Source organism: Haliotis rubra, unplaced genomic scaffold (assembly GCF_003918875.1).
Source record: "Haliotis rubra isolate DU_JTF1 unplaced genomic scaffold, ASM391887v1 Scf122, whole genome shotgun sequence".
In the NCBI taxonomy this organism is placed as follows: Eukaryota; Metazoa; Mollusca; class Gastropoda; order Lepetellida; family Haliotidae; genus Haliotis; species Haliotis rubra.
In genome coordinates this window covers 909,598-967,790 of record NW_025765137.1, presented here as the reverse complement: position 1 = coordinate 967,790, position 58,193 = coordinate 909,598, and the positions used below count along the sequence as shown (strand labels likewise).

General features: G+C 37.7%; 2 protein-coding genes and 1 long non-coding RNA gene across 3 annotated transcripts; all 3 read left to right on the top strand.

Annotated features, from left to right (window-relative positions):
• Positions 1-666: 666 nt before the first annotated feature.
• Positions 667-10,774, top strand: LOC124265874 (cytidine deaminase-like). The gene is made up of 5 exons (XM_046700726.1): positions 667-765; positions 7,985-8,101; positions 8,871-8,982; positions 9,739-9,793; positions 10,254-10,774. Exons 1-5 carry the CDS (start codon positions 747-749, stop codon positions 10,395-10,397), a joined length of 447 nt encoding a protein of 148 aa, XP_046556682.1. The 5' UTR covers positions 667-746; the 3' UTR covers positions 10,398-10,774.
• A 6,408-nt stretch (positions 10,775-17,182) lies between these two features.
• Positions 17,183-39,711, top strand: LOC124265899 (cytidine deaminase-like). Its single transcript, XM_046700752.1, has 5 exons — positions 17,183-17,452; positions 18,467-18,583; positions 19,496-19,607; positions 21,692-21,790; positions 39,657-39,711. Exons 1-5 carry the CDS (start codon positions 17,425-17,427, stop codon positions 39,709-39,711), a joined length of 411 nt encoding a protein of 136 aa, XP_046556708.1. The 5' UTR covers positions 17,183-17,424.
• A 3,186-nt stretch (positions 39,712-42,897) lies between these two features.
• LOC124265911 lies at positions 42,898-50,068 on the top strand. Its single transcript, XR_006895582.1, has 3 exons — positions 42,898-43,113; positions 45,398-45,402; positions 50,055-50,068. It is a non-coding gene; the product is annotated as an uncharacterized LOC124265911 (long non-coding RNA).
• Positions 50,069-58,193: the final 8,125 nt, after the last annotated feature.

Sequence of the window (58,193 nt, the reverse complement as noted above, 5' to 3'; positions counted from 1 at the left end):
ACCCATCTATCAACAACAAGCGATCAACCCAGTCCACTTTCCCAATATCGGACACCATTCTTGTAAACCCATATCTATCATCAACCCAGTCACTTTCCCAATATCAACCATTCTTGTAACCCACCCATCTATCTATCAACAACAAGCGATCAACCCAGTCCACTTTCCCAATATCGGACACCATTCTTGTAAACCCTATCCATCTATCAACAACAAGCGATCAACCCAGTCCACTTTCCCAATATCGGACACCATTCTTGTAAACCCACCCATCTATCAACAACAAGCGATCAACCCAGTCCACTTTCCCAATATCGGACACCATTCTTGTAAACCCTACCATCTATCAACAACAAGCGATCAACCCAGTCCACTTTCCCAATATCGGACACATTTCTTGTAAACCCATTCATCATCAACAATCGATCAACACAGTCCATTTCGTAATTCTACTACTAGTAAATCGGACACAATTATTGTAAATCATCAACAACAACCCAACCCAATCCCATATCACAAAGCAGGATACAATTCATGGCAACACACTGCGCCACTTGTTAAAGGAAACGACGCGGATTTTCAGGGAAATGTATTATTGACATATTAGCAACTAGTATATTACATACTGCGTACATGTGACCACACCACGTGACCGAGTATTGCAGATAATACCATTGCCTGAATATTCCTGGTCAACACACGGCAGATATCGTCGACAACAGCCGCCCACGGAAACAGACACAGCCATGCCCGAATACAGTGAAGGTAACATTGGAAAAACTTGTCAACATACAAGTTTGTAATTATTGAACATTCAATTTCGACTAAGTTTCAGTCTAAGTTCAAGTTTTGTTTTCCTGTTGTTTGTTGCTATTTTGCTGTGTTTAAAATGTTTGTAAGTGTGTATTCAAAGTTTGTTTTCATTTAGGTACCTTTTCATAGCATCGGTAATTTTAACTTACCTGGCTTGTTTATCCAGCCAAATTATAATAAATTATAATGAATGTAATAATAAACAACATATAACGAAATCGGGGATTTGGGGTCGTTACCTGGCGGTTGTCATACTTGAGACAAAGCATAAACATTTTTTCATCGTGGTCAATATATGTTTCTGATTTAAAACGATATTTTATCTACAAAAACAGTGAATGTGCATTGAGAGAATAGGTAGATTGAGTGTTGATGTACAAATATTAATATAGGTACGTCGGATTGCATTGAATGTTTATATACTGAGGGGAGGAAATAAAGGAACTATCAATTGTTCCATTATTCTTTATCAGGTACTTCGCACGTTTTGTATTGCACGGTGGGTGATAAACATGACAAACTGGGAGTAAATGAGGGGACGATGAAGTGGCGTTCCCTTATTTGTTTCCCTCAGTAAATTTTAGCAATGGCCTGAGATCTATTTCACAAAACGATCGTAGTGCTAAGGTGATCATAACTCCCATATTTTAATATAAACTTACGCTAGTCGCAGCGCTACTATCACTTTGTGAACGGGTCCCAGATCACGTTCATCACTAGGTTAGTCAACTCGTTCTAAGATTTCGAAAGCGAAAGTTTGAGAGCACGCACTGCTGTCACTGTGAGTTAGCTTCCGTAACTCATTTGTGCCCTGTTACAATTGTTCTGATGTGAATGATTTATTGTCCAGCGCAACGATTCTCCGAATCCAGCTTCAAAGGATCAGGGTTCGACGTTTCACGTCAGCAGACAAACAAACGTATATAAGAAGCAGAATAAAGATTTATATAATTCACTATACAAGCAACGGCTGGGCTACCGTTTATTTGGAAATGATTGTGAGCCAGGTGGTAGCGTATGTGGAATCTAATGTGCAACCAGGTCATTGCCTACATACAGATCTGAAGTTTATTCAATAGACGGGTCACCGATCTATTATTCACGTTGACAAGGAGCGCCATAAAGAGACTTCATTCTTCATTCTCAGAAAACACATTTACTGAACAATTTATTTAACGTGGATATCTTGAGTGAGTGAGTTTAGTTTAATGCCGCTTTTCTAGGCAATTCTATAGAAAGGTATTTTATCAACATGTATATAGAATCTCCATAATTATAAAACTGGTCTTACACGATTTGTTTAAGGTTTAGGAAAAATGTCAAATCAATCAATCAATTTTGATCAATATCTATATTTCCGTAGTACAATCATACATATAGTTTAGGCAACTGACATTTGATAAAGTAAATACTGTAAAATACAAAAACGATTTACATGCACAATCGTTCTAAGTGCGGTAGGTTTGAACAGTTTACCAAAGGTTATAATGTACAGATCTTATGTTGTTAACAGTGATAGATTGGTTCTCAAAATAGTGGTAATCTGGACATATACAGATAAAAATTAAATTCGCCTTCAATTAGGTTTCAAATACACAATTTACAGATTCTTTTTCCCTTTCGACGCCTATACATCTACCATTTCTACGAACAGTAGAACATCGCAAACATCGTCGTATATTTCCTCACATTCATAGATGACGGATATACTTCTTTGTATGTGAATAGCTTAAACCTAATGTTATAAAGACCTATATTATACACGGATACGCCATCAGTCCAATTCTGAGTATACATGTCAGTCGTTATTTAGTTGATAAACAGAAAATGTGGAGTCTTATACACTGCTGGGGCGGTGGGTAGCCTAGTGGTTAAAGCGTTGGCTCGTCACGCCGAAGACTCGGGTTCGATTCCCCACATTGGCACAATGTGTGAAGCCCATTTCTGGTATCCCCTGCTGTGATGTTGCTGGAATATTGCTAAAAGCGGCGTAAAACCAAACTCAGTCAGTCAGCTTATACGCTGCCAAACCCAGTAGACAAAAGTAAGTGTTTTACATCTAATACCCAGTTACGTTTTCCATTGTTATCATAAAGTATCATCAACATTTTTGGGTAATCTGCAGGATGGTAAATTCAATATTGTTACCCCAAATTTGATGACTTTCATGTGTGATTTTATAAACACCATAAACCATTGAATTATAAGTGCTACTGTTTACACCCAGAAATCACTTCATCTAGTCAAACAACATCTGGTTGTCACTTGGTCACTTGTCCTTCAACCAGCATAGCACATGCCCCATATTCTCAACCGGGTGAACGTTACGCAATGTCACAACCGGATGTGAACTGTGAAGGTTACGCAATGTCACAACCGGATGTGAACTGTGAAGGTTACGCAATGTCACAACCGGATGTGAACTGTGAAGGTTAAGTAATATCACATCCGGTTTTCTGAATGTCGAAGTCACACTCCGGCACAGCTATGACTAACATAACATCACTGCCACAGGCTAATTTGCATATCACGTGACCGGACTTTTCTCTTGATTGTCAATAAACGCGCATATTCATAATAAGAAGAGACTGGACTCACGAAAGCTTTTCGGTGCTATCTTCATGACGTTTTACATTGTTACATATATATATTCTTCCACAACTGCGACAGTAAGGTCTATGACAGTACATATTTAGATATCAAACTGGCTGCATCGTTTGCTCTCCATCAGCTTCGATGACAGCACGTGGAGCCGTACAACCTACAAAAACAAAGGATCGCTACGCAAATCGAAATAGTGTTACACGCTTTTTGATATTTTCTCAGTGAAACTAAACCATTCTATTAAAGATGATTAGTTAGATGTGTAGACTCGTTAAAAATGAAAGAGCTAAGAAATCTGTACATTATATTGAATTGACATTGCAAGATGTGACTAATCGTCACATTTTTCTGGCCTGTGGCAGAGGTACTATGCTGGCTTGCCGAACGGAGCTCTGGGTAGGAGAGTGTGTCGAAGTGTGACGTCGAGGGTGCCTTGACATTAGATATGACTCAAGCAATAACAGTGATATTGATATGGGGAATGTTTAATTGATTACACCATTTAGAACAATTTACAATATATGTTACATCACAGTGTGCCAGCTTGATGTGAGAGGGCGGCCCTGAATAAAGCAAGTTTTAGATGCTTAAGGCGATCCCTTTTTGGAATGGGCTTACTGTCAGTTTTATTATATATTCCGAACTGACACCTTAGTTAGCTGGTTTTAACGTTTGTACACTAAGTTAACATTTATATATACGAGGGAACATTCAAAGTCTCTAATTACACTTACATTCATGACCAAATTCTCTGCTTGTTGGTATTTCTTTTTCTAATTACAAAAAACAGTCGATATGTCCCCTCTGATCATATTTATGATATTTACTACTCACCCACCTTAATACCCCGTTTAAATACCATTAAATATCCCCTTTGCCACGCCCTTTCTGGAATAAAAGGCCTAAATGTAATCTTCTGACAGTCCCTTAACCGAATTACTTTCCAGCATTGCAAAATCCATGTAATAAAGCAAGTCTAGACTTAACTATGATTCCTATCGCATTGGGCTCCTTTTCCCTATATAAGTTATCATAAATATGATCAGAGGGGACACATCGAATGTTTGCTGAAAACATTAAACAGCCATATAAGAATTCCGAAACAGTTTTGAAACATGTAAAAACAATTAGGTATTTTGGTTAATGAAGATTTATAAAAACCTATTGACCTTGTTTGCTATGTAACACAAACAAAAAACGGTGTCGTAACCCACAACATTTTGGATTCAAACCCAAGACTAGCTCCTAGGGTGTACGTATATCACGCTCAAACAGTAGAAAGATTCCCGTGCATTATTCACTCACTCATACAAGCAATTTCTGGTGATAGAGACCCCCGCCCACCACTTTCCCAAACACAACAAATCTGGGTCACAATATCTACAATTCCACATTTATGGGTCAGTCATCGTTGTAACGAAACGTCCCGTATTGGACACCAAACACTGGTTGTATATATTTCCTAAATCTTGGCCCCGTTGCACAAACCGAGCTTAGTACAACATTGTAACCAGAATTCGGTTATCAGGCTGTACTAAGAAAACACGTCAACGGTATTCTGGCTCCCATGCCAACAGTACCGGTGATCTGTGAGACTCTACCAATATTTACAAGTACTTTCTGATAACGGTATTGTTAAGGTCGCCAACATCTTTTTGACATGTGTTATTCATTAGTCCACCACCTCTTATCTTTCAGTATTTGCTACTAGATATGAGGTCAGTATTAGACAGAACCCAGTTCTTGGAGATGCTTACGAAACGTTAGGCCTCTGTTTTGAGCCGTTTGGTTTTCAGGTTAAGGTTACCAAGTGATGGTTAACATAAATAGTAATAAAAAATAACTATTGCTGAATTAAAACAGATAGTTATATTTATTAATATATACTCTTTGGAGTTTTCTTTCGTATTACTGAGGGGCAGTCGGGTAGCCTACAGCGTTCGCTTGTCACGCCAAAGACCCGGGTTCGAATCCCCAAATGGGTACAATGTGTGAAACTTATTTCTGGTGTCCAGCGCCATGATTTTGCTGGAATATTGCTAAAAGCGGTGTAAAACCAAACTCACTCACTCAGTCACTTTTGTATTACTGAATGAGCGAATGTGTGAGTAAGGTTTTACGACGCAATATTCTATTTATATCCCCAGGAATGGGCTGCACACGTTGTACTCGTTTTTGGAACTGAACATAGTTCTTCGGTGTGACGTGCTTTCGCTTTAACCATCAAGCTATACCCCGCCGTCATTAACCACCCAATACGTATTTGATTTTGTTCTCGCCTAAAACCCGGGTATAGGAGGTTCCAATGCTACGAGGAAAGTTACGAGATCTTAGGCATACGAGAGCTTTGTGAAACGAGGCCCTGGCCTTTTTGTCTGAAGTTCCCATTACCTATCTAAAATGTTTAAATATACATGCTGATAGCTTCTTTTGTTAACAGGCTATCTTGGTTGACATTTCAAACTCTTCACTTTATATTTAAATCAGAAAGAATACCACCAGTATTTCTTACATTTTCGGCAGGGAAATCCGTAAACCAAGTATTACAAACGCCTTCTTTTCGTATTATCTGACTGAGCCCTGTGCTTTCCCTATTGACCTCGTGAGTCCAATAATGGCTTCTATAACAATCAAACCTCGGGTCTCCTGACTTCAAGGACATTTGTGTCTATCGTCATATATCAGCGCAGCTGTTTGTTGTTTAACAAGGGGACATATTCTAGTGAGTGAGTGAGTGAAATGGGCTTCACACATTGTAGCCATGTGGGGAATCGAACCCGGGTCTTCGACGTGACGAGCGAACGCTTTAACCACTAGGCTACCTCACCGCCCCGGACATATTCTAATCTGGACTCCCCGGGTTTTTTTCAGATTTATCAGTTAAATTAATGTAAGAAGTGACCTTTGGGGTCATTAATGTCCAAATCATTGCAATACATTGTAACCGCTCATTTCCGAGTGGCTGTTAGAGTGAGTGAGTGGGATTTTACGCCGCTGTTAGCAATATTATAGAAACATCACGGCGGAGCTCGAGGACACCAGAAATGGGCTTCAAACATTGAACTCATGCATGTAATCAAACTCGGGTCTTCGGCGTGACAAGCGAACGCTTTAACCACGAGGCTACCCCCACACACACACACACCCGTCTCGAAATTCTTTTATTTAGGGTACTAAGTAGGGATACGATATATGAACGATAAGACAGTTACAAAGAAGTTGTTCATACAAATATCTTATCCACATTCGGTTATGAAAATGTTACATTTGATCACTTTCTAAACGATATTGTGTAGTTATGAATGTATTATTCTTGCGCAATAACATTTCCAACGATCTTGGGGACCGTTCATAATTTATGGCTAGGGGGGTGATGCTAAAATTTATGTACAAAATAAGTGACCCCCTCTGCATGTCATGTACAAAATCAATGACCTCCCCTTCCCCTTCCTATAATTTCTAAGCATAAATTTAAACGTACTTTTATGCACAAAACTGCCGACCCCCCTGGTACGTGTGTACAAAATTGATTGCCCCCCACCCTCACACACACACACACATACACACACACCTCCCCAGAACAAAATGGGTAACCCTACTTAAAAATCATCATCGCACGAGGGCTGATAGTTAGTGTCATTGAGAGAAATGCATTATTTATTTTCAGAGAAGTGTGGTGTGAAATAGTGCCTTTAAGTCCATTGAGATTGTGGGTCTACAGCCCACAATGATGGCCGTATATGGCGATGTAATGAATCGGTTGGTTAAAAACACAATTTTCTGTAAAGAAACAGAACAACGGACAAAACTTGATTTAGCCAGGTAACACACCACCCGATCAAGCTAATAACGAACTGCCGGATATAACGAACATTTTGTTCTCGGACCATTGCTGTATAACTACAGTTACAACGAACTAAAATTAGTGGTCCCTTGAGCTCGTTTTATGTTTAATTTTGTGTCAGGATCTGATATGAGTTCGGTTGAAAATCTGACAGCACCATACCGATGTCCGGGTTAGTAATTGTTTGTGTCTGTGTCGCTTTGGGATTTATTCTGAATGAGACAGACGCTCTCACTCTCACTCTTATAAACCCACCCGACCCACTCACTCACTCACCCAAACCCACTCACTCATAACCCACTCACTCACACACCCATACCAACTCACTCACTCACTCTCACATAACCCACTCACTCACCCAAACTGACACTCACTCACTCTCAATATCACCCACTCACCCAAACCCCCTAACTCACCCAAACCCACACTCACTCACTCACTTACACCAGGTGACACGTACTCAAGCAACTACTGACGTCACATGGCCGCTATCACGCGTGTATTGCAGCAACAACTGCCTATAAACATTGGGAACATGTTAAGAATACACCGCCGAACACGTTGTAGCTCAATGCAGCAGCATGACAATGTAAAACTGTTCATAGACTAAAGAGAGCGCGGTGCGGTTACCGTAGATGTTTAAGCTTAAGAGAAGAATTGTGAATACCCACGTCACTAGATTTTTTATGAGCGTAACAGCCCCTGTACCGTGTATTGTTCCAGAACAACTTCAAAGTCTCTTGGAGAAGAGCCATGAGATGAAAAAAATGGCGTACTGTCCGTACAGCAAGTTCCGAGTCGGGGCCGCGCTGCTAACAGCTGACGGTAAAGTGCTCACGGGTAAGTCAGAGTTATCGCCCTTCATAAGACATCGCATCGCCCATCGGCTTTGCGGCGATATTCTATTATTAGAACGTTAACGAGCGCATACATGACCAGCACTTGTTGCTATACGAGTAGTCAAATCCGACTGTCGAGTGAACACGATCTGACAGGACACAACGGAAACTGATCCTCGAAGTTTAACATGTATATTTATGAATCCCATGGAGTTTAAAATTGTGCATTCTGTGGCCTGTGTCATATACATTTTGATAAGAATATGGTTACCTTACTAAATCGACATACCATGTACAGAGCTACACTAAACCTTCCAGAATGCTGATTGGACTGGGCGGCCAAAGAAGCCTCGGACACTTTTGTGTTTTGAGAGGAACTATTCGTTTTTATTCCCACACACAACTGGACACACCTTGAACATGCAGCTTCAATGCGAACTGGAAACGTTTGAGTTCTCTGAATTATACATTTGAGGAATATTATGTTTGTGATAAAAAGTATGCCCGAATATTTCATTTAATTTCTACCACAAGTTGTGGCGAATAATAACAAGGGGTCCCAGTCTGCCTTTGCGCAGTATGTTTACATTATTATTTTACACCGGTTCCTGGCTCTCTCTGCGCTACAGTTGTAATGAGACATTTAAAGACGAGCCCAGTTGACATGTTGCGGGAACGTGAACACCAAGAAAGTATTAATCGTGCCTTATTTAAGATCATATTACGCATGTTGGGTTCAGTATGATGTCATGTTATTTTTGTGTGTGCAGGTTGTAATGTTGAAAATGCCTCATATGGCCTGACGATTTGCGCCGAGAGGACAGCCATTGTCAAGGCCGTATCGAAAGGTCATCGGAAGTTCGCAGCCATTGCCATTGCAAGGTAACATTAATTAGCCGTGTGTATTGAAACTGGAAACTATTTTCCTTAAAACGGCGATTAATTGACATCGAAGTAAGCACAGCTAGCACTGTGACTCATCCACACAAAGTAGAAGTTCCTAATTATATATAGAGTATTAGGTATTTAGCTTGGTACTCAGCTGCTCACAGACAACAGAGGACCGGATGCGTCGTCTATACAGCGACGGTGGGGTAGCCTAGTGGTTAAAGTGTTCGCTCGTCACGCCGAACACCCGGGTTCGATTCCCCACATAGGTACAATATGTGAAGAGCATTTCTGGGTGATATTGCTGGAATATTGCTAAAACCGAACCCAAACTCTCATCTACAGCGAAACCACTGCGGTTTCTTGTTTAGAATGGCCGGTGCCTTGTACTGAGGTAGTGACTGCATGGATAGGGTGGTCAACCTTTCTGGTTTGGTTGATGGCGTGGATGGTTGATTGTAATGTCAACCACAGGCGTATCTGTCAAGACTGGATTATTTACAGGCTGTCGTGATTTAACTGTGATATTACCGAATACGACAGTTAGAAACAAAACACAATTAGCATTGTGGTGTGGAAATAAATGTCGTCTTATTAATAACGAGTGATTTTCTTGTTTAAATGACAAACTACTAAAAAAAATGAACATAATTCAGAATTGGGAAGAAAGAAGTGGCGATGAAGGTTATCAATAAAAAGAATTCAGTTCGAGCTTATTCATGACATATTGATATTTTGTCTCGTTTACAGCGACATGAAAGAAATGATTGTGCCTTGTGGTCTGTGTCGACAGTCTCTGGTCGAGGTGAGCGTTATTTGTATTGATGTCATTTCACACGAGTCTTGCACTCGGACCCTAGGAGATCTGGGTTAGAATTGATCTACCGTAACCCATGCTTGTTGTAAGAGGCGACTAGCGAAAGGCTGTGTTCGCACATTGGTTGTCAAATGTCATCGTATCCCAATTGCGTAGATCGATGCTCATGTTGTTGATCACTGGATTGTCTGGTCCAGACTCGATTATTTACAGACCGCCGCCATATATTTGGAATATTGCTGAGTGCGACGTAAAACTAAACTCACATTCTCACCCGGACCTTCACGGGTATGGTAAGATGAGGGTACAAAGAAAGCAACAACATTTAAACACTAATTCACCTTTGCGATTTATCATTATTATTATTGTTTTTGTTTCTATTATCATTGTGTTTGCCAACGCTACTATTATTACTTCTTAGACGATAAACTATGTGTATTTGTTACAGTTTGGTGTGGACTGGGATGTGTATATGACGAAACCGGATATGACGTACGAATTAATGAAAGTCAAGGAGTTAGTTCCCTTGGCGTTTGTTCCTGCCGACCTTCAGCGAGAGAGAACACCGGCGAACACAGCAGGTCCTTCTTAAATAACAGTTTATTCCAAGCTCTGTGACCTTCTGTCCTCCGGTGAAGCAACATGGAGTCATATTTTATAATTTATAGTATATTTCATTTTTGTACTCTTCACTATAGTTGCATCATACGCTTATCATTCAGTCGCGTACGCTGGGATAGTCGTTAAAGCGCTCGCTCGTCACACTGAGGACAAGGTTCTATTCCAAATATGGGTATAATGAGTGAAGTCCATTTCTGGTGTTCCCTGCAGTGATATTTCACACTAAGCTCATTCACCCACTCACTGACTCATTGAGTCTCAGTCATGAAGCATTACCTGACCTGTCCTTGAAAGAAACCTGTGTGAACATTGGTCAATATGAATTAATAAATGATCCTTTTCAATGTCTTGGTCATTTTGTTTCCTAAATTCCATCTTTGCTAAAGACAACGTCATAGAACACACTCTAGCACTCTAGTACACCCTCTTGGATTAAACTACATCCGGCTCAGGAACGACCGAATATATAAGCTGTCGACAACCAAAATAATATATATTCCGGCATTCGGAATTATCGGATAATGTTCGAGATACAGAAAATATAATAAGCTTGTCTGAATGTTCTGTTCTCTCGGAGAGAATTAAGAAGCCACGCTGACTGGACGATTAGAAAGTTTATCTGGGTCGAGCTTTTATTACTTTTTACGCTGACAAAGGCAATATTTCAGCAACACCACAACCGTCATTTTGACAGGAACAGCCTTATCGAATTATCCATGTTTCGAGACAAGCAGAAAAGTGAATTTGAAAAAAGCAAAAATCATGAGATATTGCTTCTTGTAATGTAGTGATCTTTGCCCCCATACCTCTACTGTATCATAAAATAACATGCATGTATCATGGAATATGGAATAATTAATTCATGTGAGGGTTCCTGTATGGAATCATGGGGGAGCTGTCTAAGTCGCCAGTCTAGAAATTCAGCGAGGTTGGAGGTGCCGGGATCGAGCCCACCTGTGACCAGGTGTAAAAAACATTGGAGTCAACTTTGTGTGCAGACTCTTTCAGTGTTGTCACAACCCCTAGTGTACAGTACACAGCCCTGTGCACTTAAAAGAACCCACGAATCCGTTGGTAGTTGACCAGATGGTGGCCACATGATTATGTGCAAACACCTAGTTGCGGGTACAGCAACGTGCAGTGAACTTGGACAAAGTGATGTGACTATGTGTCCCAGTCCACCCAGCTGTGAATGGGTACCTCGTAAGGATGGAAAAGCCACATTAACTCGGTGCGCCTAGTAGGGATCAAGAGTTGTTTGCTCCCCAGGGAGTTGAGATTGATAATACGATGTGCCGTTGACATTGACATCCAATGATCGAGGGAAAACAAGCGCCTTTTAGCAGTTGTACTGGATATCGGCACTATACAAATATTTGTATGTATGTATGTATGTATGTATGTATGTATGTATGTATGTATGTATGTATGTATGTATGTATGTATGTATGTATGTATGTATGTATGTATGTATGTATGTATGTATGTATGTATGTATGTATGTATGTATGTATGTATGTATGTATGTATGTATGTATGTATGTATGTATGTATGTATGTATGTATGTATGTATGTATGTATGTATTTTACTGTGAGGGTTCTCACCAATGTATCCAGGTATCAACGTTAATGGGAGCTACGTAAATACTTCGAGTTATCAAAGGTTCGAATCAACCGCAAGAAACGTAGTCTGGTATCCACAGGGACTAAGTTTGTTTTCGTGACAACAGAAAATAGAGTTTACCCCAATTATGGCAGGTGACAGTTGTTTCCAAGACTTCCAAGACTACTGTCCTGAATACGCTTTTCTCCTCATTAACGGGAGACGCCTTGTTTATCAAATTCAGTTTATAGAGGATGAAATTGCATGGTTTCAAAAAAGTTTAAAACAGGGTGACCGGTGTTGTTTAAACTTTTTTTTGAAAAACGTTTTTTGTACTTTTTATTTGTTCACCATTAAAGAAAATATGCCGCTGTTTTGCCGCAATGATGATGACCCGCATCAAATATTTCATGTGTACTTTCTTATTGTAATTAAGGGGCGGTGGGGTAGTCTAGTGGTTAAAGCGTTGGCTCCTCTCGCCGAAGGCCCGAGTTTGATCCCCACATGGGTACAATATGTGAAGCCCATTTCCCGCCGTGATATTGTTGGGATATTGTTTAGAGCGGCGTAAAACTAAACTCACTATTGTTTTTAAATCTAGTCAACCTGAAGAAATCCAACCTGAAGGTGAAAACAGTTTGGCCATTGTTATGCGCTATTTTCCATCCGTTGCGGTTGCTCAAACACGCCGATTATTATTACCCTGGATAACCCAAGCTGCCTGTGAGGCCCCAGAAGGTTAATAGCCACATGACTTATCCCACCGGGTACCCTTTTTCTGCTGGATAAACAGAGGCAATTTATAACAAACTCACTTGTCTAAGGTGACACCACATGTGTCAGATGTGCTTCGTTGTGGGCGGGACTGAAGTCCTAGAAACTCTAGGACTAAAGCTGCCAAACACGGTCACCTATCCAAGAACTCTCCGAGCACAACGTTGCTTAACTTTAACTGATTTGTGGCCTTAGCACCACCTTCTGAGTGAGTGAGTGAGTGAGTTTAGTTTTACGCCGCTTTTAGCAATATTCCAGCAATATCACGGCGGGGGACACCAGAAATGGACAGAACACATTGTGCCCATGTGGGGAATCGAACCCGGGTTTTCGGCGTGACGAGCGAACGCCTTAACCACTAGGCTACCCCAGCGCCCCGCACCACCTTCTGAAGCATCATATAATAATCAGTAGTCCACATCAAATGTAACCTTGTCGAAAGGGGTAAACTACCAGCACACGTGTTATTTTCACATCTTTAGTATCAGTGTGTAGCATACATGGAGTTCATCAAATTCCCCTTGTCAACACTTACCGTCAAATGTGCTACCTTTGCAATATGTTTCCAGTTTGAGCATATAAACTGACGTAAAAAAGAAAGTTCACACCTAGTGTTTTGGGGATTATTTTTCAAAAAATAGAAAGTGGATAGTTTGAAAAGTGTTTTGACTGTGACTGACAAGATATCGTACCCAAATGCGACGTTGGAACGTAGACGCTTCAGTCGATGTTGACGGAGTCATGACATGACCCGAAATGGTCGACACCCACAATCATCCCTTCATGGTGTTCCTGCTGATTCGGTGACAGACAGAAGGGACAGATTAAACCAGTTGTTATATTTTCACGTTATTGCTTCTTAATTATTAGTAGAAGCATAGATAATAATTATAGATCTATGATAAAGGCCTGTTTAAGGATACCCACCCGTGAAAATCCGGGTAGAACTGATCTTCAGCAACCCATGCTTGTCGTAAAATGCAACTAACGGGATCGGGTGGTCAGGCTCACTGGCTTGGTTGAGACATGTCATCGTATCCCAATTGCGTAGATCGATGCTCATGCTGTTAATCAATCAATCAATTTATCAATCCTTCCCCTCTCCTGGTATACGCTCTATATGGATAGATTGAAACAAACACACAAATCAATACAAGAGTGCGACATCGTCACCACTAGAAGCGCTAATACAATCTTCAATGAATGACGTCATGGCTTCTGACAGTGACCCCTTTGATCCTGTCTGTCGTTTTAACATATTGAGAAAGTATGAAAGCCTTTCTGAAACAATAACTATAGATGCCACCGCGTTTAATAGTTTTAATTATTACCCACGTGGTCAACGTATGGGTAGTTGCATATTAATCTCGTACGTCACACGAGTGTCGTATCGCGTTGACCTGTGTCGTAACGACTTGACCTGAAATTCTAACGATTTGATTGGATAACTGATGACCTCTCAATTAGGTCACATTCTGACGTAAGTATTTTTTCATTCATAACAAACACGTGAATTCATTCATTCTACAACTTACATGCATTGTGGGAATGTAAACATTGCGAACGTTGCCGTGTCGCTGTTTAATTGTGAGTCGAACTGAGACATTATATCTGTCGAAAAACATAAACGCAATGTTTCCACCAGTGATGTCAGCCGAATGAAGCAACTGGAAACCAAGAAACGAGGTGCAACGGAGTAGTTTACTGTAGGAGGCTGTACGAGGCGATGACGACTGACATGCATCGTGACGTCGGTTACCATGGCAGTGACGTCATTAGTGTGACGTCATGCAAATATTGTACTACAGTACAAAACTCTTCCGCAACCTCTTTATGAAACCGGTTTCGGTTTGAAACCAAAAACATAACAAAAATACGCTATTTTGTCAATTTAAATGCATGTAAGACGTGGGTAATAAATAAAATACCACACTCGGTCTCATTACATACGAATTATACGAAACTCGTGACCTTCCTATGCTATCTGACCTCGCTTTCGCTCGGTCAGATACCATAGGAAGGACACTCGTTTCGTATAATTCGTATGTAATGAGACCGAGTGTAGTATTCTTCTCTATGTATCGAATACCGACAAACCATGTTTATGATGATGATTAAATGTAATCTTTTTAAGCCCAATAAGCCCTTAAGCGGCGTTAAACGACAAACCCTCCCAATCAACATACACCTTCAGTCGATCTTTGAAGTGTCGAACGTCGCATGACTCGAAGAATTTACGTAGGTCCCTTCAACCTCGCTACAACGGTGTTTGAGGTGAGGTGAAATTGGGTTTAACGTCCTGATTGAGAATATGTCGCTCATATAACGACGTGCATGCGTGTGTATGTGTCTGTGCAGCTGCTTGTACTAGCCCAGACTGAAGCTGGTTTTCTAGTGCTAGCCCACTGAGATACCATGCCGCAGTGAAGCATGAATACCCCACTCAGACACATTATACTGACTCCGAGCCGACTAGTCCTGGTTGTACCCATTAATGCCGAGCGCCAGGCTGGGACCAAAAAGTACCATATTTTAACGTCTTTTGGTATGACGCGGTCGGGTATCGAACCCGCGACCTTCCGCTCTCCGGGCGGACGATCTAACCACTACACCATGGAGGCGGTCCAACGGTGTTTGGACCTGACAATTTGCACTGTACTACAACTACGATTTATTCAAACATATACATACGTATTTACTAAATGCCAACTGCAATTACCCCACTACTTCAGTCACAAGTCTGAGTTTATCCCACTGGAGATCATGTGACGAAAGTTCATTATCGAATGTCGCCTACAACATCAAAATACAATTGTGTTTTTCTCATGTGTCGATCTGTGTTGAAGCACGCTGGTACATAAAAAGATGGATCAATGGCAGCCCGGAGAGACATGGTTAAATAACATGTCATTGTGACATGATACTGGGACACTCCGCCCAACGTCGACCATACACTGCGATAACGAACGGCTTTTTAAGATGTATTTTACTTGTATGAGACAAACACCCTCTTATCTCCCAGTAAGAGATACAAGAAATGAGGTCAGTTTAAGACTGGAACCCAGTTTTGAGAGACGGTAACAAAACGTTAGGCCTCTGTTTTAAATAATTTGGTTCACGGGGTTTTGTTTCCGAGTTACAACACATACAATTACTTAAATGGTGTGTTTTCCAATGAAAGCTAAAGGCCTTTGGATTACTTTGTACGTTTCACTCTCGTCGTAATGATAATGAATGTATATAGTATCCCATGGACATGAATATGTGCTCACTGGCGTTGTAATATATAAGATACATTCGGAAGTTAGAGAACGGTGTCAAACGTTTTGTGGAAGAGATGGGATTTAACGACGTCTTAAACTAGTACTGAAGCCATGTAGATGGTGTCGTAACTGATGAAGATTGTTCCAGAGATTAGGATCTGAAGCTGAGATGGTTAAGACACCCATTGCTATGTTGCTAATTATGTCAGTAGAATGTAGATCTGGTTCACAGAATTTATAAAATAACGACAAGGTTTGTGTTCACGGACCAGATGTTATGAGTGAGTGAGTTTAGTTTTACGCTGCTTTTAGCTATATTCCAGCAATATCACGGCCGGGGACACCAGAAATGGGCTTCACTCATTGAGTTGGTTTGAGTCAGGGCAGATATTACGGTCACTGTTATGGGCAAGAAAACAATTGTGTGCGCGTTGTTTGACAGGTTGTCAGTTCAGTGATTTGAGAACAGTTGAAATGTGGCTTGTGCAGCGAGTACCGTAACAATCCTAGCTGATGAGGTTTGAAATTTTTCAGTTTGGCCTGTATCAAAGCGTATTAAAATGCATGTGACAGTCAAGCCACTTGTACTCTGTATCATCCCTCCGGAAGGCGCCGGTCTGACTAACGCCTATTCACGGAAATTTTAAATTTTCATAGAACAAAATATCTCCTAGCTAAGATACATAGCGTTCACGGACATGAACGTTTTATGTCCGTGGACGCTATGTATCTTAGCTAAATATCTCCATGTAAATTGAAATGGGGCCCCAGTGAGATGGGAGATTCAGATACTGGGTAAACACTTGCCTTGCTTCATGTTGGTCTTTTGAATAGCAGAAGGGCTTGGTGGAAAGAAAAAGAACATGTGGTTCTTGAACTGAGGCAGACTCAGCAGCAGTCTATATTAGTTGTTCCGAGTGCACTCGAATGAGCGATCTTTGTTCCACAAGGGCGATAATTCTCCTTTTGAAATGATGTAAGCGACGGTCAAGCCGCCCGCTTCCAGTCTGGTTCCCGACACAATGTGCGATACGACATCTTGCGACATGTAAAGACAGAGCCAAGCTATAATACGCTTGAGCCAAGCTGATAGAAAAAAACGGTCGTTTACACAGAAATACCACTATATCCCGGGGGACACCAGAAATGGGCTACACACATTGTACCCATGTGGGGAATCGGAACCCGGGTCTTCAGCGGGACGAGCGAACGCTTTAACCACTAGTCTTCCCCACTGCCCCATGTCACGGTATAATAAGCAGACAGCGTAAAGCCAATATTCAAACATTTGCAACATTTGATGTGACCTTAACCCCTGTTGGAATTCTGTCCCCAAAATATTGGCCCTTAGCAACCCATGGTGGCTGTAAGAGAAGACATCGTGGGTTCGTATCCAATGTTTGTTCCGAACTGGATTAATTGGAGCCAGTCAGCATGAAACCCAAACCCATGTTGGTAACCTTCTACTGTCGCTGTAGCCCTATGAGTTTTATCCTAGGTTCGTTGTCTTGCCACGATATTACTCAGGTAAACTGTTCAACCCACTCACTGGGTCGAGGTGACACTTGGCTCAAGAAGATGTGGAAATTGCAGCGTATATCTTTCATGTGTACTTATTTTTTATGTTAAAGTTTTTTCGGTATTTTCCCGTTTAACCATCCGAGAAATGGTCGCCGAAGACAAAAACATTCACTATCAATAGGAACTCCATTTCATGTGTGTACAGTGTACAGGACCATTTGTAAGTATGAGCACAATGTATATTAATTAAAAACGTGTTTATAGTAAAAATGTTTTAACAAATGCTTGCGTTGTGCAGTGCTAAATGTCAAGTGGGGTGTCTGTCACAGCTGGTCTCATTAAAATCCGGACAATTAGTGTTTTACCGTAATTATAGTACGTTGCTTGAATTTGAGCCACAAGTTATGACATTTATGATTCTTTCTTTATCTTGTACATGCCTATCATAACAAATAGCCTGGAAAATAACTGAAGCAAACTACCAATCTCTTTTTTCCTTTTTTTTATCAATTTCGAAGCAATAACTATCAATCCAGCTCAATTCATATGTAGAATAAACCAATTGAAGACAAGAGGGTGGTCAGCCTCGCTGACTTGGTTGACACATGTCAGCGTGTCCAAATTAGGTATATCAGTGCTCAAGATGTCAGTCATGCGATTGTCTGGCTATTTACAGACTGCAGTCGTACAGCTGGGAAATTGCTGAGTGCGTATTTATTCAACAAGCAAACAAACAAAACATTAGACAGGTTTGTTAGTCTATAACCGAGAAAGATGACGGGTACTGTGCTAAGCTGGATCCTGTTTCAATAGAAGAGATACACCTCTGCGTACCCCAATGACAGGTTGTTACCCTAGCACTTCATGTATTTTTCCAGAAAAGCTTCAAGAGCTCGTGAAGACGAGTCATGAGATGAAGAAAATGGCGTACTTCCCCTACAGCCAGTTTCCAGTCGGAGCAGCCCTGCTGACAGCTGATGAGACTATGTTCACAGGTAGATCAGAGTTATCGCCCTTACAAAAGGTATACAGGGACCCTGGCCTCGCCAGTCGAAACATTCATGTTATTGTGGAACAAGCTGGCGACTAGTTTGCCTCGTATGGCCATTTTACCAACTCCTTTCAAACGCTCAAATGGGCCATTTCTGGTGTCCCCTGCCATGATATTGCCGTTTAACGTTACGTTAGACCAAATTCACTCACTCACTCACTCACTCACTCACTCACTCACTCACTCACTTACTTTACAGTGGAATAAGTCTGGTTTACTACAGTTTTCGAGAGTATTCCATTTCTAATAGGACAAGGGACTTCGTGAATTGGCACCAAGTTTTGTACCTGTATCAGGTAACTTCGAGCCTGAAAAGAGAATACTTTAACGTCCGTTCGGAGCTACGGAAATCGACCCAGTCAATGAATTTAAAAGAAATTTGAAATTTTTGGACTCTGACGCCATAGTCATTGGGATGCGGACTAAATTGGGCCGCATAAAAGTATTCTTGGGCACTTCTTTTATCAAAAGCGACGAGTGAGTAACATTAAGCCTCAGTATTCAGCAACACAACTAGGCCCACGTTTAACCGACTCCCACATACGTAAAAACGGAAAACGTTCTAGTTCATTGCATGGATGAAAACGTGTCCTCTATATAAAGTGGGAAATTTGAGGAATATTTATATTAATCTCTTGATGCTGTAGATATGAGCACTCTGTATGAGCACTCGCGGGCGGGCACGCACGCACGGACACACACACGCATACTCATCTTCCATCTCTTTTGCTTATAATGTGATATTTTAAGACGGAGCCCAGTTAGGAGTTTACAAAGGGAACATGACCACCGAGTGGGTCTTTCTTTAATTTTTTTTTTGTGTTTAGAAATTTGTCATGTTACTTTGCCTGTATAGGTTGTAACGTTGAAAACGCATCATATGGCCTCGGGATTTGTGCGGAGAGAACAGCCATTGTCAAGGCCGTGTCAGAAGGTCATCAAAAGTTCAAGGCCATAGCTATCGCAAGGTAACATTGTGAAACTAGAATTGGAAAATGTATTGCGTGAAAGTGATTTTTTGAAATCTTGGATAGCACAGTGACTGTGTAATGAGACACATACATGTAACATAATACAAACTGCTTGGTTTTGTAAGTTACATATTGTTGTAGTAGTAGTCGCGATAGTATTAATAGACGTGGTAGTAGTGGTGGTGGTAGTAGTAAATTGAGTAGTAGTAGTAATAGTAGTAGTAGTAATAGTAATAGTAGTAGTAGTAGTAAATTGAGTAGTATAGTAGTAGTAGTAGTAGTATTTAACAATGTTTTAACATTCATGTTTTAATTTGATGTATGGGTATTAGAATTGGTATATATTTTAAGAACAATAATATATGACATTGTTGTGTGTTTAGTTTTCTTTTGTTGTTTTTTTTCTTTTGTTGTCTATGTTCCTTGCCCTTCATCATAAAACCGTATCATGAATAAATTATCTGATGAAAGACAATAAGTAGCCCTGAAACATCGTCATCTATAAATATACTGAGTCAAAAAAGAAACTTCACATTCTTTCTTCAGGGCACTATAAAAGAACAAGAAGATGGTAAGATGGTTAAATTGTCATTATTTCATTGCTGAGATCTGTGTGATGTACTCGATACACTGACAGTGCCATACACAGGCTACACCGCCATACACAGGCTACACCGCCGTTCCAAAACATGGGTATACACAATGTCAAGTCACAAGAATAAAAATGCGAAATATCTCAGTTCAATGTCGTGTATGGCCGCCCTGCGCATTCACCACTGCCAAACACCGTGTCCTCATCGACTGCCTGATGCTTGTGAACACGTGGTTGGGGATTCTGCGACATTGCTCTTGCAAAGCAGCGCCAAGTTCCTGCAAATTCTGAGGTTGGCTCCTAAGACCACGAAGCCTTCCCCCAAGTGCATCCCAGACGTGCTCTATTGGATTAAGGTCAGGGGACCTCAATGGCCAGTCCATGACGTTGATTCCAGCGTTTTGAAGGAAATTTCGTGTCAACATCGCGGTATGCGGCCGAGCATTATCATGCTGGAACTGTAGACCTGGGCCATGAGCCGCCATGAAAGGAACACGGTAAGCAGCAGCTGTGAGGTTTCCACGGATGACCAGAAGTCGGGAACGGTTGTTCCCACAGAAAGCACCCCACACCATGCAACTTCCGCCCCAGAATCTGTCGACTTCCTGTACACAACATTGGGCATACCGTTCACGACGTCGTCTCCATACTCTATGCCTTGCGTCCGCGAATCTGAGGGTAAACCTGGATTCATCGCTAAAGACGACTCGATTCCAGTCTCTCTGGGTCCATAGGAGGTGACGTTGGGCCCACAGCAGACGTTGACGTTGATAAAACGGCGTCAATATTGGCCCACGATATGGACGTCGAGAATGGAGATTGGCAGCCCGCAACCGATTTCGAATGGTCTGTGAGGACAGTCGACCTCTAAACATCTCAGCCCTGGTTCGTGTAGCCGGCAGAAATGTGTCACGTAGGTGACGTAGGACGATTTGACGGTCTTCTGCTCGTGACGTCACACGTGGACGACCCGACCTTGGGCGATCAGAAGTGGTGCTAGTTTGTTGTAGACGACCTCGCAAGTCATACACAGTACGACGGCTGCATCCCATTGCTCTTGCGACGTCAATAACTGATCTTCCCGCTTGCAACATGCCAACGGCACGTTCACGTTGCACTTTTGACAATCGTGGCATTTCAAGTACCGTTAGAACTGTGGTTTAAAAGTGTTTTTTCACTTCTTGAGGCCAATGCAAACACGTGCATATGAAGAAAACGTCGATGCGAAGATCACGTGATCGACTGCACGTGCAAAACCTGATTTGGCACAAACATCATTTGCACGACGAAAGGATGGGTTTGATTGGGTTTTGCTGACGTTTTTCTAGAGTCGAAAGATAGGGATCCCATTTCGGATACATAGATGTATCATCAGAGAAAAATTATTCATTATTTTTCAAATTACATTTTGTGAAGTTTCTTTTTTGACTCAGTATAATAATGTGTATTCGTGATATTAACCCGATTCATATCCATGTCTGATCAACAGTGATCTGAAGGAAAGGACCATTGTGCCATGTGGTGCATGCCGACAGGTTCTGATGGAGGTGAGCCTTCTTTATCTCTGTTTATCTCTTTGTTTATCTCTGTGTTTGTCTCTGTGTTTAACTCAGTGTTTATCTCTGTGTTTGTCTCTGTGTTTATCTCATTGTTTGTCTCAGTGTTTGTCTCTGTGTTTCTCTCTTTGTTTATCTCTTTGTTTATCTCTGTTTTTGTCTCTGTGTTTGCCTCTGTGTTTATCTCTGTGTTTATCTCTTTGTTTATCTCTGTGTTTGTCTCTGTGTTTATCTCTGTGTTTATCTCTCTGTTTATCTCAGTGTTTGTCTCTGTGTTTGTCTGTGTTTGTCTCTGTGTTTATCTCTGTGTTTGTCTCTGTGTTTATCTCTGTGTTTATCTCAGTGTTTGTCTCTGTGTTTATCTCAGTGTTTATCTCTGTGTTTATCTCTGTGTTTGTCACTGTTTGTCTCTTTGTCTCTATGTTTGTTTGTCTGTGTTTGTTTGTCTCTGTGTTTATCTCTGTGATTATCTCTTTGTTTATCTGTGTTAATCTCAGTGTTTATCTCTGTGTTTGTCTTTGTTTATTTCTGTGTTTATCTCTTTGTTTATCTCAGTGTTTGTCTCTGTGTTTGTCTCTGTGTTTATCTCTGTGTTTGTCTCTGTGTTTCACTCTGTGTTTGTCTCTGTGTTTATCTCTGTGTTTATCTCAGTGTTTGTCTCTGTGTTTATCTCAGTGTTTATCTCTGTGTTTGTCTCTGTTTGTCTCTTTGTGTCTGTGTTTGTTTGTCTGTGTTTGTTTGTCTCTGTGTTTATCTCTGTTATTATCTCTTTGTTTATCTCTGTGTTAATCTCAGTGTTTATCTCTGTGTTTATCTCTTTGTTTACATCTGTTTAGCTCTTTGTTTATTTCTGCCTCTGTCTCTTTGTTTACCTCTGTGATTATCTCAGTGTTTATCTCTGTGATTATCTCTGAATATCTCAGTGTTTATCTGTTTGTTTATCTCTGTGATTATCTCAGTGTTTATCTCTGTGTTTATCTCAGTGTTTGTCTCAGTGTTTGTCTCTGTGTTTATCTCTTTGTTTATCTCTTTGTCTCTGTGTTTGTCTCTTTGTTTATATCTTTGTTTATCTCTGTTTTTGTCTCTTTGTTTATCTCAGTGTTTATCTCTTTGTATACCTCTGTGTTTGTCTCAGTGTTTATCTCAGTGTTTGTCTCTGTGTTTGTCTCTGTGTTTGTCTCTGTGTTTGTCTCTGTGTTTATCTCAGTGTTTGTCTCTGTCTTTATCTCTTTGTTTATCTCTGTGTTTGTCTCTGTTTATCTCTTTGTCTCTGTGTTTGTTTCTCTGTGTTTGTTTGTCTCTGTATTTATCTCTGTGATTATCTCTGTGTTTATCTCTGTGATTATCTCTTTGTTTATCTCTGTGTTTATCTCTTTGTTTATGTCTGTGTTTGTCTCTGTGTTTACCTCTGTGTTTATCTCTTTGTTTATCTCAGTGTTTGTCTCTGTGTTTGTCTCTGTGTTTATCTCTGTGTTTGTCTCTGTGTTTCCATATGTGTTTGTCTCTCATGTTTATCTCTGTTTATTTATCTCGAGGTGTTTGTCTCTGTGTTTATCTCTAGTTATTTATCTATATTTATGTACTTCCCATTTATCTCTATATTATTCTATATTATCCCTTTGTTTGTCTTTATTTATGTTCTTTATCTATGTATTCCATATTTTATCTCTATATTCCATATTTATTCTATATTCCATATTTATCTGTATTTTTATTTATATCTTATCCATTTATATCTATATTTATTTATTTATATTTATCTATATTTCCTCCATATTTATCTATATTTATCTATTTATGTATTTACCATATTTATCTGTATTTATTTATTTATCTATATTATTTATATTTATCTGTATTTCCATATTTATCTATATTTTATATATTTATCTATATTTATCTATATTTATCTATATTTATCTATTTATCTATATTTATATTATATTTTATCTCTTTTCATTTATCTATATTTCATATTTTTATCTCTATTTTATATTTATCTATATTTCCATATTTTATCTATATTTATATTTCTATATTTATATTCCATATTTCCATATTTATATATATTTCCATATTTATCTATATTTATTTATTTATCTATATTCCATATTTATCCATATTTATATTTATCCTATCTCTATTCCATATTCTATATTATATCTATTATTTATCCATATTTATCTATTTATTTATCCATATTTATCTCTATTTCCATATTTATATTTATATTTCCATATTCCATCTATATTTATATTTATCTATATTTATCCATATTTATCTCTATTATTCATATTTATCTTTATTTATCCATATTTATCTATATTTATCTATTTATCTGTGTTTTCCATATTTATCTATATTTCATATTTATCTGTGTTTTCATATTTATCTCTATTTCATATTTATCTATATTTATCCATATTTATCTATTATTTCATATTTATCTATATTTCCATATCTATTATTCCATATTTATCTATTTTCCATATTTATCTATATTTTCTATATTATCTTTTATTTATCTTATTCATTTTATTTATTTTTATATTTATCTCCTATTTATATTTATCTATATTTTATTTATTTATCTGTATTTATCTATTTATTTCCTATTTATCTATATTTATATTTATCTTATTTCATATTTTTCTATATTTATCTATTTATATTTATCTATATTATCTATATTTATCTGTATTTATTATATTTATCTATTTTCCATCTATATCTATATTTCCATCTATCTATATTATCTCATATTTATCTTTATTTCCATATTTCTTTATTTTCTATTTATCTATATTTCTATTTATCTATCTCTATTTCCATATTTATCTATATTTATCTATGTATTTATCTTCTTTTATTTGTCTTTATATTTATCTTTTTCCTATTATATTTATTTCTTTATGTCTATATTTATATTTATCTGTTTATTTCTTATATTTTATCTATATTTTATATTTATCTGTGTTATTTATCTATGTATATTTCCATTTTATCTATCTTTTTTCTATTTATCTATATTTATGTTATCTCTATTTCCATATTTATCTATCTATATTTATTTATGTGTATATTTATCTATTATATTTCTATATTTATCTATATTTCTTGTATTTATCTGTTTTCATATTTATCTGTATTTCATATTTATCTATATTATCTATATTTATCTTTTATTCCATATTTATCTATATTTATATTCTGTGTTTATATTTATCTCTATATTTTATATTTATCTGTATTTTCATATTTATCTGTATTCCCATGTTTATTTATTCTTTTATCTCTATATTATCATATTTATCTATCTTCTTTATATCTGTTATATTCTACCATGTATCTTATATTTTATCTGTGTCCATATTTATCTATATATTTATATTTATCTGTATATTTATTCCATGTTCTCTATATTTATCATATTTATCTATATTTTCCATATTCTATTTGTCTATGTTCCTCTGTTTCTCATGTGTGTTTGTGTCTATATATTTCTCTGTCTCTATTTATCTCTGTATTTATGTCTTATTTATCTCTTGTTATTATTGTCTATATTTCTCTATATTTATCTATATTTATGTGTATTTGTATTTGTCTCCATATTTCTATGTTATCTCTTGTCTCATATTTTATATGTTCTCTATTATTCATATTTTTCCATATTTATGTTGTCTATTTTTATCTGTTGTCTATGTGTTGTCTGTGTATTTATTGTTCTGTTGTCTGTGTGTCTATATTTATCTATATTTCTGTTTGTCTGTATTTATCATGTTCTGTCTATATTTTTATGTGTCTGTCTATGTTCTATATTTCATCTTGTCTGTGTCTCCATGTGTCTGTGTGTTGTATGTGTTTGTGTGTTGTCTGTGTTTTCATATGTTATCTATGTGTTCCATATCTGTGTTGTTTTCTGTGTTCATGTGTCTTGTGTTATGTGTGTCTGTGTGTCATGTTCCTCTGTGTGTCTGTGTGTCTCTGTGTCTGTGTTGTCTGTCTTGTGTGTTGTGTGTGTGTGTGTCTGTGTCTCATGTGTCTGTCTGTGTTCCATGTGTCTCATGTCTGTGTCTGTGTGTGTCTGTGTCTGTGTGTGTGTGTCTGTGTGTCCATGTCTGTGTGTGTCTCTGTGTTGTCTGTGTTCCATGTGTCTGTGTGTCATGTCTGTGTGTCTGTGTCTGTGTGTCTCTGTGTTGTGTCTGTGTCTGTGTCTGTGTTGTGTGTGTGTGTCTGTCTGTGTCTCTGTTGTTGTGTCTCTGTCTGTGTGTGTGTGTGTCTGTGTGTCTCTGTGTGTCTGTGTGTCTCTGTGTGTGTGTCTGTGTGTGTCTGTGTGTGTGTGTCTGTGTTGTCTGTGTCTGTGTGTGTGTGTTGTCTGTGTCTGTTGTGTTATCTGTCTGTGTGTCTGTGTGTTGTCTGTGTTCCATGTGTCTGTGTGTCTGTGTGTCTCTGTGTTGTTGTCTGTGTCCATGTGTCTGTGTTGTGTGTCTGTGTGTCTGTGTCTGTGTTTATGTGTCTGTGTGTGTCTGTGTTTTCCATCTATGTTGTGTTGTCTGTGTCTGTCTGTTTGTTTGTGATTGTCTGTGTCTCTGTGTCTGTGTTCTCTGTGTGTCTGTGTTTATGTGTTGTTTCTGTCTGTTGTCTATGTCTGTGTTATCTGTGTGTCTCATGTTCTCTGTCTGTCTCTGTGTGTCTGATGTTCAGTGTTGTTATCTGTGTTTGTGTCCTTGTCTTGTCTCTGTGTTTCATATGTCTGTGTTCCTGTCTGTGTGTGTCTGTGTTGTCTATGTCTGTGTTTGTCTGTGTTCATGTTATCTGTGTTGCTGATTGTCTGTGTTGTCTGTGTGTCTCTGTGTCTGTGTCTCTGTGTTTATGTTGTCTGTGTGTTGTCCATGTTGTCTGTGTGTCATTGTTATCTCCATGTTTTCATGTTTATCTATGTTCATGTTATGTTGTTCATATTTATCTGTATTTCATCCATCTGTTATTTATCTATTTTCCATATTATCTATGTTTCCATATTTATCTATTATTTTATATTTATCTGTGTTTCCATATTTATATTATATTTCATCATATTTCCATATTATCTGTGTATTTATATTTATCCATATTTATTTCATATTTATCTATATTTATCTATATTTTATCTATATTTATCTATTTTGTCTATTTATCTATATTTTATATATTCTATCTTCCATATTTATCTATTTTTCATATTTATCTTTATTCATATTTATCTATATTTATCTATATTTATCTATATTTATCTCTATATTTTTATCTCTTTCCATATATCTATATTCCATATTTATCTATATTTTCATATTTATCTTCCATATTTCATCTATATTATCTACCATATTTATCTATATTTTATCTTTATCTATATCTCCCATATTTATCTATATTTATATTTATCCTACTATTTATTTTTCTATTTTTATATATTTATCTATATTTTTATATTTTATCTACTATATTTCATATTTATCTATATTTTATATTTATCTATATTCCATATCTATTATATTATCTCTTTTATCTGTATTTCCATATTTATCTTATCTATATTTATCTATATTTTTCCTCTCTTTATCTATATTTTATCTATATTTTCTATTTATTTATCTATGTTTATCTATATTTATATATTTTCTATTTATTTCTATTTTCTTCATATTTATCTCTGTGTTTATCATATTTATCTATATTTATTCTATCTTATGTTATATTTCCATTTATTTATTTTTCTATGTATTTATATTTCCATATTTATCTTTATTTATCATATTTATCTTATTTATCTATTTATCTATATTTTATTTATCTTTATCTATATTTTATTTATCTATGTTATCTATCTATTTATTGTGTATCTATTCTATATGTTATATTTTTATATTTATCTATATTTCTTTATCTATTTATCTATATTTTTTATCTTTATGTCATATCTTTCCATTTATTTTTTATATTTATTTATATTTATCTGTTTATATTCTACTCTATTTTTATTTATCTCCATATATTCTTCTATTTTCATATTTATCTATCTATTTATATTTATCTGTGTTTTATATATTATCTTATTTCCATATTTATCTATATTTCTTATTTATCTGTGTCTTTATATTTATCTTTATTTATATTATCTGTTTATCTATGTTTATATGTTATCTATATTTATCTCTTTTATCTCTATTTTCATATTTATCTATGTTCATCTTTATTTTTATCTTTATGTATTTGTGTTTATCTATATTTTCATGTTTTCTATTTTCTCTATTTATCTATATTTCATATTTATCTGTGTTTTATCTGTTATGTTTATCTTTTATGTATCATATTTCTCTATATTTATCATTATTTTATTTCATATTTATCTCTGTTTCCATATTTATCTATGTGTTATCTGTTTCCATGTTTCATCTACTATGTTGTATCTCTATGTTCATTTATCCATTATCTTATCTGTCTTTTATTTATCTTATGTTTTGTTTTGTTTACTCTATGTTCCATATTTATCTGTGTTTATTTATCTATATTTATCATATTTTATTTATATATATTTCATATTTATCTTTTATTTCTTATTTTTATCTATGTGTATGTTTCTCTGTATTTCTCTATTTATCTATTCTCTTTCATATATCCAGTATATCCTGCTCTATTTCTGTTTTCTATTTATATTTATTTGTTTTACTCTTTATTTTATGTTTATCTATATTTATGTTATGTGTGTCTTTATGTTATATTTTTCATGTGTCTGTGTATATTTCATATTTATCTGTTTATTTATCTATATGTCCATGTTTTCTCTCACTGTTGTTTATCTCTTCTATTTATCTGTGTTTATCTCTGTGTGTTCATGTTGTCTCTGTTTTGTCTCTTTATTTTGTCTCTGTTTTTTCATGTTGTCTGTGTTTACCTGTGTGTTTATCTCTTTGTTTTTGTCTCTGTGTTTCCTGTGTCTGTGTTATCTCTTTGTGTTACCTCAGTGTTTGTGTCTCTGTGTTTATCTCTGTCTTTGCTCTCTTTGTTTATCTCAGTGTTTTTGTCTCTCTGTGTTTATCTCTGTGTTTGATCTCTGTGTTTGTCTCAGTGTTTATCTCTGTGTTTGTCTCTAGTTTGTCTCTTGTCTCTGCCTTTGTTTGTCTGTGTTTGTGTTTGTCTCTGTGTTTATCTCTGTGATGATTGTCTCTTTGTTTGTCTCTGTGTTTATCTCAGTGTTTATCTCTGTGTTTGTCTTTGTTTATCTCTGTGTTTGTCTCTGTGTTTGTCTCTGTGTGTGTTGTCTGTGTTTCTCTCTGTGTTTGTCTCTGTGTTTGTCTCTGTGTTTGTCTCTGTGATTATCTCAGTGTTTATCTCAGTGTTTGTCTCTGTGTTTGTCTCTGTTTTGTTGTGTCTGTGTCTCTCTGTGTTTGTCTCTGTGTTTGTTTTCTGTGTTTATCTCTGTGTTTGTCTCTGTGTCTGTCTCTCTGTGTTTGTCTCTGTGTTTCTCTGATTGTGTATCTCATTGTGTTTTGTCTCAGTGTTTATCTCTGTGTTTGTCTCTTTGTCTCTGTGTTTGTTTGTCTGTGTTTGTTTGTCTCTGTGTTTATCTCTGTGTTTATCTCTTTCTTTATCTCTGCCTTTGTCTCTTTGTTTACCTGTGATTATCTCAGTGTTTATCTCTGTGATTATCTCTGTGAATATCTCAGTGTTTATCTATTTGTTTATCTCTGTGATTATCTCAGTGTTTATCTCTGTCTTTGTCTCTGTGATTATCTCTTTGTTGATCTCAGTTTATGTCTCTGTGTTTATCTCTGTTTTTCTCTGTGTTTATCTCATTGTTTGTCTCAGTGTTTGTCTCTTTGTTTATCTCTGTGTTTATCTCTTTGTTTATCTCTTTGTTTATCTCTGTTTTTGTGCCTGTGTTTGCCTCTGTGTTTATCTCTTTGTTTATCTCTTTGTATATCTCTGTGTTTGTCTCTGTGTTTTGCTCTGTGTTTATCTCTTTGTTTATCTCAGTGTTTGTCTCAGTGTTTCTCTCTTTGTTTATCTCTGTTTATCTCTTTGTTTATTTCTGCCTTTGTCTCTTTGTTTACCTCTGTGTGATTATCTCTTTGTTTATCTCTGTGATTATCTCTGTGAACATCTCAGTGTTTATCTGTTTTGTTTATCTCTTGATTATCTCAGTTTTCTCCACTGTGTTTATCTCTGTGTTTATCTCTTTGTTTATCTCTGTGTTTGTCTCTGTGTTTGTCTCTTTGTTTATCTCTTTGTTTATCTCATGTTTTGTGTCTGTGTTTGCCTCTGTGTTTTATCTCTTTTGTTTGTCTCTGTGTTTCATCTGTGTTTATCTCTTTGTTTACCTCAGTGTTTGTCTCTGTGTTTATCTCTGTCTTTATCTCTTTGTTTATCTCAATTGTTTCTCCTGTGTTTATCTGCTGTGTTTATCTCTGTGTTTACCTCTGTGTTTATCTCAGGTGTTTGTCTCTGTGTTTGTCTCCTGGTTGTCTCTTTGTGTCTCTGCCTTTGTTTGTCTGTGTTTGTTTGTCTCTGTGTTTATCTCTGTGATTATCTCTTTGTTTATCTCTGTGTTTATCTCAGTGTTTATCTCTGTGTTTGTCTTTGTTTATCTCTGTGTTTGTCTCTGTGTTTGTCTCTGTGTCTGTGTCTGTGTTTCTCTCTGTGTTTGTCTCTGTGTTTATCTCTGTGTTTGTCTCTGTGATTATCTCAGTGTTTATCTCAGTGTTTATCTCTGTGTTTGTCTCTGTTTTTGTCTCTGTGTCTCTCTGTGTTTGTCTCTGTGTTTGTTTCTGTGTTTATCTCTGTGTTTGTCTCTGTGTCTGTCTCTGTGTTTGTCTCTGTGTTTCTCTCTGTGTTTATCTCAGTGTTTATCTCTGTGTTTGTCTCTTTGTCTCTGTGTTTGTTTGTCTGTGTTTGTTTGTCTCTGTGTTTATCTCTGTGTTTATCTCTTTCTTTATCTCTGCCTTTGTCTCTTTGTTTACCTGTGATTATCTCAGTGTTTATCTCTGTGATTATCTCTGTGAATATCTCAGTGTTTATCTATTTGTTTATCTCTGTGATTATCTCAGTGTTTATCTCTGTCTTTGTCTCTGTGATTATCTCTTTGTTGATCTCAGTTTATGTCTCTGTGTTTATCTCTGTTTTTCTCTGTGTTTATCTCATTGTTTGTCTCAGTGTTTGTCTCTTTGTTTATCTCTGTGTTTATCTCTTTGTTTATCTCTTTGTTTATCTCTGTGTTTGTCTGTGTGTTTGTCTCTTTGTTTATCTCTTTGTTTCTCTCAGTGTTTGTCTCTGTGTTTGTCTCTTTGTTTATCTCTGTGTTTGTCTCTGTGTTTGTCTCTGTTTTTTGTCTCTGTGTCTCTCTGTGTTTCTCTCTGTGTTTGTCTCTGTGTTTATCTCAGTGTTTATCTCTGTGTTTATCTCTGTGTTTGTCTCTGTTTGTCTCTTTGTCTCTGTGTTTGTTTGTCTGTGTATGTTTGTCTCTTTGTTTATCTCTGTGGTGATCTCAGTGTTTATCTCAGTTTTTGTCTCTTTGTTTATCTCTTTGTTTATCTCTTTGTATATCTCTGTGTTTGTCTCTGTGTTTATCTCTGTGTTTATCTCTTTGTTTATCTCAGTGTTTGTCTCAGTGTTTCTCTCTTTGTTTATCTCTGTTTATCTCTTTGTTTATTTCTGCCTTTGTCTCTTTGTTTACCTCTGTGATTATCTCTTTGTTTATCTCTGTGATTATCTCTGTGAACATCTCAGTGTTTATCTGTTTGTTTATCTCTGTGATTATCTCAGTTTTTCTCTCTGTGTTTATCTCTGTGTTTATCTCTTTGTTTATCTCTGTGTTTGTCTCTGTGTTTGTCTCTTTGTTTATCTCTTTGTTTATCTCTGTTTTTGTGTCTGTGTTTGCCTCTGTGTTTATCTCTTTGTTTGTCTCTGTGTTTCGCTCTGTGTTTATCTCTTTGTTTACCTCAGTGTTTGTCTCTGTGTTTATCTCTGTCTTTATCTCTTTGTTTATCTCAGTGTTTTTCTCTGTGTTTATCTCTGTGTTTACCTCTGTGTTTATCTCAGTGTTTATCTCTGTGTTTGTCTCTGGTTGTCTCTTTGTCTCTGCCTTTGTTTGTCTGTGTTTGTTTGTCTCTGTGTTTATCTCTGTGATTATCTCTTTGTTTATCTCTGTGTTTATCTCAGTGTTTATCTCTGTGTTTGTCTTGTTTATCTCTGTGTTTGTCTCTGTGTTTGTCTCTGTGTCTGTGTCTGTGTTTCTCTCTGTGTTTGTCTCTGTGTTTATCTCTGTGTTTGTCTCTGTGATTATCTCAGTGTTTATCTCAGTGTTTATCTCTGTGTTTGTCTCTGTTTTTGTCTCTGTGTCTCTCTGTGTTTGTCTCTGTGTTTGTTTCTGTGTTTATCTCTGTGTTTGTCTCTGTGTCTGTCTCTGTGTTTGTCTCTGTGTTTCTCTGTGTGTTTATCTCAGTGTTTGTCTCTGTGTTTATCTCAGTGTTTATCTCTGTGTTTGTCTCTTTGTCTCTGTGTTTGTTTGTCTGTGTTTGTTTGTCTCTGTGTTTATCTCTGTGTTTATCTCTTTCTTTATCTCTGCCTTTGTCTCTTTGTTTACCTGTGATTATCTCAGTGTTTATCTCTGTGATTATCTCTGTGAATATCTCAGTGTTTATCTATTTGTTTATCTCTGTGATTATCTCAGTGTTTATCTCTGTCTTTGTCTCTGTGATTATCTCTTTGTTGATCTCAGTTTATGTCTCTGTGTTTATCTCTGTTTTTCTCTGTGTTTATCTCATTGTTTGTCTCAGTGTTTGTCTCTTTGTTTATCTCTGTGTTTATCTCTGTGTTTATCTCTTTGTTTATCTCTGTGTTTGTCTGTGTGTTTGTCTCTTTGTTTATCTCTTTGTTTCTCTCAGTGTTTGTCTCTGTGTTTGTCTCTTTGTTTATCTCTGTGTTTGTCTCTGTGTTTGTCTCTGTTTTTTGTCTCTGTGTCTCTCTGTGTTTCTCTCTGTGTTTGTCTCTGTGTTTATCTCAGTGTTTATCTCTGTGTTTATCTCTGTGTTTGTCTCTGTTTGTCTCTTTGTCTCTATGTTTGTTTGTCTGTGTATGTTTGTCTCTTTGTTTATCTCTGTGGTGATCTCAGTGTTTATCTCAGTTTTTGTCTCTGTGTTTATCTCAGTGTTTATCTCTGTGTTTGTCTCTTTGTCTCTGTGTTTGTTTGTCTGTGTTTGTTTGTCTCTGTGTTTATCTCTGTGTTTATCTCTTTCTTTATCTCTGCCTTTGTCTCTTTGTTTACCTGTGATTATCTCAGTGTTTATCTCTGTGATTATCTCTGTGAATATCTCAGTGTTTATCTATTTGTTTATCTCTGTGATTATCTCAGTGTTTATCTCTGTCTTTGTCTCTGTGATTATCTCTTTGTTGATCTCAGTTTATGTCTCTGTGTTTATCTCATTGTTTGTCTCAGTGTTTGTCTCTTTGTTTATCTCTGTTTTTATCTCTTTGTTTATCTCTTTGTTTGTCTGTGTGTTTGTCTCTTTGTTTATCTCTTTGTTTCTCTCAGTGTTTGTCTCTGTGTTTGTCTCTTTGTTTATCTCTGTGTTTGTCTCTGTGTTTGTCTCTGTTTTTTGTCTCTGTGTCTCTCTGTGTTTCTCTCTGTGTTTGTCTCTGTGTTTATCTCAGTGTTTATCTCTGTGTTTATCTCTGTGTTTGTCTCTGTTTGTCTCTTTGTCTCTGTGTTTGTTTGTCTGTGTATGTTTGTCTCTTTGTTTATCTCTGTGGTGATCTCAGTGTTTATCTCAGTTTTTGTCTCTTTGTTTATCTCTTTGTTTATCTCTTTGTATATCTCTGCCTTTGTCTCTGTGTTTACCTCTGTGATTATCTCTTTGTTTATCTCTGTGATTATCTCTGTGAACATCTCAGGTTTATCTGTTTGTTTATCTCTGTGATTATCTCAGTTTTTCTCACTGTGTTTATCTCTGTGTTTATCTCTTTGTTTATCTCTGTGTTTGTCTCTGTGTTTGTCTCTTTGTTTATCTCTTTGTTTATCTCTGTTTTTGTGTCTGTGTTTGCCTCTGTGTTTATCTCTTTGTTTGTCTCTGTGTTTCGCTCTGTGTTTATCTCTTTGTTTACCTCAGTGTTTGTCTCTGTGTTTATCTCTGTGTTTATCTCTTTGTTTATCTCAGTGTTTTTCTCTGTGTTTATCTCTGTGTTTACCTCTGTGTTTATCTCAGTGTTTATCTCTGTGTTTGTCTCTGTGTGTTTCTCTTTATCTCTTTGTTTATCTCTTTGTCTCTGTGTTTGTCTCTTTGTTTATATCTTTGTTTATCTCTGTTTTTGTCTCTTTGTTTATCTCAGTGTTTATCTCTTTGTATACCTCTGTGTTTGTCTCAGTGTTTGTCTCTGTGTTTGTCTCTGTGTTTGTCTCTGTGTTTATCTCAGTGTTTGTCTCTGTCTTTATCTCTTTGTTTATCTCTGTTTTTGTCTCTGTTTATCTCTTTGTCTCTGTGTTTGTTTCTCTGTGTTTGTTTGTCTCTGTATTTATCTCTGTGATTATCTCTTTGTTTATCTCTGTGTTTATCTCTTTGTTTATGTCTGTGTTTGTCTCTGTGTTTACCTCTGTGTTTATCTCTGTGATTATCTCTTTGTTTATCTCTGTGTTAATCTCAGTGTTTATCTCTGTGTTTGTCTTTGTTTATCTCTGTGTTTATCTCTTTGTTTACATCTGTTTATCTCTTTGTGTGTATTTCTGCCTTTGTCTCTTTGTTTACCTCTGTGATTATCTCAGTGTTTATCTCTGTGTTTATCTCTGTGTTTATCTCAGTGTTTGTCTCAGTGTTTGTCTCTTTGTTTATCTCTGTGTTTGTCTCTGTGTTTATCTCTTTGTTTATCTGTTTGTTTATCTCTGTTTTTGTGCCTGTGTTTGCCTCTGTGTTTATCTCTTTGTTTATCTCTTTGTATATCTCTGTGTTTGTCTCTGTGTTGCTCTGTGTTTATCTCTTTGTTTATCTCAGTGTTTGTCTCAGTGTTTCTCTCTTTGTTTATCTCTGTTTATCTCTTTGTTTATTTCTGCCTTTGTCTCTTTGTTTACCTCTGTGATTATCTCTTTGTTTATCTCTGTGATTATCTCTGTGAACATCTCAGTGTTTATCTGTTTGTTTATCTCTGTGATTATCTCAGTTTTTCTCTCTGTGTTTATCTCTGTGTTTATCTCTTTGTTTATCTCTGTGTTTATCTCTGTTTTTGTGTCTGTGTTTGCCTCTGTGTTTATCTCTTTGTTTGTCTCTGTGTTTCGCTCTGTGTTTATCTCTTTGTTTACCTCAGTGTTTGTCTCTGTGTTTATCTCTGTGTTTATCTCTGTCTTTATCTCTTTGTTTATCTCAGTGTTTTTCTCTGTGTTTATCTCTGTGTTTACCTCTGTGTTTATCTCAGTGTTTATCTCTGTGTTTGTCTCTGGTTGTCTCTTTGTCTCTGCCTTTGTTTGTCTGTGTTTGTTTGTCTCTGTGTTTATCTCTGTGATTATCTCTTTGTTTATCTCTGTGTTTATCTCAGTGTTTATCTCTGTGTTTGTCTTTGTTTATCTCTGTGTTTGTCTCTGTGTTTGTCTCTGTGTCTGTGTCTGTGTTTCTCTCTGTGTTTGTCTCTGTGTTTATCTCTCTGTGTTTGTCTCTGTGATTATCCTCAGTGTTTATCTCAGTGTTTATCTCTGTGTTTATCTCTGTGTTTGTCTCTGTTTTTGTCTCTGTGTCTCTCTGTGTTTGTCTCTGTGTTTGTTTCTGTGTTTATCTCTGTGTTTGTCTCTGTGTCTGTCTCTGTGTTTGTCTCTGTGTTTCTCTCTGTGTTTATCTCAGTGTTTGTCTCTGTGTTTATCTCAGTGTTTATCTCTGTGTTTGTCTCTTTGTCTCTGTGTTTGTTTGTCTGTGTTTGTTTGTCTCTGTGTTTATCTCTGTGTTTATCTCTTTCTTTATCTCTGCCTTTGTCTCTTTGTTTACCTGTGATTATCTCAGTGTTTATCTCTGTGATTATCTCTGTGAATATCTCAGTGTTTATCTATTTGTTTATCTCTGTGATTATCTCAGTGTTTATCTCTGTCTTTGTCTCTGTGATTATCTCTTTGTTGATCTCTGTGATTATCTCTGTGTTCGTCTCTGTGTTGATCTCAGTTTATGTCTCTGTGTTTATCTCTGTTTTTCTCTGTGTTTATCTCATTGTTTGTCTCAGTGTTTGTCTCTTTGTTTATCTCTGTGTTTATCTCTTTGTTTATCTCTTTGTTTATCTCTGTGTTTGTCTGTGTGTTTGTCTCTTTGTTTATCTCTTTGTTTCTCTCAGTGTTTGTCTCTGTGTTTATCTCTGTGTTTGTCTCTGTGTTTGTCTCTGTTTTTTGTCTCTGTGTCTCTCTGTGTTTCTCTCTGTGTTTCTCTGTCTCTCTGTGTTTCTGTGTTTATCTCAGTGTTTATCTCTGTGTTTATCTCTGTGTTTGTCTCTGTTTGTCTCTTTGTCTCTGTGTTTGTTTGTCTGTGTATGTTTGTCTCTTTGTTTATCTCTGTGGTGATCTCAGTGTTTATCTCAGTTTTTGTCTCTTTGTTTATCTCTTTGTTTATCTCTGTTTTTATCTCTGTGTTTGTCTCTGTGTTTATCTCTGTGTTTGTCTCTGTGTTTATCTCTGTGTTTGTCTCTGTGTTTATCTCTGTTACTCTCTGTGTTTGTCTCTCTGTTTCTCTCTGTGTTTGTCTCTGTGTTTATCTCTGTGTTTGTCGCTGTTTCTCTCTGTCTTTATCTCTGTGTTTATCTCTTTGTTTATCTCTGTGATTATCTCAGTGTTTATCTCTCTGTTTATCTCTGTGTTGATCTCTTTTTTATCTCAGTGTGTGTCAGTGTATCTCTCTTTATATCTCTGTGTTTATCTCTTTGTTTATCTCTGTGATTATCTCAGTGTTTATCTCTTTTATATCTCTTTTTTTATCTCTTTGTTTATATCTGTGTTAGTCTCTGTGTTTATCTTTTTATTTATCTCTGTATTTATCTCTGTGTTTATCTCTTTGTTTATCTCTTCGATTATCTCTTTGTTTATCTCTGTGATTATCTCAGTGTTTGTGTCAGTGTTTGTCTCTGTGTTTATCTCTTTCTTTATCTCTGTGATAAACGTCGGTTCCTGTTGTTCAGTGTGTGCTTGTTGTGTTTTATGTACACGGGAATGGGGGCGACTAGGAGAACCTCTCTCTCCCTCCCTCTCTCTCTCCCTCCTCTCTCTCTCTCCCTCTCTCTCTCCCTCTCTCTCCCTCTCTCTCCCGGTCTCTCTCTCCCCCTTCCTCTCTCCTCTCTCTCCCTCTCTCTCTCTTCCTCTCCTCTCTCCCTCTCTCTCTCCCCTCTCCCTCCCTCTCCCTGTCTCCCTCTGTCCCTCTCTCCTCTCTCTCTCCCCTCTCCCTCTCTCTCTCTCCCTCTCTCTCCCTCTCTCTCTCTCTCCTCTCTCCTCCTCTCCCTCCTCTCTCTCTCCTCTCCCTCTCTCTCTCTCTCTCTCTCTCCCTCTCTCTCTCTCCCCTCTCTCTCTCTCCCTCTCTCTCTCTCTCATGAACACACGCGAAGGCAAGTCAATTATTCACCTAAAAACCAAACACATATGGTAAAATCAAAATACGGAACTACACTGGAAACCATTTTGTCACTAATGGGACAAACGTAGAAATAACCTATTTTACATAATAGTTTCAGAACTGTTACTTTTTAAGGCCGTGAAAGAAGTAACCCTGCACAAATTATTATTTGAGCAAGCGTCTTATACCGTTCTCTGTTGAAAGAGCATGCTCGATTCCACCTCAAATGTTGTGAAATGAACACAGTAAAGGATGGAGCTACTAGAATATTGCTCGACATGAAATGAAAGTTTATGTGTAAACTGGAAGTAGTCCTGATCATACAGTCTTGTGGATTGTTTTGGTAAACTGTATTCTATAGAATAGACAAGTGAGTTAAACGATTGACCAAGGGTGAGTTCGGTGTATAAATGATGCGCCTTTGCATGTACTTTTTGTTGCTTGTTCCTCCATTTTCTTTCTCATATGCATATTTCACACAGCTGGCTGTAAATATCTGGCGCATTGCAGCCTAAGAATCTATTGGCGCATCGCTCTTTGTGCTCTTGACGATCAACTACAATTTACATGTTATTCATTTCTGTCTGAAACATACATACCATCTGTCAGTTATCTCAGCGTGATCACGTTTCAAAACAAAATCACGTGACTTAGTCGCTCAGAGCGTGGCCACCTGGCGCTATACCTGCAGACCCGTATCAAATTTCATCTTCATGCAAAGGGTTCTCTCTTGAATCGAGAGTGGATTACGAAACAACGTAATCTGACCTCTGTTGAGGGTGAAACTCGATACAGTTCTGAGATGGAATAAATTAAATTTAACAAACGGTTTGTCTTAGGGCGTATCGTTTTCTACAGAGCAGATTTGGCTCATGTTTGAACTGTAAAGTATTGCTTTGAGATTATTAACTTATTGACATATTTAGATAGAGTATGTAGTCAAAAGTCCACATGTGGCTCTGATATTGTTTATTCTATTGAATGAAATAATTGCAGGCAAATGATATTGTCACAGGGTATTGTAATGCAGACATAGGTAGCTATAAGATGCATGATCAATACCCGTGTCAGATTATTGAACTGCCGGGAAAAGAAAAGATACACCCATGGAAGTGAAACACCCGGTAGTGAGGTTTGTTTATTGTTCAACGCCGCAGTCAGCAATATTCCAGCTATATGGCGGCGGTCCGTAAATAATCGAGTCTGTACCAGACAACCCAGTTATCAACAACATAAGCATCTATACACAACTGGGAACCGATGACATGTGTCAACCAAGCCAGAGAGCCTGACCACCCGATCCCGTCAGCATGGGTTGCTGAAGATCAATTCCAACCCGGATCTTCACGTGTCCCGACAGGGGCGTAGCTACCATTATATAAAAAGGCCCGGGCTTACACATGATTTCCGCTAAAGATCACCATGAAAGTTGGGCAAGCCCTCAATACTATTTAAATATAAAGCTGTGTAACCTATCGGGCTTACACGAAACAGTTGGCTTGCTACGCGCCTGGTGAGGTATCTGAATCTGGTATGATGAATTCGTTTCCGACGTCAAGTTTACCGCGACCATATTCAGTCTAGTAATGTTTTGAAAACGTTTGTAATTTTTGGATCAAATACAATTATCAGTTGCCCGTCCAGTATGCATACAATGTAAAAAGGGCACCGGCAGTGACCAGATATCAAATTCTTTGAGTTTCAAGATTGCATAGATTGATGACTACGATGCTAATTACAGGATGTCCGGCCCAGATTCAAGTTTTATAGACGGCGGCGTATAGCTGGAATATTGCCGAGATGGACGTTAACAAAAAACAAACAAACAATCAAAGACACAAACAATCAAACAATACCAACCAAGCAAACAATAGGATTCCATGATCATATCACAGTTCATTACATCTTGAAGGTTTTTCGTTACAACTGAAGGACATTGTGAGAGCGAAATCAACACGTTAATTACAAATCGTTTTCCCTTCCTTTCAGAGAACGGGTAACAAAGTCTTTTGTCGTTTGATTGACTTAACAACTGCACGCTGGTTCATAATAGTGACGAGACTAAGAACCTGCCAAATCTCTGCATTTGCCTCCAGTTTTTCATGGTATACCTCGGTGTAGAGGCTATTGCGCGTTTACCGACATTCCCATATCGAAATAGGGAGTCTACTTTCAGGAATCTTGTTAGAAACTACGTCTTAGAGATGCGATTGCTGTATATGGTACATTGAGAAAAGTTTTTACGGTCATTTAACCGGTTCACTTCACCGTTACCATGGTTACTTATTAATGAACCTTTCAGAAAGCCGGAACTGCATTCCGGTGCTCATTTAAAACAGGAGAGGTTTGAGAGATAAACGTTAGATCACATCTTTTCGTTTCTAATGTGGAAGTCGAAAACTTTAATCGCGAGACAAATGGTTCCATGGGTCAAAATCATCGATCATCAAATTTTATCTTTCTGGAATTTACACGATGTACATTTCTGTCTGAAATGGACTTGTCATCTGTCGAAACAAGATCACGTGACTTAGTCGCTCAGAGCGTGGCCACCTGGCGCTATACCTGCAGACCGGTATCAAATTTCATCTTTATGCAACGGGTTCTGTCTTGGATTACAAAACAGCGTAATATAACCTCTGCGAACGTTGTAACCCTCGATACACTGTTAAGATGGAAATCTAATTTTGTTTTCAGTTTTGTCTTAGGAGGTATAAGCTTTCATTAGACAATATCACCCAGATGGATCTCAATAGTTAAGGGGAAAGAAGCGTTGCGACTTGTAATATAATGCAAAATAATACCCAGTCTTGAATATCCTTAGCAAAAAAATGCCTAAAAATGAAAGTTTACGTTTTTGCCTGACGACGGCCTGGAAATAAACCAGACAATCAAGTGATCGATGAACCGGAATGTCCAGTTAGATAATTTGGAATTATGACTGCTGTGTGAAAGTTCAGAGATTCTGATGCTTTTGATCAAAAACTTCAACTTATTTGAGAAATTGAATCGTTTTACGACATATTTGGTTTGTTGCGTGATGTACATACAAACCCATCATGGACCCTTCTATAGTCTGTCATACAGACCCTGAAACAAACATATCCCATAGTCTGTTTCACAGTCCCTGAACCATATTATTTCCCCTACTGACTCATGTTAGACTCTTTTATTTTCTCATGGCTTTGGATTTGTGTGGCTAAATCAAACAGTTGGTAATATTAATCTATTTCTTAAGCAATTTCGAGAACAATCTGTTGGCATGTATTATCAAGAATGGCATTCCTGTCTAGACAATAGTTCAAGATACCAGTTGTATAGATCACATAAGAGCTTAATTCAACCAGAACTATATCTATCTGTATTGACATCTAGAAATATCAGACGCACACTTGTCAATTTTCGAGTGGGCTTGTTAGACTTATCAGTAAATAAGGGCAGACGATTTTCAATAGAGAGACGTTTTAGGATATGTCCATTATGTAACTCGGCGAAAGAAGATGAAATTCACTTCGCTTTTGTATGCCCACATTATGCTGATTTAAGAAAAAAATATATCCCAAATAATTACCTGTTAAAATATCCTTCATCTGCCTTTGCTTCCATTCTATCCTCCAAAAGTGAAAATGTAATACGTAATCTTGCGCTTTATGTAAAACATGCTGTTTTCCTTAGAAGCAATATCTTATCTGAACTGTAATGTCTTTGTGAAATGCCTGTAGCATGTGCTGTATATATACTTGTATTACTTGTATATGGGCCGGAGGCCTTAAGTACAATAAATATCTTTGACTTGACTTTGACTAGCCCTCCCTGCAATGCTAAAGCCCTAAATGAAGCAAGTCTAGATTTCCTCAGGTTCAGGATCTGAATCTCTGGTCTCCCGGGGGCTCATTTTCAATTTAAATTAGTTTATTTGCCACTATTAAAATTATATGTATTCAGGGACTGAAGGTTGGTCTAGAAAGCCCACGCTAGTCTAGATTACCACAGTTTGAAGAAAGACACTAGGTTCATTTTCTTTATATCTTGTTATCATAATTGATGAACCGTTTTTATTCTGTAAAATATGCTGACTTCAGAGACTGGATGTTTGTCTGAACTAGCAGTGCGCGGGTAGGTGAGTGGGTGTCAGTGGCCTGGTGTTGGGATGAGTGAGTGAGTGATACGTCGACTGAAAGCTTGAGCAATGAAAAACGTTAGGTGATACAGAGCAAAACTAGACAGAAAACATGTAATTAAAAGACTATTCAAGTCAACGTAATTTCATCTATTGTTCAATCAACTTCCACATTAAACTTACTGATATAAAACTGACTGACTGAGTTTAGGTTTACGACGCTTTTAGCAATATTCCAGCAATATCACGGCGGGGGATTATTTTCTCCTAGCGGTATGAAGTGTTCACATGGGTTATCTGCCCGGTAGGTGGCGTGTTATGGGAGTATATAAGCGTGTAGATATTTGAATTTGGCATTCTCGATTAGGTTATACTACACTAAATGAGAATCGCTTGCTCACTGAGCGAGATGCGTATGTAAACAAATGAAGAGATAAAGACATGGGACAGCTGTGATTGGATGAAATAGTGTAAGATGTTTATGTTTTTTAAAAGCATGTCCAACCAGTAATTAAAACTGACCACAATTTTAAGTATTCAGTGCTGTGATTTTCATCACCATGACTTATGCTTATTGTGTGTACAGATATTTCCAGTAGGTGACATTTGGTGCGGATCTGGGGTTGATGTGTTCCGCTTCCTGTGCTCGCAAAACAGAGCCGGACAAGTTGGCCAGATAGTGTGTTTTATGGTAGTTTAAAAGCACAGGAGTGTACCCATGTGCACATGGAATGGCTGTTGATAGCCTGGATTATTTTTAAAAAATATAAGGCTACTATAGAAGTCTATGGGAAAACATTTGGTGTTGTGTAACCTGTAGGTTCGAGTTAACTTTCAGTAATTCATACTTTACATGATTTCCCGGTGTTTATTTCACCATGGAAACATGTTAGCATTAATGTAGAGGCAAAATTTAAAGGCACTGGGAGTAAAGATAGGGCTGTTTTGAGTGGAATAGATTGTTTTAGTGTCCAGAATCATGAACGTTGCTTCGTTTTTGTGGTCGAACAGTGGGAAAAGACCCTCACGGTGAGTCTTGCCATCAAGTAGTGGTTCCACAGCTTCTAAATTTGTTGGAACCGATGTAATTTGACAACAACGCTAAGTTTAAAAATCACCACTACCACAACAATAATGAAATTAATCTAAAGCTAATCCACTGAGGGTAACTGAAGTCAAATGATAGAGAATATCATGAAATTTGTTCACCGCTGGTTGCAGAAGGCGTCCTGAACCCCGTGTTCAAAATGCAACAGTGTAGCAGTATAGACCAATTCTTTCTGCATGTCCCCTTTTGAATAAAACGAGCCTAATTTTCCCTTTTTAAAAATCACCCTTTTTTTCAACTTATGGACTTTCAAACACTTTCGTTTTATTAACAACTGTCTCATTGCTGTTATAGATTTTATGATTTGACATTTAATGTAATCTCAACACTATTTTCAGCTTGTAGAATGCCTGTTGAATGGGGAGGTGTATCTTCACAAATACAGCAGAAAAAGAAGCTTTACATCCAGTAATAGTATTTCGACATGCCGGCCAGAAGTCTGTTGTTACAGCAGTGTCACTAATCAAGCATACTCCTTTGCTTTCGATATGTCTTCACCGCCTTGTAGAGTTGCAGTACTTGGACATGTAGGTACATATAGTACATTTAAGTGTCCCAGTCCAGTTAAAAGGCACCAAAATGTCTCACTACCAAATTCCATCCTCAGTCATCCTCATTATTATTAGAAATTTCTGACAGTGTCCCTTAGCTCCTCAGTGTGTAGTATTTCAGCTTCCCAGACATGAAATAAAGGGCTGTACATCAATCCAGAAGCTGCTTAGATGTAAATAATAACAACTGACCCTTGTGGAATGTAATATATGGGTCTGAATTACATTTTATTGGCATGAGTGTTAGATATCTTAAAATTATCTCCCTGTTTACCCCAAATACATTTTGTGTCTTTCTCTAACCCAGTAACCCATAAATTACTGCAGAGAAGCTCTGTTTTTAGCTGATATTGTCAAATACTGTTAATGTAATTAAAATATTCAGTTTAGGGCAGGGTAAATCCAATAAATTTCCAAAGTTATGTGGATTTTTTCACTTTGTTCCCTCTAAACTGTAGAAGCTATACATGAAGTTGGCAAAGTGTAACAGCCTCAAACAATACACAGTCAATAGTTTTGAATTTCTGGAAGTATTTCAAAGTCTTAGCTTGATGAATCAATGTGATTCAAAATTAAGTTCTTATCATGCTGTGGTCTAAAAAGTGATTTCATCTGTTGAAAGGGTCATTTGCCTTGATCGACTAACAGGCGGCAGAAGGTACTGTGGTCAGTGTTTCAGACTGCTAGGCATAGTCAAACCCTCACTCATTACATTCTGGCAAAAGTTCATCATCCAGCCTTACATATGTCAGGATGTTAAAGCTGCTGTAATGTTAAACCTGTCCAATTTCTGGCCTGAATTCAATGATTTTTTGTCGTTCAAAGATATAGTTTGGATTGATATGATCAAGGCAGTCCCAGTCATGCATGGAATTAACCCATGGCCCCCCTTTTTGTGAAATAAGAGTAAAACTCCATGGTATATGTATGATTTAAAACTTTCTCTATTAATGCAGAAGTGCATTTTGTATAGCTTTGGTGAAATAGACATGATATAACTCTTACAGCTCTGTCAGTGCAGCAAATCCATATATTCTTGTGCCATATAGATATGTTGGACAGGAAAAGTATTGAAGCTTCATGCAGTTTTATATATTTTCTGAGAAGTTGCATGTATACACAGTACATAAGTCACAGATTTGCCTAGGGCAAATGTTTCCTAAATTACTCCTACAGGTTATACTACACTAAATGAGAATCGCTTGCTCACTGAGCGAGATGCGTATGTAAACAAATGAAGAGATAAAGACATGGGACAGCTGTGATTGGATGAAATAGTGTAAGATGTTTATGTTTTTTTAAAAGCATGTCCAACCAGTAATTAAAACTGACCACAATTTTAAGTATTCAGTGCTGTGATTTTCATCACCATGACTTATGCTTATTGTGTGTACAGATATTTTCCAGTAGGTGACATTTGGTGCGGATCTGGGGTTGATGTGTTCCGCTTCCTGTGCTCGCAAAACGAGCCGGACAAGTTGGCCAGATAGTGTGTTTTTATGGTAGTTTAAAGGCCAGAGTGTACCCATGTGCACATGGAATGGCTGTTGATAGCCTGGATTATTTTTAAAAAAATATAAGGCTACTATAGAAGTCTATGGGAAAACATTTGGTGTTGTGTAACCATTAGTGCACTCCCGGCCTTTCAGCATTTAACATGTTTGTATTCTAATATTGTATTTCTGTATGTTTCAGATGCTCATGATCATCGTTCGTGTGATGTGGCATGAGTGTTGTAATACATGGATGGTTTATGGACTGCAATCAGGCCGTTTATAATGCGGTAATATGGTATTGTAAGCCGTTATAATACTGTAATACTGGAATGTATACCATATGTCGGCTGTCGAGTCTTTATAATACTGTAATACTGGAATGTATACCATATGTCGGCTCTCGAGCTGTTATAAAACGGGAATGTTGGAATGTATACCATATGTTGGCTGTCGAGCTGTTTTGATTTTGGAATGTCGAGCGGTTATACTACGGTAATATGAGAATTATGAATTGGTAGTTATGATATTGTCCATCGAATACCTCCTGTGTTTTGATGACAGAAATTGTCAGCATACTGTGTATTATGAACTGCGAGGAAATACTCCTTTTGTGAACAAACTAATAAAGCATTTATTGAGAAATGGAAGAATTTCTGTAATAGAACATTTAAGCATTTCAATAATGATACTATCAGGACCAGCTGCTTTTCCACATTTCAGTTGTGATATTGCATTTGTGATTTCATCATCCGATATAGGCGAGTCTAGTACAAGTTTATCTACTTCATCATAGTCCCCATTAAAATCATCCGAAATTTCTAAAATTTCTTGGTCGGAGTCAGACTGAGTCAGCTCTCTATGTTAAATATGCATTTATTCGTCGTAACGAGCACTTACAATTAATAATGCCCTAATGTATATCTCTACAACATGTATTCCAACTCTGTATATAACTCTCTTGTAATAGGGCCGCTGGCCTAAACTACAATAAACGATTGATTTGTCTTGTCTTGTCTTGCTTCTTCTGCACCTTATTTTCAGCCAATCACATTCCAGCTTTTTCGTAGATTTCCGCCACTTCCGGAGAGTTTTTCACCTCGACAGAAGCGTGGCACATCAGAAGGGGATCGGGAGTGGGCGATTTTCTGCGGGAACTGGTGAATATGGCGGTATTTCAGTTGAGGCGGTTACTTTGCACATAACTTGGGGGGTGGGTAGGTGGGGGTGTCATTCACATTGCACTTGCTTCTCCAGACGAATCATCATCACCTCCCTTGGCCGTAGGTTATGATCAGTCCCTACTGTGACGGTAATAGTTTGGCGGTATATGTTTGTAACATTTCCGGGCTTAATGATAATGATCAGTCCCTACTGTGACAGTAATAGTTTGGCGGTATATGTTTGTAACATTTCCGGTTTAATGATAATGATCAGTCCCTACTGTGACAGTAATAGTTTGGCGGTATTTGTTTGTAACATTTCCGGGTTTAATGATAATGATCAGTGTCTATGCATACAACTTCCAACAGTGTGGAGCTATGCTATACAAGCGAAAAGGTGCAGGAGGTGATATTTACATAATAAAATCTAATAAATAAACAATAAAATAATATACGCCTCTTCGGGAATGTTCAGTGAATTGACAAAAAGTACGTACGATCAAACCAAATGAACTTACCTCTGATCCGCTTACTGATAACACTATTTATGACCAACATTGCCACCTTAGCCAACCATATCGGGTTGATGACGTCTTTCCGTCCCACAATGCAGTTTTCTGAGCTTCCGGGGCGTCGTTGTAGTCTGTATCGGTAAATGACTCCATTGTTACCGTGACTGCAGTTACCAATAGCATGACCAACGACCGTCGAAGTTTCATGTGAATAAAATAACAGTAACATAGATTCAAGAATTCTCAATTGCTTTTCAAATGGTCTATAGTTTGTTTTCAGATTTGATCAACATGAATAATAATATTCCTAACCCCTTGTAACATATAAACATGTTACCATTTAGGACACACCCACAGGGTTTTCTTTGGTTGGCATGGTTTTCAAACCCTGCAATTTGTTGTTCACCAAGGAGTGTTTTATAGTTGTTTTACAAGTGGAAACCAGTTCATTAAGGTTGAGGTCAGGCACTTTTCAGTCGTTACCGAATGTGTCATTTACACTCAATTAAAACCTGTTTTTAACCTAATAGTATTTAACGTTCATAAACTGTCACAAGTTAAAGTACAATTACTGGATTATTTCACTCTGTGCATTTATACTCTGTATATTTATTCTTGTTGCAGTTTGTAAAACTAACAACACTATTAAGTATAATTATATTTAATGGTTTTGGGTCGTTGATTTATCCAAAGTTTTACTTTATGTGTAATGGTATCTGGGTTGGTGTGGTTTCTGTTTCACGGACAATAAACACGACAAAAGGTTTCACAGTGATCTCAGCGCTGAGTTGGTCTTTGGTTAGTCATAATGAATGGGTGTTACATCAATATTTAAGCACGAAGATCCCTTTATTGAACATGACCCAGAAAGTGTGTACCTTGTCAATACCAAAGAATGTACCTTCTCAGTACCAAACAGATACCTGGTCAATACCGCAGCGAGTAACCAATCAATAGAACAGTGAGCAGTTAGTCAAAACCACCACTAGTCAATACCGCAGCGAGAATCGAGTCAGTACCGCGGCGAGTATCGAGTAAGTACCGCAGCGAGTATCGTGTCAATACCGCAGCGAGAATCGAGTCAGTACCGCGGCGAGTATCGAGTCAGTACCGCAGCGAGTATCGTGTCAATACCGCAGCGAGTATCGAGTCAGTACCGCAGCGAGTATCGAGTCAATGCCACAGCGAGCACCTTGCCAATACCATAGCCGGCAATCTTCCACACATTTACCCCATATAGTAATTTCAGTCTGTGACTTTAGAACTATACGTGTCCATCACTCACTACCTTATAAATCAGCCGGTGAAAACAATATGCGTCATTACGTATCAAACTATCGAAACAAACTATAGGTCAGTTGACTTGTGGGTCTCGCACCGATATTTTCACTAGACAATAGCACTTCTATTTCACCAATTGTTACTTCAAAGAATTTTTTTTTTATTATATTATCGGCAATTGTCAACCATGTATATCGGCAGTCCCGCACTTCTTCAGCAAAGTGGCATTCCGAGTTTGCGTTTTCACAACGTATTACGAATTCTTTTTACGCAGATCACGTGGCCACATGTTCTTATTGTTACGAGATAGTTGACTGAAAATACATTTCAGAGAAAACATCGACCACATGCGACTTACAACTATCACCACATTATAATTCCAGTTTAAACAAGTGTGTCTGATGAGACATTGTTATTGAGATTGATTGTGTTGATTTTATCATGATCATTTGTTATATCGCACCCATAGTCCGTTAGTGTTAGTTGTACAAGGTATTTAATCGCATCGATGCAGGTGCCAGCTGGGTGGTCCGAACGTGTGGCGTGTGGTTAGGCTATGGAGGCTACCGTGTGATGTTGCTGAAGTGTGGTATACACTGACCCTGGAACGATCCTGGGTAGAGCAACTTCATTGTTCGTAGTCCGTAATTGGGTACGGAGTGACGAGTTGAGCGGTATCGTAGTGAATACGAATGACTCACCCACATGATCCCTTGACCACCTTTTGCGGTCGATGGCAATCTTAGTATAGATGTACGAAAGCGTAGGGCTGCGCAATATAACCGGTTTACCGGTATTAACCGATTCAGACATGAACAATTTACGTATTGCGATACGCTGATAGAAAACCGGTATTTTGACTTGTATTCGGAAAACTTCGTAACACTCGGAAACCTTGATGATTGTGGTAATGGTGGTGGGAATGATCGTGGTGAAAATTACATTTAAATATTATCTATATTCTTATTTTGTCATGATTAAAAGTTTTTATTAAAGCTTAATGAAGCATAATGATTTTGTTGTGTTTTTGCTTTATAAATATAGCGTTAACTTGATCATTAGTAGTTTATTGTTTAAAAATACATCGCAATATCAGCTTTCGCATCGCAATATATCGCAATATGAAAATTCTCTGCAATACCCACCCCTACTAGTTTGATATCTTGAATTTACTGCTTAAAGAGAGTTTTCTTGTTATTACAAACCTTTGTGCATATATGTCGACATTCATTGTTCAGATGTCGTCAATACATTTACGTAGCTTTGATTATCTCCGTATTTGCTCAGCTCCATAGCCATGTTTCACCAAAATATTAAAAATAATTCTTTTGCGTTAAACCGATTGTTCAGCTCACACCTATTTGCCTAACTCTTTCGTATATAAGTAATGCTTTGTGTGTTTTAAATGCACACGAACACGCACGCACATGCACGCACACACAATAAATATGCCAAGCTCACACTATGGGCATTGCTTCCGGAATGTGATATAGAATACCGCGATTAATGCTTGCGTGTCATTGGACGTTAACAGTTACTGAAAGGCTCAACAATGTCCCGGTTTACAGAAAGAAAAGAAAATGACTTTGAAGACAGTCGCAACTGGTATGCATGTATTATCAAAGAATCCATGCCCAGTTAAAATTAAATTATTTGGGTTTATTGTTATTATTTACGACGTTTGGGTACAAATTCACAATTTACATTTGAGTGAAAACCCAAATGCCACAACAAAGGATGTGAGTTTGCAATTTATGGTGGAATTTGAATCTCTCAATTTAAGTGTCAGTTTCAATATCATCTTGGATATGTTTGTTTCCAAGCCGTGCTTTATAAATATTACCTTGTGATGGTTATCATACGGCTTAAAACAGCATTATGTTTTCCAAGTATCCAAATATTATTTTTATATTATAAAGTTCGAATTGTGTAGATGTATAGTTAATAACTATAACATGGAATTCCGTCCATCCCTCCGTTCCCAGACAATTGTGTTCAACTAATATCGTGCAAAGTATTGGTCAACTTTGAAAAGCAGCTGCTTTGCCTAAAGGAGAGGTGCAGCGCAAATTATAATGGTGATATTTTATTTTTTCCAAGAAATACAGCAATCTAAACATTTGAGGTAAGAAACGTTTGTTCAACCAATAACTTGAAAACTTGAAAGGCTGGTCGACTAAGACATTACGGAAAATTCATTTTGAATGGACAGTTGCTTGAAATTGTTGCATCATATAAATACTTTGGTGTTCACTTCTCTTCCTCTGGATCATGGCATATTATACAGAAAACCTTGGCTGACCAAGCATAGAAGGTATTGAATATTCTCAAATAATCAGATTCGATTATTTACAGACCGACGCCATATAGCTGGAATATTGCTGAGTGCGACGTAAAACTAAACTCACTCACTCACAAGTATTATTGAGGGAAATACGTCAGTTGATTTTAGAGAAGCGTGGTGTGAAATAGTGCCATGTTGGTGACTTTTAGGGATGTCGTACCCTTGAAAAATATCAAACTCTGGTGGCAGCATACACTTTTGCTGCTTCAGTTTGTGGTATGGGGATCAACCACCCAAAGGCCATCGCCGAGTAGCAGGCAAGTTGAAAATGTACATATGAAATAATGAATTGAAGGATGTGTATACTTTTATACTATTGCAATGGGAAGCTTTTATATTTGTCAGTTTATTTGTCTGAAATATCAAAGGAAAAATTAGAACAATGAATTAGATTTTAATATTTATTTATCCATGAAATGATTATACATTGTTTGAAAGTAATTTCGAATATCACAATGAAATATTTATTTATTTGTTAAAATTTGAAATGAAATTCAAATTAATATATAGATACTTAGGACTACTTATATTTATGAAAATATATTTCTTGTAGCCATCTTATGATACTGTTGTGCAGTTCAAAACGTCTATTTGGTCTTTGTATGGGCCTGAATGCTTACCAAACTTGCGACTTCATAAGAGCTTGAAAGGCATTTTGTCTTCGGCAAATGCGTTCCTTGCACCTTGTCATCGCTGAATTGTAAGCGGTAAACCATGTATTTACCAAATTCCCAGGTGTCATTCAACTTTACGGTCCTTGGAACTGACTGGAATGGACCAGATTGTTTATCTCCAACTGAAACCGCCACCACGCAGTCATCATACTCAGCTGGTAAAACAAATTTGTCACAGGTAGAAAAATGCCCTTTCCTCAGTGACTCGTATAAATCAAGTAGCGATACGTCTAGACTACATTCCACAAAGCCAAACGACCTTATGATCTTACCCTACACTCTATTTGAACTGAAACGAGTAGCATTTTGGTTTTCCCTGCTGCACGTTTTCCCCAGTTACGACAGACAGACAGACAGATAATTAAAAGTTTAATTCGGTGTTCTGGCAACAGGGTCCATTAAAACCTTGTCCATCATAATGGTTTGCTAAGTTGCTAAACTTTTATAAAGTAGTAAAGCTGCCACATGCTTTAATATAATCAAGAATGACATTCTGAACTTCATGGTCAACGATATTCCTTGAGCCCAATTGTCCAGTCAATGAGATGTCAATATTGTGAGATGTAAGAGATTCCACCATCTCCTTACGTTGATTTAAATATTTTTGGCAATGCAGTTAATAATGAGCCACATTATCTAGCTTATTACACACTGTGCAATTTACAGAAATATCTTTATTAATAATATTTAGATATGCAACAAGACCGCAATGCCCAAGTCGAAATCTGGTTAAAGAACCTCTTCTCTACGGTTGCTTCTTGATAATTTGGATTTAGTTACAAAACGCTCGATGCCATACAGATGGCGTCCCTTTAAGGATGAGGTCCATCACTGTTGCCATTTCGTTTGAGCATGGATCTTGCTGACGGTGCATAATTCTGCAGGAGAGGGCAATATTGTCTCATCCTGTTCTGATCCACCAAAGTCTAATGCAGCTTTTGCCGATTTATCAGCTTTTTCATTTCAATATAGTCCAACATGAGCAGGTATCCATGAAAATTCTACATTTAAAAGATCTTTACTTAATTCATTAAAGTGTCGAGTATAATAATATGCTAATAATATGCTGAGGAGAAACCTGTCTGAACATGACCGCCGATACAGGTCTTAAGAATGACACCAAGCTTCAATGACTGCTGCAGCTAATCGTACAAACTCCCTTTGCCCATTTATAATCCGGACAAATACGCTTGACGCGCTGGGTTGAAACTGACGCGGGTAGAAACCAGAAACAAGACATATTTTTTTTAGGCCTTATGATAAAGTATATGATTATCGGTATTGTCTTGCTGTGAAAGGTATAGATAGCTGGTGAAATCGCTTTTGTATAGTCATGGTTTTTGCAAGGTGTGGGCAAATCAAAGTGTTGGAAATATCTCTACTTTCATATCATTATTTAAGCAAAGGTGGACTGACATAGATAACCAGTTGTCGTCATCTGGTATTATGCTTGTTTCAAATCGGGATTTCTATCGTTGGCTCAAAGAAGGTGTAGCTTTTGAATACTATATCTATAGTGTCAGTGTAAAACAGTTTCGCATTTTCTAAAGTAGATTTCGTTGCTCAAGTCACAATTTGATGATAAATACTGGAGACATCTAGGTGTTATAAGAGAGGATCGCCTTTACCCGCTTTGTATCAAACTGATACCCGGCTCGTTACGGGATAAATTTCAATCCTATAACATAGAATGTAGAATTCCTTAATTCAATGATCAGTCAAGGAAATGTTTTAATATTTATTGTGAGGTCAAGTGATTCATACAAAGATACATATACATAAAATATCTTCAAACAATAAGCTTATATACACATTTCGATGGAGGAAATTAGCATCTCAAATGGTAGAGCTTGCATGCATAACAATTAAAATATTTCTTCTTTCAACATCATATAATAATCATTCTGGAACCATTCATACAAAACATTTTAACATCTCAAGTATACCTCAGCTGTCGTCATATAAACCATATATGAATGATATTTGCCATTGAACAATCATATATATTAGTTCACTGTCAGCATATCAATGATGTAAAGTACATCTAATGTGTCCATACATGAGTGCGGGCCGGTGGGGTGGCCTAGTGGTTAAAGTGTTCGCTCGTCACGCCAAAGATCCGGGTTCGATTCCCCACATGGGCACATTGTGTGAAGCCGATTTCTGGTTTCCCCGCCGTTATATTGCTGGAATATTGCTTAAATCGACGTAAAACCAAACTCACTCACTCACTCATACATGAGTGCAATATAAGCACAACTAATATATGACAAGCACATCCAAGTCACTTACATATTCAATAACGGCTGAGATATTATGCCTGACAATGTTCATGCAAGTACACTGTAGACAAGACATTGCCACTTTCTATTCATTAATAATACATTTCAGTCATGAAATTAACTGACATAATTTATAGAGTTTTACAAAAGAACTTGCCTTTAAAATTGAATGTAGAATTCCTTAAGTCAATGATCGTTCAAAGAGATGTTTCAATATTTATTGGGAGGTCAAGTGTGTTGAGAGGAAATCAATGACCTCTTTTAACAGTCGAAACATCACTGATCAATATTGGAATTCTTTTGCGATTGGCCAAAACATAAAATATGTCTTTCAATTACGATTTTGGTAGATATCATTTTACTCTATTTTACTATTTCCAATATATTTGTAGGGTTCACAGGGTCAGAGCCACTATCAGAGAGAGGGCAGAGACATGGGAGGAATCGGCCCAGCAGATCCTGACAGCAGCTGCTATCACCATCTCAGAGGGAGCCAGTGCCAGGAAGGCGCCTGTCCCAGATCGACTCCGGAACGTGCGACGCCAGAGATGAAGGGTTGACGGTGCGCTACCCGAGCCAGAGATCCCAGCAGCAATGCCGATACCTGAATAGTATAAGACAACAGGAGGTGGTAAGCAGTTTCTTCAGTACGATGGCGGCGTGGTAAGGGCCCCAACCTAATCCTCATCTTTCTGACGACAAAGGAATCTCGACCTCCTCGCACGTTCCCATCACTGGTTTGTTGATGGAACATTCAAAACGGTCCCTAAACTCTATTACCAGCTTTTCACTCTTCCATTGTTTGACCAGCAATGTTGTGGTTTCCTTGCGTGTATGCTCTCACACCCAACAAAGAGGAGACGACATACAGGAGGACTGTGCCCCCAGACTGATACTGATGCTAGACTTCAGAAAGCCATATGTTGTGTCGCTGCCCTCTGAATTTCCAGGAATCGAGGTAAAGGGATGTTTTACCACCGGGTCCAGAGTGCAGGACTTCAGGCAGAATATGCAGCATTGTACATTGACTTGTCAGCCAACCTGTACCCTCTGTCACTTTCATTAATTACTGCATATGACATTTATAGCCTTAATTGGTCAACCCTTGCTGTGTCTGCCATTACATCAACTGGTCCAAGTAAGTGCTTTTTGATTGTTTACTCCGTCCATCATCTCTTCGTCTGTTCATTGTTGTCTATAATTATATATATGTTCATATCTATATTGTCACCAGTCCGGTATTCCGACTGTCTGTGTAGGGACGACCGTCAGCAGGATAATGCCGTTGGTAGTTGCTGTTGTTTACACCAGTGGCCTAAAGCCGAGATACAACTGTGTATCATCCACATATAAGTGAAAGGATAGGTCATGTCTTCTGGCTATTTCTTCAAGAGGAAGAGTATAGATTGTGAACAATACGGGCCCTAGGACTGATCCCTGAGGAACTCCATATTTAAGGTGATGCTTACTTGATGCTGAGCCATTGTTTGGCACTGGTCAGTTAAGTACGCCTTGAACCATGATAGAGCGTTACCTTTGATTCCAATGACGTTTTCAAGAAGGGCAAGGGTAATTACATGGTCAATGGTATCAAAATCTGCTGATAGGTCCAGCAGGACCAGCACAGCAGCACCCTTAGTATCAACTTCAGTAAGAAGGCTATACACGTTATTACTCAAAGGAACCACCAACGGTGGTACATGAGTTACATTTTACACATAGTTACATAGAAATTACAGCAAGATGGCATACACAACATTCAGAAATCCTGACAAGTTTTTTCAGGACATGTATCTTATTATTCCCAACAAGTTGCTTATATTTTGACATGTTAGGCCATTTATAATAATAATCACTGATAAAAGAAGAACGTTCATTCGCCAATGCTTCTACATCTAAGTAAATAGTGGAATTTGTCGCCAATTTGTTGAGAGTTACACAAAATCTCTCTACACGAGGTTTGTTCGACCAATGACCCTGTTCTATAGGCAATTTGTGATTACTTGTTCTAAAATATAGTAAAGGTTTATAAATGTTATCTGTGATTAATAAATACTTTTCAAAACATGGTGAATCTTTATTAATGGAATAATAGAAACCTTTTGGGAAGCCCGAATGACACTTTGGTTAGATTTTTCGAAGTTTTCTTAGCGCTAAGATAGTCGTAAGTGCCATACATTAACATTAACTTACGACTCTCTTAGCACTAAGAGAGCTTCGAAAATCTAGGCCCTGGACTGCAAAAACTGGTCCTTTAAAATTAGAACCACTGTTGCAGTTAACCATTCTGTTCACAATAGATGTGGACGTTCAAAACAATGCAAGTTCTTAAATATCTTTGATGTAATTTAACCAAGGATAAGAATAGCTATGTGTTCCGTTTACTGATCATATAATTTAGCATAAATGAGGCAAGTGTATTGGTAGGATTAGGACATGATAACTCGCACCAGTATGCTATAGCACGTTTATCTATTTGTATGCGTAACGGTTCTCTCTCAAATTCACCGTAAACCATATAGTTGGGTGTTGACATCCTCAGACCTGCTGCAAACTTTAGAAATTTCATGTGTACACGTTCAATTAAATTAGTGTTCTCAAAACCCAAGATTTCACAGCCGTAAAGTAAGACCTCAAGAACAACTTTATCGAAAAAAGAGATAAAACAATCCAAAGGTAAATGTAAATTTCTCGCTATTTTTGATAATGACATTGAGGCTTTATTACCAATATCTGCAGCATGTTTGATAGCGGTAATCATTCTTCCGTTTCTATGAAATGTTATTCAGAGGTACTTAAAGGTATCAAGGTGTTTCCAGGTGGCAATGATTATCGAAGAATCTGTTTTTATTTTTGTCCGCTGAACCCGATCCAAATATAAGTATTTTAGTTTTATCTGAGTTAATTTCAAGTTTCCAGAAATCACAATAACGTGAAAACCAATAAAGTGCCGTCTGCAGATGGTAGTTACTTTCGGCTAAAAGTACAGTGTCATCAGCATATAGCAACACTAAACGTTTAAGGTAGATGGTCAAGTGATCATTATTGTATTCTTGCTTCAGACCATCACACCGATTACAAGTTAGATATTCTTCAAGACCGTAAACATACAATGAGAAAAGAAGAGGAGATAGGTTTCCTCCTTGACGGACCCCCGACAGACATGGAAAGAAGCTTGATTTCATAATAACACAGGATTTAATGTCATTGTACATATTTCGGGTAATATTTGTTTTTTTTACTTTTTACCTCACAACGTAATAGTTTTGTCCAAAGTCCAGCCCGCCGCACCTTGTCAAAAGCCTTAGAGAAATCGATGAAGGCACAATATAACGTCTTGTGTCTATTTTGCAACGAAGTATTAAGACTCTGTATAATAAAAACATTATCTGCTGTTGAAAATCCTTTGCGAAAGCCCGATTGCGAATGGGAAATGATTTCAAAGTTTTCACAGAATTTGGTCAGTCGTTCATTGAGAATGGAAGTAAATAGTTTGCCGAAACAACTAAGTATTGAAATTGGACAGTATGAATTAGGATCAACGGTGTTTCCCTTTTTTTATAAATTGGCTTAATAATACCTGTAAGCCATGCCTCGGGTAAAATACCAGTATTTAGTATCAAATTGAAATAGTCAGTATATACAGCTAATAATGTAGGCGATGATGCAATCAGGTATTCATTCGTATCACATCTAAGCCAGGTGTTTTGTTTTTCTTGAGTTTGTTTAAAGCCGACAGTAGTTCATTCTCTGTAATAACTCCATTTAAAAAAAACGAGATAAAGTCATAGCAATGAATTTCAGTTGATATTAATTTACCCACGACAAATGGAGTCTCAATAAAACACCAGAAATTAAGAACCAATTATACAAGGACAAATCATTATATTCTGGGGTATCATCAATATCAAATTCACCATTCATATACTCTCCCAAAAAAGAAACGCATCATGAAAATAGCAATTTCAGGTAGCAATGAATTAAAACGTGATTCAGTTTACAAAATGTTTTGCTCTGTTTATGAATCCTATGGTGTTTATGTTTTGAAACATCACAACAAAACGCACCATCTGTAAATACCCGTATTTAAAAGCATGACTTTTAATTTCGGCGTGTAGTGTCACAGAACACACAATTCGCATGCACTGCACGTTTCAACAGATAGTCTCAATGATGGGTATAAAAGGTTGATCGCTGTCTGTCGATTATTCACTGTATTTGGAATATTGTCGTCGAACGCAAAATGCCACGTCTAAGTGAAGCTAACCGTCATATCGCCATTGGTTTGCTTGAAGCTGGCAAGTCTCATCGTGCAGTTGCCCGACGCATGAATGTTCACCAAAGCACCATTTCACGGCTCTGGGAGAGATATCCCCGACAGAATGCGGTAGCAGATGCCCCTTGTAGTGGGCGACCTCGTGCGACCACTGCGGCGCAGGATCGCTACATCCGGGTACATCACCTGCGTCATCGAACAGCTACGGCGACCAGTACCGCTCGACAAATACCCGGATTGAAGAGGCTTTCTGCACAGACCGTCAGGAACAGGTTGAGAGAGGCTGGTTAACGTGCCAGAAGACCTTATTTTGGCCCTGTGCTTCGACAAGAACATCGTCGACATCGAGTTCAAAGGTACACCAACGTTCAGGCCTGGAACCTACCGAATTGACGTAGAATCTGGTTCAGTGATGAATCACGATTTCTACTGGAACGACGCGATGGAAGAATGCTGGTGTACAGACGTCGACGTGACCGTTTCGCCGACGCTTGCGTTCCCCAGGTGGACAGGTTCGGCCGGGGCAGTGTTATGATGTGGGGACCAATCACCTGCCGTAGGAGAAGTGATTTGGTGATGATCCAGGGCAACCTGACAGCTCAACGGTACTGTGACGAAATCCTACGCCCACGCCTCCTTCCAATCATTGATCGCCAGAGGGAGTTGTTTCAACAGGACAATGCCAGGCCCCACACAGCACGTCACACTAGAGACTTCCTCCAGAACCACAACATCAATGTGCTCCCCTGGCCCTCAAGATCACCAGACTTAAACCCAATCGAACATCTTTGGGATGCCCTGGACAGACGGGTGCGACGCCGTAACCCTTAGCCCCAGAAACTTCAGCAACTCGCACAGGCACTACAGTCAGAGTAGGCTGCAATTGGGCAGCACGAGATTCTGAGACTTTTTCGTTCGATGCCGAGGCGATGTCGTGCAATTCTGGATGCCCACGGTGGTCACAGGAGGTATTGACACTCAAAATGACTTTCCTCGAGTTGGTGCCAAAGACGGATAAGTCGGCATTCCCAGTGT

What these genes read in the sequence shown, in the direction of transcription:
- LOC124265874 (XM_046700726.1), top strand. An exon ending in TGACGGTAAAGTGCTCACGG is followed by an intron (nt 8,102 to 8,870) that starts GTAAGTCAGAGT and finishes TTGTGTGTGCAG; the next exon opens with GTTGTAATGTTGAAAATGCC. An exon ending in GTCGACAGTCTCTGGTCGAG is followed by an intron (nt 9,794 to 10,253) that starts GTGAGCGTTATT and finishes TATTTGTTACAG; the next exon opens with TTTGGTGTGGACTGGGATGT.
- LOC124265899 (XM_046700752.1), top strand. Translation starts at nt 17,425, where the DNA reads ATGGTGGCTGTAAGAGAAGACATCGTGG. An exon ending in TGTAAGAGAAGACATCGTGG is followed by an intron (nt 17,453 to 18,466) that starts GTTCGTATCCAA and finishes GTATTTTTCCAG; the next exon opens with AAAAGCTTCAAGAGCTCGTG. An exon ending in AAGGCCATAGCTATCGCAAG is followed by an intron (nt 19,608 to 21,691) that starts GTAACATTGTGA and finishes TCTGATCAACAG; the next exon opens with TGATCTGAAGGAAAGGACCA.